This window comes from Lepidothrix coronata, unplaced genomic scaffold (assembly GCF_001604755.1).
Source record: "Lepidothrix coronata isolate B3197 unplaced genomic scaffold, Lepidothrix_coronata-1.0 Scaffold68, whole genome shotgun sequence".
Classification (NCBI taxonomy): domain Eukaryota; kingdom Metazoa; phylum Chordata; class Aves; order Passeriformes; family Pipridae; genus Lepidothrix; species Lepidothrix coronata.
Genome location: NW_016690248.1, coordinates 4,664,370 through 4,736,458, shown reverse-complemented (window position 1 = coordinate 4,736,458; position 72,089 = coordinate 4,664,370). Strand labels below are relative to the sequence as shown.

At 42.1% G+C, this 72,089-nt stretch overlaps 1 protein-coding gene across 2 annotated transcripts; it reads right to left on the bottom strand.

Annotated features, from left to right (window-relative positions):
• Positions 1-17,641: 17,641 nt before the first annotated feature.
• On the bottom strand, positions 17,642-27,853 carry SHOX (short stature homeobox). Of its 2 annotated transcripts, XM_017818365.1 has the most exons (6): positions 27,403-27,853; positions 24,026-24,234; positions 19,632-19,689; positions 19,454-19,542; positions 17,745-18,004; positions 17,642-17,664 (listed from the first exon to the last, which is right to left on the bottom strand). In XM_017818365.1, the coding sequence occupies exons 1-5, from the start codon at positions 27,674-27,676 to the stop codon at positions 17,759-17,761; spliced, it is 876 nt and encodes a 291-aa protein (XP_017673854.1). In that variant the 5' UTR covers positions 27,677-27,853; the 3' UTR covers positions 17,642-17,664; positions 17,745-17,758. The 2 variants fall into 2 exon arrangements, with proteins under 2 accessions (XP_017673854.1, XP_017673855.1); XM_017818366.1 differs by lacking the exons at positions 17,642-17,664; positions 17,745-18,004 and adding an exon at positions 18,535-18,618 and having other exon boundaries at positions 27,403-27,850.
• Positions 27,854-72,089: the final 44,236 nt, after the last annotated feature.

The following is a 72,089-nucleotide window of genomic DNA, read 5'->3' as shown; positions in this document are numbered from 1 at the left end:
TGGTGGAAAGGAAGCAAAGGAAACCTACCCCTTGAGCCACAGCTATTCACCCAGTCCCACCCAGCAGTGGATCGTGACACCCACATCCCGCTATACTGCAGTGAGAAACCTTGTTTTATACTAAGAATGTGCTTGTTAGATGCCTAGGGATATCTGAAAGTAACCATAGATAAAATGAGCAGAACTTCAACACCAGCACAAAAGGAGAAGGAAGTATGGGATCAGAAGTGGTGGGAAAATCGATGGGAAGTACTGGTGATTTCCACCTAAAGTTGTGCTCACTGGAGCTCAGTGGCCATATTATTCAGGCCAGCAGGAAAACCTGGAGGAAAACAGCTGGAAAGAAAGACCACAAAGACTTGCTGTGCCAGGAGAAGAGGTGATGATTTTTGCCCCTCAGATAATTTTTTCGAGATATACAAACACCACAGAGCAAGAAGGCACTGGGGTACTATTCTACCCACAATGAAATCATGATTCTTATGTCCACTATAACCCATTCTTTCCTCTAAGAGTCACAAATGCCATATTTTCATATGGTTCTCAGAGAATATTGAAGGATGCGAAAATCCTCATGCAGCCAGACAGCTCCTGACTGAGCATCTGTCTGAGGAGACTCTAGAATGAGAGCTACTCAAGGAAGTGCTATAAGAAAAAAAGATTTATTAAATTTGCCTGTCATAATATGATTAATTACAATAACAAAAAAAGATCACCCTTTGTTTCTACTTCATCTATTTGGGGGGAGGGATTGTTAGCAAAACCTATTAGACCTAGGATCCCTCTCAGCCTATCATAGGTTTTAGTAGTATGTCAGAAACCTCCAAGAGCAACAGCATTGCACAGAAGCTGCTGATAGCTCCTCAAATGCATAGATTATTCTATTTTTGATGATATGCGTATGTCAATCTCAGAGCAAAATTGAGCCCTCAGGGCAAAATTCTTCTCTCAGATCCACACATCAATGGGAGTTCCCCTCATGCAGGAAGAACAGACTATGGGAGGTGAGAGCTGCTGTGTAGGTCAGGATAGAAAATTTTTTCTGTAGTATTTATTTTTGAAATAGTAAATTGAAAATATAAATGTAATTTTCTGTCATAACAAAACATTTGAACAAAATCTAAATCTGCCCTACCAGCATCCCAGAAAAACATACCATGTTCACAAACATAAACAAATATTTAGCTCAGGGGTTTTGGAGTGAAAGAGAAGGTAAAATTATGTCTTTAGAAAAACTGAATATATCAGATTCTTCCTCTACAATGGTGAATTTCTTCAGAATGAAAACACTCTTTATTATAACAAACTCACTGGGGAGAAGGTGCTTGAAGATTCAGGTCTGTGTAATCCTTCATAAGGTGAGAAATCACATTCCTAGTGCCTTCAGGCCTTCACAGACTGTCTGGGCACATATGTAAAGAAGAAAAGCCTCATTCCACCACGCTCACCATGAAGCATGTCCAGCATATAAAATGGAATTCCTTTTTCCAGAAGGGTTGATGAAGAAGAAGGATCACTAATCTAGAGCAGTCACTCAGGAGCTCTGGTGCAACATTCCCAGTTCTCCACAGGAAAATTGTGTATGTAAATTTTGGGTTAAATGTACTAAAATATACATGTACAAAGAAAGCAGCCAGTCAAGGATTTAGCATTGAAATTGCTGCCAGAGTGTGTATCTGAGCCAGATTTATTTTCACTTTGTACATGCTTTTCTTTGCATGCTTCTTTAATGAATCCCTTCACAGTGAAATGGTACAGAACCTGTAACTTCTTTTAATTTCTAATTCTCCCCAATTGCTAATTTGAAAATTAATAGCTAGTAAAATAGGTTTTAAAACAGTAAATTGGGACATATATATATCCTATACCAATATATCCTGTTGGGGCATATGTCCTATACTGAATTGATGTGAATTTCACCTGCAAATTCCAGGTTGCTCATGTCAGATTTTAATGCTGGTGGTCTGATTTAGTCTTTCTCTCTTGCTTCTGCTATTTCATCTCTTTCAACATCTTCTTGCTTGAAAACTTCTATACTCATTAGTCACTACTGAGATAATTAGCACACAGTCTTGCCTCTCTACAACTACTATAAACAAAGATATAAAGTGCTTTCTCATGTTTCTTACTGCAGTTTTAGAAGCAGTTGATGTTGCAAGAGGGTAAAGGGACTTACAGCTTCAGAAAGATACAGTACGAGCAAAACAGCAGCCAGGGACAACACCTAGGGCTTTGGAAAGATGTCACTGTTTTGAATTATTAACAAGAAACAATCTAAATTGAAACTCCACTAATGTGCCTGTAGGAACCACATACCCCTAACACAAACGTTTATGAATTAGGTAAGCTTTTAAGTACTAATTAAATAAATATTCAGTTGTAAACCATTCTGCCTGTGGACATGTAGTTAGAAATCTTTGTTATACTGCTAGAGACACCATGGATATAAAATGGTAACAAGGACAGCTATAAAAAGTTTGCATTCTATTTCCACTTGAGAAATGTCAAACTTTGTTTTTGTTAGTGCCTCTCTGGGAACTATTTGTCTGGCAGTTTTTTAACTATAACCTGAGAAGAATACTTAATTGCAGGAATAATCACTGTTGAGTATCAAAATTAACTTAATTCTCATTAGTTTGACTATGGCAGTACTTCTTAACTTGACTTGTAAAATTTGTGCAATGAATTATTGAAAAGCCATTATTGAAATAACCTCTTCTTTTCTAACATGGCTGCTTATGTTTCCCCAATGAAACACAGCATGCATCTGTTGCCATAGATACCATTATTTTCTGAAATAAACATTACTTTTTTCTCAGTCCCACATCCACATACAAAAAGCTAACCTATGCCACCTTTTCCAATCACATATATTGTAGGTACAACAATCTATTTAAATAATAATCTTAATAAAGATAAAAATCTATATTACCTCAACATGCAGACATTTAAGAGACATGAAAGATGGTAATTCTCAAAGTTTATCAAACACAACATGGCATGTACATATACAATCTTTAAAGGAGGGACCTTTTTGGGACTCCTGTCAATGTGTAAAACATGAGAAGGAGTTTCACTAACAAGATGTGTAGGACAGGGAAAGGTTTATATAAAAAGCAAGTCTTCCAAAGTGTGCTTCTTATACCTCTTGTGTTCTAGTCCTGTGGCCTCTGAATGTTTCGAAAAAGAACCTTTTATTCCATGGCTGGGTTTAGTTCGGGGTATTTGATTTGATTAACTGGGCAGTCCTTCTTAACCTTGTTCTCTTGCAGCACAGAGAGTTTGGGTAATTTTCAAAAGTCTTGTGTACAATTTCCAAAAATAGCACTCAGTTCAAGGAACTTTGAAGCCTGTCCTCAGGGATCAATCTTGTCATGTCTATACTAAGGCAGCCTCATGCAGTAGTCCTGAAGGAAGCATACTGTTGCAAAGAAAACATCTCATACTTCTAGCAGTAGGGGGGAAACTAAATTTCCAGAAGTTGCTTCTCTGTCAACTATTACACATGCAAAGCAGGTGAATAAAGGACAAAATAAAATAACATCCCAGAAAAATAAACCACAAATACACATAAAAGTGAGCAGAAAAACATCATACAAGTTTCATCCTGGTCCACTTCTGACTGGGGTCAGGGAGGTATGCAAAGATAACAGATGCTTATAACTGAGACTTGAAACAAGGGCCTGGAGTGTAGAGGATATAAATCAGCAGCTGTCCTGCATCTTGAACAAGACCACACCAAAATATGCGAGCAGTACTCAGCCTTCATAGGGTGGTAAAAGGTATGTGGATATTCTAAACATTTGTTGGGGTTTTTAAGAACCCTTCCTCAAAGTACAATAAACACAGAGCAAAAGCAGGCCGTATCAATCCCCAGGAGCCAAAGCAGAGAGATGTGCATTGCAGCATACCTCAAGGGATAAGGGATGGAACTATTTTGGACCGCTTTAGGAAGCAGATCCCTAAGGAAATACCTTGACAGCAGCTGCCTTTATACACTGGGAGGTTTTCGGAGTAATCATTCTTTTCTGACCAATCAAAATATTAAGGGAGACATGGACTTTTATGTAGGTAAGTCTGGAGCCCCTCGAGGCTTTAAATACTAAAACCAACCAGAAAACAAAAAAGCAATCACTGTTAAGAACATGATGGTGGCTACCAGCAAGGGACTTCAACATCTGGGTCAACATAAGATGGAATTCTATTTGCCATACATTGTGATATTCTATGATAATTTATAGATCCTAGCTAGCATTACTTTTTCTTCATGTAAGCATAAAGACACCTAGATCAAGAAGATACAACTTGCTAGGCCAAATAAACTTCATAGATTACAGCCCAAGCGAAAGACTGAAACCGGAGCTTGTGACCTAGGTGTGCTGTGGGACATGATAATAGTATGGTTGTTCCTTTTTCAAAATTCCGTGTTGCTCGGGCAGTGACAGACCTCTATCATCATTTTTCAGAAAACTGTGAAAACTTATGCCTTCTGACTTTAGCCTATTTATAGAAAGACCACTATGGATTACAGTTACCAAGCAAGATTCTGTATAGAGCAAGCACCCATATCAAAGGAATAAAGCAACAATAAATAACTCACTCTGTCACCCAGAGAGACCTTGACAGCCTTGAGAGGTGGGCCTATGCAAACCTCATGAAGTTCAACAAGGACGAGTGCAAGGTGCTGCACCTGGGTTAGGACCATCCCAAGCACAAATACCAGCTGGATGGAGAACGGATAGAAATCAGCCCTGAGAAGAAGGACTTGGGGATGTTCATTTATGAGAAGGTCAACATGAGCCAGCAATGCGCGTTCAACAGCCCAGGAAGCAAAATGTAGCCTGGGCTGCTTCAAAAGAAGCACGACCAGCAGGTCAAGGGAAGTGATTCTCCCACTCTTCTCTTGTGAGACCTCACCTGAAGTACTGCATCCAGATCATAAAAAGAATGTGGACCTGTTGGAGCTAGTGCAGAGGAAGGCTTCACGAATGATCAGAGGGCTGGAGCACTTCTTCCACGAAGACAGGCTGAGACTTGGAGTTGTTTCAGCCTGGAGAAGGCTTCAGAGAGACCTTATAGCAGTCTTTCAGTACCTAAATGGGGCTGACGAGAATAGAGAGGGACTTTTTACAAGGTTATGTAGTGACAGAACAAGAAGTAATGGCCTTAAACTGAATTAGATTAGATATTAGGAAAAAATTCTTTACTGTGAGATTGGTAAGGCACTGAAACAGGTTGCGCAGAGAAGTTGTGGATGCCTCATCCCTGGGAGTGTTCAAGGCCAGCTTGGATGGGGCTTTAAGCAATCTGATCTAGCAGAAGGTGTCCCTGCCCGTGTCAGGGGAGTTGGAACCAGATGGTCTTGAAGGTCCCTTCTAACCATAATCCAAACCATTCTATGATTCTATGATAAATTAAAGCAATTAAAACAATCTGAGAGAAACTATATCACTTGCCAGGAAAAGCTATGCCTTTCTACAACAGCAAAACTCATGGGGTCTAAGGTAAAGTGAATGAGGCCCAGAAAGAGACATTTACAGTAATAGACCTGACAATCTGCTTTTTCTCAGTTCTTGAGAAGAATATAGTTTTGATAAAGAACTAGTATTTGAACATTTAAAAGATATAAGTGATTTGAACTCAACAGCATCTTCTCCCTTATTCTCCATCATTCTTCTTCATCAAAATTACTCCAGAAGTCAGACTATCATCTAGTGTATAATTTATTCAGGAAGAGAATTCATGGTAAAAAAGTCTCCTCTCTCTTCTTCTCCGTGAATAAAACACTGAACCCTTCTCAAAGATATTAGACATCGTTCAAGGCCCAGATATGTTTTGTTTCCAAATGCAACATTTCCAAATGCTCTATATCCAACTCTTTAGCAACAAGGATGAAGGGACAAACAATGCCAAGGCACTGATATATGAACCATGTGTCTCTCTGATAAGCAGAAAGGTTCCCATGAGCACAACATCCTAGTTCAAGCCCCAGCTCCCATGACTACTCCAAGCCAGACTTTCCAAAGGCACAGGCATCTATACCAGCAAACATTAGTGGTCAACAAAAGCTATTTGCTCCTGTAAAAGTGCAAGTCTCACATGCTAAAAAAAAAGTTACATGAGTCCCAGACATAAGCATTCCCAGAAAATCAGACTCTATCCTAATTCTACCACACTGAGAAATGGTTCAATATTTTATCAACACTAATAAGTTTTCACTTTATAGCAAAGACAGTAACCAAAGGAAGAGCAGTAACAATCTCTCTGTATTAATAATGGCTGGCACCTCCTGCAAACTTTTGTCATGATCAATAGTCCTAAGGCTCAGATATACAGAAAAGTCAGTTCATCCACAAATATCCATACACATGTTAGTAGTCCTTGGTAAACATGGTGTAAATTCAATTAAATTAGCCCTTGGAGAAAGACCTCATTTGTCAACCAGTGATAAAACATTAATTCATCTCACCCCCTAATGCCAAGGTTAGAGCTTGCACATCTAATGAAATCACTTCAGATTTGTCCAGGTTCTGCATTTCCAAGCTGTTCCCCTTTCTTTGAGCTAGCCTAGCTTCTGCTTGCAGCCCAGAACTTTCTACATCCTGAACAATTATATATCCAGCACCAGATCACAAGTGATGATGAAGAACACTTCATGATGTATGGGTCACACTAGGATGCATCCGGATGGGTGAAAAAAAAGGGGGACTGGGACTACTATTCCCATGTAATAACACAAATTTGTCTAAGGTGAATGCACAGTTTCTTGTCCACAGTTACTACCTGTGAGCCTTTCACATCCTTTAATATTATACAGAGACTCAAGCTGCAGTGGAAGCTTATGTGAGCTGAGAACTGCCTCTTAACTGATTTCTAATCAGAACAGGCCCTAAAGCCTTTTGCCTCAACCATCCCTCCAAACAGTGGGCTCCAATCCCCATAAAATGGAGTCTTCTGTATATTCCGTGAGTTCAACATCCCTTCAGGTGGCCCATTTGTCCAAGTCCTTCGTAAGCTTCAGACACTGTAACCATCTTTGTCTTCCTATGCATAGAGGTTCTTTTGCGAATCGAGTGATCTCTAGACTTCGGCAGAAAGTCCAGTGTCCCAGTCCTAATGATTCTACAGCGTATGCAGACAGGCTTTTTATTTTTAATATGAAAAGAGATAACTACAGACCACTGCATATGTAAATGTTGAAGGAAAAGATTCTTAAAGCTGAGAAAAATAAGTGTTCATTAATTCATTAAACAGCCAAAAGTCAGGAAGTGCCATTACTGGCATTTACTATGCAATTGGATTCTACTCCCGTGTGTATACACATAATGATACATTCTTTAATTATATGATGTCTTCTTTTTTTTTTTTTCACAGGACCCTAGCTTTATTCGGTGCACAGTGTTCAGTGAATACAGCAGTTGCCCAATATTTCTCTTTATCCTCATGCTTTATTTACTGCAGATCCTCTGAACATTGCATTGAATACAGAGTTACTTGTTGCCTCATGGGATTTGTGCTAATGCTTGCAAATCTAGTACATCAGTGTACTATAAGGATTAATGAATTTATGGTCACAGTCCTCCTATGTTCACACTACCTGAGTGTCATTCCTATGTAACCATTAGGAGAGTGTCACTAAACCCATTTTATAGACTGAGGCAGAAAGACAAAATGATCTACCTCGTGTAAGACAATAAGTCAACAGTATATTGCATGAATCTACACTGCTATGTAATGCTGGCTCCTTCCCTGAAGTCCCAAACCTACATAACTTGTGTTCATTACAGTTGTAACAGTTAACACTGAGCATTTCTGTAAATCATACTCCTGGTCTTGTGACTTTAACATCCAGAAAACAGAAAGCCACACGTTCATTGACATCCTGGAAATGTCTTACTACCTTCAGCGTATCAGCTTTGAAGTCTGTAGCAAGCTAGATCCACTTCTACATGATCATTAACTGTGCTAATGTTAAAGCCAAAATTGCATTTATTGCCATCTTTTCCTTCACTGTCTACATACATACACCTACTGGTATCTCATGTGAGTGAGGAATACTCCTAGAAAATGGCTTCATTCTCTTCACAATCCCGATTCCCTCCTTGAGCACAGTTTACCTCACACAGCAACTGAAGCAGAGGTTCTGTGGCAAGAATGTACATGATAACATAAGATGGAACCACATGAGATTGCTTCATTAAAGATTCTAAGGCTATGTATTTGGCAATTTAAATTCTGTCAAGTTTTGAGGGATTTGTTTATTAATGTTTTTGTGTATATGTACATCTAAATCCCTCCTCTCAAGAGGTCTTTTTGTAACCAGGAAGAGAGGCAAATTGGAAACTTCACGAAATCTAGGAAATCCACTGCGAAAGGCTGACATATTTAGGAAATATTCAAATATTGTACTGAGTCATACCTAGGGAAAACAATAAGATGATTCTTTTCCCCAAGAATCTGTTAGAAAAACAGTTTGCACTTTAGTTGACTAAAATATCAGAAATCACAGTAGGGAAACCAGTTAGAATGAAAATCATAGCAGAAAAGGTCATTTGCCTACTATACCATCAAAGTGGCATCAGCTACAGTCAGCTCATGCCCAAGTGATCCATGTTCTGTAAAGTGTTACTCCAGGACCAACAGTTCTAACTTTTCTGCTACCCCATCTGCTAAGACAAAGGAAGGCAGGAAAACCCATATTGTAGAGTCCTGTGTGAATACACTAGTCACTGAATCACTGTGGAAAAAGAAATCTGCCCCTCTAGAGAAAACAAAGTGGTGGAATCACTGCCATTTGTGCAGTAGAGGACACACAAAGAAGGCACGTGGAAGATACATGTCGTGGAATTGTACCTGTCTGTCCAAAGAGAGATCTACAGAGAAGGTGGCTACATCTGAGCTAGTCTTCTAAGGCACACCTTAGTACGATCACCAGAAGTCTATCTGCTTCCACTGATAAGTTCTGATGTAGCTGTTTGAATTGTAAACATCTGAAGTTAAGCAAAATGAAACAAATGCCTAGTTTTTGTAATTCAATCAGGCTAAAAAGGGAGCAAGCCTCCCAGCCACAAAGATTTGTCAGGTGGCAGGCACATAGACATGTAGAACATGAGGCACATGCAGAAATTTAATGTGGAACTAGAGGACCTGCAGCCCTCAGACTTCGGCAGAGTTTGAGAAGTAGCCAAGAGTCCTGTGTTAAGGTTTTGGAACTAAGCGCCTAAATTCCTCTGAAGTCTAACTTTAGAGTGAGGCATTAAGTCCCTTTTTTAGATCCAACTTTTTTGGATACAACCTTGTATTTTTATAGCCTCTTGGTAGCAATTATAAACCAGCAATTAAATGTAAGAGTAGGATCATTACCCTTAATCACATTGGTAATGAAGTCTGAGTATTTGATTCAGGGAAATGAAATTACATACATTTCCTTTTGTTCTGTTATCCAATCTCTAGTAATTTACATGTGGTCCTTGAAAGTAGCTCTGTCTTTCTGTGGTTGCTCCTGCAGACTTAAGTATACAAATTTCTCTCTAACTTTAACTGGACTTTTGGATATGCAGACAATATAGAACAGAACCACACATAATGGTAAAATTTCCAGAGTTCATGGGTATTTGTGCCAGCAGATACTCAGACCTGTTTCCTGTGTACCTCCTCATAACTTTCAGATGTTAGCAGTCCAAAAAATAGTAGTCTAAGAGAGAAGCTACTGAAGAAAGAAGGGAAAATTTTACTGACAATTCATGAGGAATTTGTTACTGTGTTTATTTTTATCTAATTAAATTCAGAGAGAACTAGGGACAGTAGCCAAAAATGCTGATTGCAATAGGGCCAAAGTATAATTTCTTTTTGAATTAAAAATAAATTTTTATGCAAAGAAGAAGAAAAATATACCCAAAGACAAGAGAGAAGAAACTTTCCTCAGAACTGTCAGTGATTTCAGAAAGCAACAGAACAAGTAGCCACTTGAAAAAAACATGCTAATTAATGAAAATGAAGTGGAAAAAAATTCTCTTCTTAACAGTCAAATTGCCAAAAAAACTTATCTCTCTTTTCTACATCTAAACTGAATATGAATAGACAAAAGTAAGAGTGTTAAAACATATTTGTTTATAAATAGCTATTAGACAGTCTTCTGGCGAAGATAGTCTTTCAGGACACTGTTATCACTTTTATTTTTTCTGGTAGCTCTTACAGTACGTGCTACTGACAACCATTCACTGCCCACGTATCTTTAAGAGACAAAAAGGAAGGATTTATTTTCTTATAATAGCCTATCTCTTACATAGTTATTGACAGGAAAAACAGGATGTCAGTTTGTGGTGTTGGCTTAGAGAAAAACAGTAATCATGATGTGGGAATATTGCACCGACTGCTTTCCAGTTATGTTCCAGGTCAGAACTCCAATAAATGCAAACACTTGCAGAAAATGCAAGGTTAGAAAAGTTACGTAGAGGTTCTGACTTCAGCATATACAATAAGCTGCAGACAAGAAAGAATAAAGAGATTCTGGGAGGACCTGGGGGAAGGGCTGTGATATGGAACCACCCTTTCCATAAGGCAGATGAAGTTTAAAGGCAACTTACATGTCAAACACTGGTTTTCAAGCAAGACAAGTCTAACCTAACTCTTGTGACTACATTGGAAGTTTAGAACATGATCCACAGACTGTAACCTAACAAAGACTTCCAACCAACACAGTTTGCTTTGCCGTTGTTGATGAAACAATGCAGTGCATGGAAGCAAGAGGATTCCCTAGATATAGTTTTCAACATCAGAAAGCTGAATTACAACTAGAAAAAGGAAAACTACAAGAGGAAATTATATGTAGCATACCAACAAGAAGGGACATAGGAAATACTCCTTAATCACCTGAAAAATAAAAGCCTGATGCAGTACCTTTCCTATTGATTTGAACAGACAACAGATCAGGGCCATCAAATACAGTCCCTAGAACATTCCACTATGAAGGCTACTATATTCCTCCTAACAGCAAGGAAAAATTATCAACCAATCCTTTGAAAAAACAGAACACCAAACACAATCATCATACTAGTAGATGGGGTGCAAAACTAATTTCTAATTAACCATCACTAAGCTACAACTTACTCTGCACAACTTACATAAAAGCCAATGAGAGAACTGTAAGTGAAATTAAATGACTGCAGAGTAAGATGCACGACTTTGATTCTTTGCAAGGAAAAAGTGAGTAAAGTGCTTGAAAAAGAAAAAGCATTAAATACAGAAGAAAAAGCTTTGCCTTAACATGGAGAAATGCCTTGTTACTCTTATTCCCTTTGGTAGTAGTTATTCTGTGTATCCGTTAACACATGGTTACAAATATTTATAAGTTTATTCATATCTCACTGTTACAAGATGTACATTCATATCATGTGATTCAACATAATACACTCCAAAAATGAAACTCAACATGTCTGGTGAATTCATGTAGGAGCATGCTGGCATAATTGAAATCTAAAAAAAAGTTGTTTGCTTGTTCTTTTTTCTCTTTTGCCACAAAAAAAGGGGTTACAAACTTTTAAGATGAGTTGATTTTGGAGATTTTTTTTGTTTGTTTCATTTTAGCAATCCCTGAAATGTCTGTAAACTCAGACACACTGTGTGTATATAACCAAAATAATGCTCTGGTACTGCAAATCACACTGGCTGCTCATATTTTCGCAAAAGCAACAGGTTTTTAAAATATAAAAATAAATGCAAAGCATTGTCAAATTTACACTCAACATAATTAAAATAATACACATTTAGAAATTTTCAAACAAAAATAAATAAAACATCGACATACATTAATACAAACAAATAGAGATATTTGCCTGTCTTTGATGTAATTAACATATACCATAAGCCTAGATTCATGAAAGTATTGCCTTTCAATAAATATCTTCAGCTTCAAAATCTGATATTTTCTACATTCTTCAACTGATTTTAGTTAAATATCAATTTTCAAAATAAGGTGTATGAACTGCATCAAGTTTGAATTATTTACTGGAAATCAGCAAATTTCTAGGCTGATTTACTAAAATTAGGCACCGACTTTTAGCATCAAATCTGTCTAACAGACAAAATTTGAGGGATATTTGGTATCATATCCCTCTTGAAGAATGCCTCAAACACCAAAGCCTATGGCCTTTGACCGACCTGGCTAGAAAGGCCAACTAGCAAAAATAACCAATATAATATTGGTCACAACTTTGGACAGGACCCATGTTGTACCCTTTAAAGATGTGACTTAAAAGATGCCATTTTACAAAAAACATGAGTCATAAAGCAGAAGGTTCTATTCATCTCTTAAGAAGAGGAGATCACATTCTGTAGCATACCACATTTCTTTTAGATTTTTTTCAGTTTCCAAGCAATACCAGGCCTTCTTCAGTCCTACCACATCTTGCTGCAACCAGTAGAGACTTTCAAGTGACCAAATGAGAAGCTGTTGCCATGTTATTCACAGCTGTTTGGAAACTCGTTTGCCATGGAAATTCTATCACATGGGGGGAAAGGAAATGACATAAGAGAGTGAGTAGGTTGCTTCCAGATGAGAAGCGGGGCATTTCAACCATCCATTTTAACCAGGAACACAAAAAATTTCCAACCATATTGGTTGTGCGCACTTGGTAGAGTAGAGTACAATTAGCAATTACAAGGACATCACCTGAATAATTAGATATTAGATATTACAAAAATAAGCACATTTATAAGAAATATGTGTAATCTATTCTTCCTATACTTTGAAAGTTTTCCTTAAACTGAAGGGGAAAAAAATCCTGCCAAATCAATACTGTCTCCAAAAACTAATATTATCTTTTTAATAATAAAAGAAATTATTTTGCCTAGTACATTTAAACAAGCAGAAACATGCGGGGGTTTTTTTGTCACCAATTTTAAAAAATCCATATTCTGGCTTTACCTTAGGGACTTGGACTTTCGTCAGACTAAATCTCTGTTTTATTTGACTCAGCAGTCCCAATGTGTCAATGTTATGTCAATTCAAAATCATGTCTTATTATTATTTTATAGGCAAACATAGGACTAAAAGACATAGCAGATAAAGCATGCAAAGAATTGACATCTGTACATTTGGTCTGTGTGAAAAATTTATAGTAGGGGAAGTTGGAAATCAGGGTTTCCCAGCAATTTGTGCATGCTGTTGGGAACTCAGAGATTTGGTTGCAGCCTTAACACTGACACAACTCAGCCCCACTGAGCCATAAACCAAATTCCCACTGACATATGGGGTCAGAGCATTGGGCAGTAACTACATGTTCTGTGGAAATAACTCATGGGCAAATTCTGCCACTCCAAAACAAAGTCTCAAATGTGCCATTTGAGACTTGCCTGAAGTCAGAGTTTAAATTTCTAGGAGCAGGGCTTCTGCTACATAGAAAGTTGTCTACCACCACAAAGTTCATGTCAGATTGTGATCTGGGGGATGTTCCTACATTACAAAAACAAAAGTAATAATACTCAGTGCTGACAACAGGTGATGGAACCTGGCCCTTGATTTATATGCTTTAATTTCTTAAAAAATGGGGATAATAATTCTTACCTAGCTCATAATGGGTGAGGATTAAATAATAGACATTTATACAGTGCTTTGCAAATAAACATTATATAAGTGCTAAGTATTATGATATTAACCAAAACGTCACTACATCTATATGACCCTACTAAGCAAAAAAACTTTCAGTATAATTTTTTTCACATGTTTCCAAGTCAATAAAAATGAGCCATGGAGTCAATTTGCTATTTTGATACAAATAAATGAAGTGTTTAAGCTCATGTGACAGTTTAAAAAAAAAAAAAACAGAATGTATTTTTTCCATTATAAAGGGGCCCACGTAATGCATGAAGCCTTTTTTATAGACTTGTTTATAAACAGCATTTTTCATTCGGCATTCATTCAAGTTATTTTTCAAATACCAGACAGAACTTTTGAGAAAGGTTCTTTACCAATCCACACACACTAAATGAGGGCCTCCTCCAAGGAAATTCTGCTCAGTGGCTGCTGTTCTGATGATCTTGGAAATCTCACTCTTCTCAAATGAAAGATTACACAAGGATCAGGCTGGACGATGGCAGACAATAAATGAGGCTTGGCATGCCTGAGAATCTAAAACGATTACAATACTTTTAAACTTTAATAAGCACCTCAGGGCCATTACTATGTTATCTTCAATCTCCAACCTACTTAAGAAAAATAATTAAACAATAAACTAACAAATAAAAAAGAGACACCACATTAACAGAGATGGAGTAGATGCTTTGGTCCAGAATCTCAACTTGTATGATCACTGGAGTTCCACATGGTGAATGGAGCCACAGTGACTTACACTTAGAGAAAAGTACAGTCCAGTACACAGTAGCCAAGATAGGATGCCTCATTTCTTCCCAATGATGTAAGGATGACAAGAAGAGAAGACCACCTATGTGCATCATCAAAAACAAAGCTTTTATGCCACCACTGATGAAATCAGCCCATTCAAGAAATAAGCAAAGCAGAACTGGTTTCAGTGACAACCCTTACATAGTGCACCTTTTCATTTCCTTTCATGCTAAATGAAATGCAAGAGCAGCATGAAACACCTTGGTAGATTCACAGCAACACCCTGCCCCTCTCCCCAGGCCAATCTGTGGTACCTCCTTCAAAACAGGCTAAGCTGATAAATCTTGCCACCTTCTTCCCTTCTGTGGTAAAGAGCAAGAATGTCCTTGAGACATCCATTGAAAGCAATCAGAAAAAACTATAAGAATATTTCATTCTGGAAAGATGTATGCTACCCTACCAGCCTTGTTTCATCTTAGCAGGGAGTTGTATTCATGTTTCCACTCTTTTTTGAGTACAAGAAAGAACCAAAAATTCTGAGACAAATGTACAAGCATTTTTTGCTGTGTTTGTACCTAGTAAAACAGTAAAGGTGGAAAAGTTATTCCTTCCCATACAAGGTGGATGCATACTGTATGTGCATCCTGTAAGATTGTGAGATTGGTAACACTTCTCAGCCTCACTTAGATGTCTGAGAAGATTCAGGTCCCAAGCCTGCACTTTCAACCACTTCATTCTGTGGAATTATTCAAGCTTGAAAATCACTCCTTTGTGAAAGTCCAGCACAGGACTGGAAAAAATCACGTAAGCTTCTTTTAAGGTCTCAAAAGAGGATCTGAAATGGTAATGATTAGATCACAGGTACAAATAACAAGCAGCCCTTACTCAATCGAAAGCTCTATACTTTAACACCGTGAATCTAATTCTCCTTGAATGCTGTGGGTACCCAGTACAACAGGTTACTTACTATAGCCTAAACCATCTCTGTAGTTATGTTTATTATTTTTCAGATCTGCATTTTAGAAGTGCTGGAACCACTCCAAATATTTCTCATTTTAGCCAGAAATTCATACGTCATCATGAATAACATTTTATTTTCTAGGTAATGTTTTGTTTCAAAAAAAAATTCTTAATTGCCTGAGATTTGGTCTGTATTTCTCAGCAAGAAGTAATGCTACCTTAATATCTTAGCCTTGCTTTAAAAAGGTGCTAGGCTTTTACAGAGAGGTAAAAAAGGCAGGCAACATTTATCAGGCCTAGCAAATCAAAAATATAACTACTTATCATGTAGTAAGTAGAAGGGAAATGGCACAACTTTGACATTGCAGAAACTTTGATTGCTAGAAAATATTGGAATTTGAGGGAGAAACAAAAAAAGAACCAAATTAAGAAGAAGAAAAGTGTCTAAAATTATCCTAACGATGAATTTTTGTCCTATGATAATATTTGGATTTTATAAATATCAGCAAAAGCCAAAACTAGCAATGGATTGCTAAACAATACATAAAAAGCAGGCCTAATAATGGTACTATGGAGAGGATAACCTTCCATCAACACAGATCTTGGTAACAAAGGCAAAAAATAGCTTTTTAGATGAAGACAAAACCAATATTTGTACCTTCTTCTCTCCTCTCAAACAAAAATTTAAAAAAAACCAAACCTAATTAAAAGTCAATAACAAAAAAAGTAAAACTGGGAAGTGGGGTCAGTAAACTCAGACACTTTGGTAATATAATTTAAAGGATTTCCCTGCTCCCCAGTCTTGCTGGATTTATCGTAGTTACTTTGCTTAAGCGTTAGCTTAATACTTGGCATCTAAATCACAGGCAAAAATTAAAATGGCCAACTATTGAACTTGTCCGCTTCTACAAAACACTTCTTCTATGGGTTGTTTTAGTTTGTTTGGTTTTGTTGTTGGGAGGTTTTTTTAATTAAAATTATTGTGAAAATGTCACACAGTCTTTTCATCTTGTTTCCCAAAAATATGGCACATTAATTTGACTAGAAGTCATGGCATCTACCTTTTCCCATATGTGATACAAGCAGCTTTATCCATTCATAGAAGATTCAGACTGTCATTTTGGCAAAGAGCTGCAATGCACCAGTCTGACCATAAAGGATTTAAGTTACGCTTCTTGCAGAATCGGTTATTAACAGAATAAGTACGGCTATTTTTTTTAATCTATAATATTTACAGTATTGCACTTTACTGCACCTAATTGCATTTCACTAAAATTAATGCTGCATCAGTATTATGTCTTAAAACGATATGTCCATCTTTTTTGTATAATTCATTCTTTCTACATCCTCTAAAACAGTAAGATTGTGATTCAAAGATCCAGGCATTTGGAAAAAAAATATTGAAAATCTGACCTCTTTCCATGGCTCAATGCATCTCTGAGTTCAGGTGATTCTGGCAAAACAGGTGCATTTCTTATTGTTCCCATTTTTCAAGTTATCACTAACAATTAATAACTTCTAGTCTCTCTCTTTTTCTCCTTTCAAAGGACACAGACATTTGAGACACGCTTTTTTTTTTGTTATTGCTGCTTCTTTTTTTTTAGGAAAGAAAATAAGTAAAAAAAAAAAAAAAAACCTGCCTTGCCTCAGATCTGAAATTCCACATTTAAATTCAAACCAGTTCTGCAGCAGCAGCTCCTCAGTGATGGAAGAGATTCATGGCAGTGAAATAATACTGTTGGCAACAAAGAAATGTCATCTTTAATGGAGACCAGCCCCAAGGATTTATTATTTATTATTATTACTATTTGTTTTGTTTAGTTTCGTTCTAATATATTTCTGATCTTCAAAACGTGTTTAGTTTGACACATGCACAAGGTAGCAAAACTGACAGCAGCAGATGACGTTATGCCGGAGCGATCACTTTTGCCAGGGTCAAAAATCCAAAGTGTCCCCAATGTTCATAGATTAACATAATTTAGAGATCGTTTCCTTTCTTTTTTTTTCCTTTTCTCTTTTTGTCAATTTGTTTAAACTTTGTTTTCTCTCTCCTCCCACCTACTTTGTCCTCCGAGGAGTCTCTGACTCGTGGGTGCGTGTTTGCTGCGCGTGTGTGTGTGGATGTGTCCGCGGAGCGTCCCCACCGCGCCACGCGGCACGTCCGTGGCCGCCGAGTCCCTGGGGGCGAGCGGGCGAGGAAAGCGGCCGGAGGGCGCAGCCGCCGAGCGCTCGCAGACCTCGGGGAAGGGGGAAGAAACAAACAAAAAAAAAACAAAATAAGAAAGAGAAGGCGGCAGGGAGGCCGGAGCGCTCGCTGCTCGCCCTTGCGGCCGGGGAGGAGGAGGAGGAGTATGAGGAGGAGCGGGGGGGGCAGAGCGGCGGTCCGTGCGGGTCACACACACGCCCGCCGCGGGCACCTGGGGCGGGGTGTGGGGGGAGGGGCTCGGGTGAAGCGTGTCAGAGCCCCAGGGCCTCGGCGTGCTTCCGGGCCTTCAGCCTCAGGTCGGCGATGCTGGAGTTCTTGCTGTTGCTCTTGGCGGCAGCGGCCACCACGGCGGCGGCGGAGGCGGACTCCGCCAGGGAGGCGATGGGCAGCCCGAAGGGCGGCGGCGGGAACATCAGGTAGGGCGCGTGGGCCGCCAGGTGCGGGTGCAGGTGCGGGTGCGCGTGGGCCACGCCCTCCAGCTGCAGCTGCGCCTGGACCTGGGCGGCGGCGGCGACAGAGACACGGCGTGAGCCCCGAGGCCATGGAAACGGGCACGCACCCACCCACCCCATCCCACCCCACCTCCCCTGTCCCGACCCTTCTGGGGAGCCCGGCGACTGAAAAGATCAACTTGTGAGCGGAGCCCCCCCGCAGTCAGGACGATAAACCTCCGCTCCGCACTCAACCAGGGGCCCAGAGAGACGCTTAACCCTCCTGCTCATGGCTTTAAATAAATGAATAAATAAATAAATAAATAAATAGTAAGTATGCGGCCCAACGCATGGGCGCCAACAAGTGTTAAATAACTAATTTTTTTTTTCCAGGCTTTTTTTTTTTTCCAAGGATGTTTATTTATACCTTGCTAAAACTCCTTGGCCATGGGTCCCTTCTATACCCGACTGGTGTTTGCTTTGGAGCTTTCTCGACCTACACAAACACATTGGGTTGACTGAGAGATTTCAGCTCCGGGTAGGTTCGAGGAGGAATGGGGGAGAGTTTATTTATGTATTTAATTATTTTCGTCCAAATATGCCTTTTAAAAATCAATACAATTAATCTGTCAGCTCCACGTGTCTCTGAGACGGAGAAGGTGGTGGAGGGTCCCTTTGGGCTGGGAAAAAATCAATTTCCCGATTAATTGACCAAAAAAAAAAAAAAAAAAAGAGGGAGAGTTACAAGGGGCTAGAGGCGGGACGGAATTTCATCTCCCTCTGCCCGGTTTTCCCCAGCGGCCTTCCCTGGGGTGCTGCACCTCACTGGGACATGGACCTGGGCCCTACAGTGCCGTCGGTACCTGCGCTCCCCCCCGCCCCTGTTCCAGCTGACCATCCACTGGCAGAGCATCTGGGAGCAGCCTCCCCAACTCCGGGGCGGCCTCGTCCACGGGAAAAGGGCAGATCTCAACAGCCCTCCTGGGACTGACTGAAGAGGAGAACGACAGCGAAAGGGTCCGCATAGTTTTTTTCCCTGATGGTTTCACGCATCGGGTAGAAGACCCTTCTCCCGCTGCTCTATCTGGCTCTAGGCCGAGACCGAAGCCCCCCGGACGGCTCGGGACCGAGCCGGTCCATCCCCGCAGAGTGCGGGCGGGCTTGCCCGGGCGCTTCCCGCCCCAGGATGGCGATGCACCCCGGGAGGCCAGTTCGGTGTGCGGGCGGCCCTGGGGCCGTGTACCAGCTCATCGCACCGCAGCCGAGGGGCCCTGAGCACCAGCGGCGCCTCCTGGGGCTGCGGGACCCCCGCACTCGGCCTCCTACCCAGTCCCGAGGGGCGCTGAGCTCCCGAAAGCCGGGCGGAGGCTCCTTCACCAAGTTTTACAGCCTGTTTTAAATACGTGCCAACTTCTATATAAATGGCACTTGTAAACGTGTCCGGCTTACTCCCGTGCAAACGAAAGAGGGTCAGAGCTTGCTGGGGAAAAGTAAAATAAAACCGAAGCTAACTACCTGTTGGAAAGGCATCCTCAGGGCTCCCATATTCACATAAGGGGCTACTCTGCAGGCGTCTAAATGGCTGGCGGTTCCCAGGATCACACCTGCGGGGAGAAACAGGACCGGGTGAGCAACGAAGGCGCCCCAGGATCCGCGGCCAACCCCTCCTGGCAGGCCCGCACCCCTAACCCACCTTTGTGCATCTGGTTTTCCTGCTTTCGGCACTTTGCTCTCCTGTTCTGGAACCATACCTGTGAAAAGAAAATGCAAACAAAACCAAAACAACAACCAAAAATGGAGGTGGCCTAGGAAGCTGCTAAGGGAGCATTATCCCAGGGGCTAGGGTTGGAGAGGCGAGGCGAGTGGCTCTGCACGACTTTACTGAGGTCTCTCCTCGGGAGCAGCCGAGGGGGAGAGCTCGGTCCCAGGTGGAGTGAACCCCTCTGAGTGCTGCAGTGGGGCTGTTCGGGGGCCAGGGATGGGAGGGCGGTCCCTGATCCTACGGTTTCTCAGCGGAACCTAGGAGTTGGGAAGCGCCCTCGCAGCCGGGCAGACCGGGAGCCGGCCGCTCCGCATCGAATCTCGGAGGCCCCCGTGTCCCCTGGACGGCCAGTGGCGGTCTTTGTGCCACCCGTCTGGAGCGAGGGGCCGCTCCCACAAACACTGAAAATGAGACCACACGCAGGACGGGTAGCACCCTCGCTCCCTTCCTAGTCACACCTTAAGCACCCCGGGGAACTGCCAGCGTGGACAAGGTCAGACTCTAGGGGCTGGCCCCTAAGAAACCGGACCTCCTGCTCTCTCCTGAGCTGGGCTTGGAATGGATGATCTCCGTCAAGATGTGAGACACTATGAGTTTGCACAAAAGGGTCCGAATCATTCCCCATTCTCCAAATGTTAAAAGAAAACAAAATTCGCTACTGCTGACTTTCTTGACAGACAAGAGCAGCATCTTTTACAGGCTGCGATGTAAAGGGCTTATGTCCCTAAGCGAGAAACGCCTGTAATCCGATAATCCTGCCCCAATTCCAGTCGTTCTCGCTCAAACAAGCGCAGAACTTGCAGTTGCCACTGCGCCTCCCGCTCTTCTTTTCCAGGGGCATTTCAGACCTTCATTACTTTTCCCCTTCCGCACTGCTTGGTTAGCAGCTCTCCCCAAAGCATCGTCAGAGGCACGAACCAAAATGTTTTGCGGACCCTTGTCTCTACACCAAAACTACCGAATATGGACAAACATTGACTTTCACCGCTGATAAAATCTTGTAGCTAAGTAAACACCTACAACCTTTGATGTTCTTGCATTTGCCAAGAGATCATACGGTTAATTAATACTAACTGCACTTCCTACATCAAATTTTCCCTTCAAGCTTTCTTCAATTGCCTTAATGATGGTCATTTACAACGGAGTAATTAGTGCAAAGAAAGGCTTCCGAAGGCATTAATTACCTCGGGTACCTCAGTGATTTTCTTAAGTAGGAATTGGCCTTCTCTGATTTAGAGCGCCATTCTTCCTGCCTAGGGTGTCCGTGCGGGGAGCGCACAGCGAGCGCCTGTGGAGCGCCGCGGCTGCGGGCAGACCAATGGACGGACAGACCGACCCATCCACCGGTACCGATCCCTGACGGCTGTGGCCAGCGCAGCCCTCCCCGCGCTAACGGGGCATCACTGCCGCATCGCTGCCCTGTACAGCACAGCGCGGCACAAGCTTATTTTTCCCTACCAGCAATACGCAAATATCAACAAGATGCATCGATTCTCCTTTTAACCGGACCGTTAGGGATTTATATACATACATATATTTAAATATGAGCATGCAAAATATTATCAAGCTGTGGCGACAATAATACATTTTTTTACGGTTGTAAATCCTTGCAGGAAATCTCCTTGTGTGTGTTCCCCCCGCCCCCCCGCCTCGCCAAAGCAGTGTAAATTGTCAGAAGGAATTTAAGCAGCGTTTAAACAACTTCTCTTGCAAATCATAACATCTTTCAAACCGAAATTATATTTAAATCTGGAAAACGAAGTGCCCTTTCCCTTCAGCTACGAAAAAATAAGGTTATGAAGAATAAAAGTGATGAATTAGCCACTGCGTTAAGCGATAATAAATCAGGCTTGGTGTGATTCGCGATCAATTCCAATTAGTCATGAATATGCTAAGTAAAGCACAGTACACTGTTTTAGACAGTTATTTCTTCATTAAGGATCACTCAGTGATTTCTTTCACAAATGCTCTAATCTGATTTCCTTTTGATTTCCATTACAGACAGTGAATAATGACATTTAATTTAGCCCTGCACCATAAACCCAAAGATATTTGTTGTAATTGAATTACTGCCTGCTCCTCACTATGGTCTCATAACTTTCAATTATAACCCTGACAGCTGGGTGATATGAGTTTCCAGTACAACACTAAAAATAAAAGGTTAATAAGGACTAGCTATCATAGGAGCTTCAATTTATTTACAGCAAATTTCCACACTAAATTGAAACTATATCCTTTAGCAGCAAGGGACAAGAGGTTCAGATAGGAATCAGAGAACAATTCTGAAAGTATTGGAAAAAAACCCACCTTTTCCTTTTCTCCCTTTTTTTTCTGCTTCCATTTATTGATGGATATCAACTCTGCTTATTTCCTAATTAATTATCCATTTTTTCCTCTTTCACTCTTTATTTCATTTACAGTTTTATTTTTAGACATGAAAACCCTTTTTATAAGATTATTAAATTCGGGGGAGTTATATTTCTCATAATCTCTTCCTGATTATTTTTGTTTTGTTTTGTTTTGTTTTGTTGTTGTTGTTGTGCTAAGATCTGTAAGCACTTGAAGCACCAATTTTCCTCTAACTATGAACATCCAGTTAAGGTGCTCCTCAGTAATAAAGTACTTGAAAGAAAGAGTGCAGAATTCAATTACAAGTAATTTATTTTTATAGAAACAGTACATCAAGGCCTTGGAAAGATATTACAGAGCCCAAGTAAGAAGACCCGGGAAGATGACATAAGAGTTGATGTCCCCTTCAGCAAAAGTTTAATCTTTTCATTAATTTATATGGTATGGTTAGATCAATCTTCCAGGAGAAAGTCGGCCAGAAGCACCCTGAACCCCTGCAATATCCCCTGCAAGCTGTCCTTCCTCAGGCATATGCCCGGCACCATCCCTCGCCCAGCTCGGTTTGTATTGAGAGACACACGAGCTGAGCGGAGAATAGAGCCTTTGGGGGGGAAAAAAAAAAAAGGAAAAAAAAAAAAAAAAGAAAACAACCTAGGTACTCCATTTAATTCAAGACATGCCTCCAGGAGACAGTTGTTTAGAGCGAGATGGTGGCTTGCTCGGGCAAAGGCGGGCTGAATGGTGTACTGTCTGTTTGCTTTCCACGGTTAAAGAGGAGGCCAAAGAGATCCTGCTCCCCACTCCAGCTTGGGGCCATATTTCTTAACTTCCCGCTGTGCCCTGGGGGTTAGATCGGGCATGGAGGCCTCCACCTATGCCCATAGAGCCATACCCGTGCCTATGTGTACCCACCTACCCACACCTATAGGCAGATATATACATGGGCATATCTTATCTCCAGGGTGTGAAGGCGTTTTGTTCAGTGGTGGGGTTGCCTTGGTGACCTTTTCTTGCGTTTGAGCTTGGTTTGTGTCTGTTAGGTCAAGCAAGAATTTTAACCAAGAAGAGATTTCCTTCACGTTTCTCCCGCTCTCTGCCTGCTCGGAGAGCCACAGGTTCATCTTACTAATTATTTCTAGATTGTTTTTTTTGGGGGGGGGAGTTTGGGTTTTTTTAATATAATATCTGTACATCTGTTTTGTGGAAGCATTCCCTAGTTGGACTGGGGGAAGAGGCGGTATTTTTCCTCTGCATCAAACTGAAAATGGAATTTAAAATAATCGATATGGAGCCACCCAAACAGACGGCTCTGGTGGCCCCAGAACTGCAGCACCCGGATCTATTTTCAAGATTTCGAAGTCTAATTGGCATTTAGCTGTCTCTGAAGCAGGATGGGAGGGACAGGGGGAACCTCCACCAGATGGGGTGCCATGCATTCATAGGCTTGCTGTGCAAATCAGAGCGGGCACCTTTCCACCGGCTCTGGCTAATCCCGTCCCTCAGCACCCAAACCGTCTAGCCTTATTCACGGCGATTGTTTTCTGGGCCGTTTTTTTTTTTCATAACGGCCCCATAAAATAAAAAGCAGGGAAGAAAGTGAGGATTAAAGGAGAGTTAATGGCACATTTGCAAGGGAAAAAAATAATTAAAAAAAATGCAGTTGTTCAGTTATCAGAGACTTGTCAACACTATCACCACCCAATGACGGTAACCTCCCCACGCCCCCCCCCTCCAAAAAAAAAAAAAAAAAGAAAGTTAAACCAACTTCCTAGGAAACTCAAGGCACGGTCAGATATACCCTGAGCGGAATTACTGTTTGGCAGAACAGGTACAGAGGAGTTGCAAACAGCTTCCCCGTCACACGTCGCCTCTGCCTTCACCTCCCCGCTTTGCACGAAGCGGGGCACTGTGCTAGGGTCTTCTGGCAGTTAGGAAGTGAGGTGAGGACATTTCCAGGAACAGAGCCTTTCTCTTACCTGAACCCTAGCTTCAGAGAGACCCAGCCTCTGGCTTAGTTCCTCCCTCATGAAGGCATCCGGATAGTGAGTCTCATCAAAAAGTCTTTCCAGCTCATTCAGCTGCTCTAGTGTGAAATTGGTTCTGCTTCTCCTTTGTTTAAGCTTGGTCTGTCCATCTTCGTCTTCTGACTTCACATCTTCCCTCTTCTCTTTGCACTCGTAGATACCTGCCGGGAGGGAGAAGGAGAAAACGACATTGAACCTCCCCTCACACCTCTCCGAAGTTCTCTGACACAGGGTTTCCCTCCTCCCCTCTCTTCGTCCCAAACTTAGCACAACCTGCGGGGACAACCGGCGAGCGGGCGGGGGTCCCCGGGCCGGCCCCGGGGCGGCGAGAGGGGCTGGGGACAGAGCTGGGGGTCCCCAGACCAGGCTGAGCCCCGCTGCAGGCTCCGCGCTGGGCAGGGGGCACCTCACCCGAGGGCCGGAGGGAGGAAGGGAGCCGCGCTGCCTTGCACGTCTGAAGCACTTCAGAAAAAATATAGAGATAAATATAATTTTATTTTCTTTCCAGGGTTAGGAGGAATCCGCGCCGCCGGTTGGCACGGGCAGTTCGGGGAAGGGGTTTGTAGGAAAACCGCCGGCGCCCTGATACCTCCAGGCGGTGGGAAGAGGCGGGGGAAGAGGGCTTCTCCGTCGATGTTTTTTCCCGAGGTAAAGAGGGTTATACAAGAAGCTCCCCACTGCTGTCATGGTAAAGCCATGGTGAAAGTATTCGTCTCGTTAGATAAACTTTTCTTGGGCCGGAGGCCATCCGTCCATCTCCCTCTTATCACCCCTCCTTACCCCAAAATACTTGCCAGCGGCTCGAAACCCCTGCTCTGCCCTGCACGGAGCAGCACAATCAAGGGCCGTAGGTGACCCCCAGCCTCTCCAAAAGAGCAGGAACCCTCTCAGCCTTCATGAAGTCCAGCGGGGCTCGGGGAGAATTTGCGACCGGAGGCGGCCGCTGTGCATGCTTGTCCCGAGCAGAGGAGAGGAGGGCTAGGGGGGCAGCGGGTATAACAGTACCCCTTTTTTGTCTTGGGGAAGAGGATTTCTTTTGCTTTGGCAAATTATTTCCTAATTTTTTTCCCCCTTTCCTTCATGCCAGGAGCCCTAGAGAACTGTCCGTCCTTTAAATCCGGCTAACGAAAAGAGGAAGAGCAACGGACCCTGCTATAGGCTGAACCGGTTCCCCGGGATCCCCTGCCTGCCTGGGGCGCCCCGTCGGGTACGCATCCAGCGCAGGTACCGGCAGTCCCGGGACGAGCCTGCTCTCACTACCTCTTTTGTCGTGCCTTTACTTCTGGGTGGTGTGGAGCCGGGGGGCGGGGGGGGTGTTGCATCCGCGATGCCGAATTAAATCCGTTTTCTCTCACCAAATACACATGTATTATATACATATATATATTTGTATACACACAAAAATGTGTGCATGCACATATATTAACCTATATTAGGGGCATCCCAAAATGCAAATGATAAACTGCAGATCGTAAATTAATTAAACGTAATAGAGCATCCTGAACTGCATCTGGGCTTAAGTAAGACCAGACCCAAGAGGAAGCACTCGTTTTCACTTCCAAAATGAAAACTGTCCCTGGCCGTGATCGTTCCTCCGGGCTCCGGGCTCATACCGGCTGCACAAAATTTTGGGTAGGATCTGGCCTCCGGTGAAGGGGGTGTTCGCTGGTTGGTTTTAATGGCGTTTTGTTCGCACTTCTCCTGTAAGGGGAATCCTTATGAAAAGACGAGGGTGCTAACCCAAGAAATGTCTAGGGGAAATCAGGCGCGTTCAAAAGCTGTCTCTTTTCCGAGGCTACAGCATGTCCGTGATAGGTATAAAATATTAACTAGCGTATCGGTGGGACTGAAATCACACGCCGGAATCAGTTGAAATTAGACTGAAACCTGGTATGAATTTAAACTGTCACAAGCATCTCAGCTCTTTCCAACTCCTCCCTTCCATCCCCACCCCCAGTCCCTCTCCGTAGATTAGATTAGCTAAACATACAAGCCAGAATTTCGATTCAAGGGGGAAAGAGGGGCGCTTTTTTTTGTTGTTCGTTCCCATTCTATTTTTTCTTCCTGAAGCATGCCCTGCTTTCATTTTTTAAAATCATCTCCTGCGCAAATGATTCCTCTAAACTGAACACTCTCGTTTTGCAGTCTCTCGATCAGAGAAGAAAAATAAGCAGTGCTGAGTGGTACTGGCTTTTGCAGAAATACGGGTACTCGGATATGTGATTGTACCTCATTCCTCTGTTTAGGGAGGGAGGTAGAAAAGAATAGGATATTAAATAAACGTTTGGGCTGTAAATTAAATCGCCCAATGTTATATTAAACAAGATCAAACAGTAGGAAACAGCTGAAAGGCTGGTTGTTGTTCCCCAACCTATTAACCGGGTTTTATTACCCCAAAGTAGCCAGTAGCTCCCCAGGCAGGTCCACCTGTCTAACTTGCCTAGAGACACTTTCTCAACTTTCTAATCCCCTCTCCTTCTTATTCTCCCCTTCCCCTGCGAGCCTGTGCGGGATTTTTAGCTGACTTCCTTTAAAAATATATTTTTTTTATTTAATTTTCTTTTCGCTAAGAGAAGGAATGGCGTTTTGCCTCTGGGGTGCAGTGCTGCTTTGGCACAGGTGAGAAGAGAGGCAGGGGACCGAGGGCCTTGGCAGCCGGGCCCGATGGTGGCTCTCGGCGCAGGGATGCTCTGTATCACCGGGCCCGGGCAGCTGCCCCACAGTCAGGCTCTTCTCTTCCTTCGCCTCTCCAGCCGGAGCCTTTGAGTAGGATATGCTGACCGACACAAGACAAAATGTTCAGGGAGAGCCCCTCTACATCCCTCTTTCTCCTAAAAGCAGCAGCAGCATCCCGACGGCCCGAAAGCAGGAAGAACAGGTCTCCTAAGGCATTAAAACTCCCCGGACAAGGTTTCCTCGTACAAAAATATACAGATAGACAAAAACGTCTGACGTCCTGCGCTGCCCCCTTCCCCGAGGCGAGTGAACGCCTAACTCACCGGATCGATTTCGGATGTGAACGGGGGCTGGCGGGGGGCAGGACCGAAGTTGTGACTTATTTTTCATGGCTACTTATTTTTCACGGCATACGCTCACGTTATGCATGCAGGAGTACGTGTTTCTAAGCGTATGTTCCCGCCGCTGCGGGAGGGAGGTGGCCGGAGGAGGGAGGCAGGATGCAGGAGGCGATCCCACTCGTCCCGCCGGGGCTGGGACCGGGGTCGCGGTGACCGATTCGCCCCCGCTGTGGAAAACCAGGAACGACCGGGAAGGGGGTCAGGGCTGCCGGCGGGAATCACGGGGCCGAGGGCTCTCAGCCCCGCTCTTACCTTCCGCCGTCCTGCCCGTGTTGAACTCCTTCAGTTTGTCCTTGTCGCTCTCTACATGGTCTTTGAAAAGATGCACCGGGCAATGGTTGCTGGTCTCGGTCATGTCCTGTAGGTTAGAGTCAGAGTTTCCAAGCTCCCTAGAGCGAGCCAACCCACTCTCCAAAACTTCCCTGTACGTGATCGTCTCCTTCTTGTTGCTGCTGCCACTGCCGCTGCTGCTCTCTTTGCTTTTCTGGTCAAAAGATTTGGATACAAAAGCCGTAAGTTCTTCCATGGCTGCCCGATGATCTTATCCACAGAGATCCACTTGTTTTCAATCGGAGATGTGGCCGTCCTCTGCACGCTGTTTTTGCACGTAGAAGATGGGCTGTATAGGGTTAGATCACTCCTGCTGTTATTTATGCCTTTCAATTTGAGATCACACTATTTATACATGGCTACCTCAGCCCAACCCCCAGCTCTCCCTGTCTCCAGCAATTACTGACTGCTCCATAGTCGCAGGCGGACTCCGAGCAGCTATCTCCCCCACCTCAGTCCAGCAATTGGCTTTCTTTTCATTTCATCACTCTTTGGCATCTTTGCACCTTGATTTAGGGAGGCAAAGAGGCAGCAGCGGAAAAGAGGGGGAGAGAGAGAGGGGGAGAGAGGAATAAAAGCGAGGGAGGGGGGAAGAGGAAAACATGAAAATAGGTATCTGCATTCTGTAAATGGGTTGCAGAAATGAAAGTCGAGGAAGACTTAATTGATTGTAAGGACATCCTGTGCGTGGCAACACTGTGAGTAAAAACGGACCCATAGCTAATCAAATAACTGTGCTCCTGCAATTAAATGTATCGCTGTCAAGAGGAAAAGAAAATGAGTGTTCAATAAAAAAGGTAATGAATAAAACGCCGGAGATGTGCATTTGTTGTAATCATTGGAAATTTTACCTGATTTGCTTTTTAGCTAATTTCTCTTAATTAAATGGTTAAGATAACCGGCGAAACAAAAATGCTGTTTTAAAAGTGCTGCCTGTTCTGGCTGAGGGTGGGTGAGTGGGTGTGCGGAAGGGGACGTGTGCTGCAGCTAAACTAGTTGCGAGGTGCCTCGGAGATCCGCGTCGGTGCGTTCGGAGGATTTGGAGGGGGTTGCTTAGCCGGAGGGGTGGGGGGTATCCATAGATAGGGGCTCCCTCCAGATGCGTGTAAGCATTGCAGGATCTGTTTTCTTGTTTACTGTTATTATGTTATCTGAAGATACTGTAGGGGAAAATTAAAATCTAAAATGTTCATTTGGATGTAGCGTTATCCAGTTGCATGCAGCAGAAGGGTAATTTGTTAACATGGGAGTTTTTACACGACAAATAGAGCACTAAACCGTTCTTTTTTTTTTTTTTTTTCCCAACGAAACATACCCTGCTGGATTTAAGATAGAACTGGTAATAATTCCCCCACTTTGTTCTTGGTAGGCTGCAGTTATTTCTGTTGTAGTCCTGGAATAATTATTATTCTGTGTGCTTGAATAGCTGCCTGAAATTCGTCTCCAGATAACAGTGCCGGCATTTCCAGCGCCTCTCCGCACCTTTTGATCCCCACGCGGAGTCGACTTTCCAGTTATTTATTTCTATTTCCTCTCCCCGGGCTTTAACGAGAAGGGTTATTCGGTATTTGGTGGAATTTTGTCTTCTGGTCATTAGGCTTTTTACGTCCTTCTTGTTCCCTCTCTCCTCGAGTTTGAGATAATCAGAGCCCATCATCACGCCACCCCCTGCTCTGAATCGCAACCAAAGCAGGCTCCTTGTTGGAGCAAGGGGCCATTGTTTCTTTTCCGGGGGAGTGTGGGACTGCTCTGAAAATTAGCAGAACATTAAAACACTAAAAATACGTTTAATTAATCCAAAGGTGCCCCCAGCACCAGAGTTAACACCTCCACAGGAGGAGTGGAAAAAATAATAATCGAGGAAGCAATTAATAAAGGGCTTAAAAAAAAATCAATCTCCCCCTGTGCGAATTTAAAATGATTATCTAGAGGACAAGGATTGATCATTTGATCTCGGCACTGCGGATATCCCTGACATTTATTATATTGTTGTGTCTCGGTGGCATCCTTCCACCAGAGTTCGTTTAACAAGTGAGAGAGCCGAGGAAGCCTTACAACTTAACAAACAGGTCTTGTCATCGCAAACGCCAATCAAATCCGAGGCTCTAATGTATATCACACGGCACCACATAAATAATAGAAGCAAAGGATAGATGGAGAAGTAACGTATGGCTGAGGAAAAATCCCGGGACGACACGCTGCTTGTGACTCTGTCATGCAGTTTGCGTGTATAAGGGCTCGTGGTGGTTTGTTGCACACGCTGGTGGCGTGGTACGAGGATGTCACGGACACGCGGGGGCACGGGCACCGCTCCCGCGTGGGAGAGGCGCCGTACCGGGGCTGAGCCACCGCCGTGGAAACTTTCCCCAGCCCTCGGGTCGACCAGCACCGATCCCCACCATGCCCAGCCTCCCTCTGCCGCCCTCGCAGCAAGCAGCAAACAAGGATAAATATTTACTGACTCTGCGTCCCCAGCCCCGCAGTGGCACGGTGTGCTTCGGCTTCCTCGAGCTGCCGGAGTTTGCACCAAGTCCGCCGGATCTCCCCTTTCCTCCCCCTCGCCCCCGTCCCGTTCTCCTCCCCGCAGCTCCCCCCTGTGCCCAGCCCCACGCCTGCAGCCCACGCGAGCGCGGGGCCGCGCTTCTCCCGGAGACCCCCGGGCCCCGCCTGCCAACGCCAGGGCTTCTGCCTCCGAGGACAGGGGCAGAAATCCAAGCCTCCTCAGACAAATTCAAGCCTCCTCAGACAGAGGGAAGAAAAGCTCTGTTGCCTGTCCCCCACTCCAAGCCTCCCTCCTGCTTCTCGGCAGCGCGGAGCCGCCTGGAGGGAAGGCTGGTTGCCCCCCGCTTTCCGCAACCCTCGGGGCGCAGCTCGGCGCGGGGCAGCCACCGGACGCGCAAGTTGCGCCGTGGCCCGCGGGCCACCGCCGCTGGCCGCCCTCGACGGCAGCAGGGGGGCCACCCTGGGGGAGCCTTGCAGCCGGGGGGAGCTTGCCTCTGACTCACTCCGAAAGCGAGAAGCAAAACAAAGCACCGGAAAGGGAGAGGAAACAGGGAAAGAAGAAAAACAAATAAGGGGGGGAAAAATAAAAAAAAAAATAAAATAAAAAAAAAAAAAAGGAAGAAGAAGAAGCGGTGCAAATCTGAACCCTTCGGGGGATCTGGTCGCCGCCCCACGCCGCGGAGAGCCGAGGGGCAGGCGGCAGAGGGCGCGGCAGTGCGGGCAGCCCTGCGGGCGCGCACGGCCCCACTGCGCGCTCCGCGCACCGAGGATCTCTGCGAGGGATGACGGGCCCGTCCCGTCCCAGCGGGCGGCAGGGAGCGGCGTGGGGCGGAGAGAGCCCCCGGACCCCCACCCTTCGTGCAACCCCGGGCCTTGCGGGGACCTAGGGCAAGGTGATGCCGGTGAGGGGAAAAAGTGAGGAACAATTTTGACCTCACTACAAACTTTGACGGAGGGTTCAGAAAGGAATTACACTTATTGCTAATGGTCTGGAGAGGAGAGATGGAGGGAGGGATAAAGGGAAGGAGAGAGAGAGAGAGAGAGAGAGAGAGAGAGAAGGAACTGCCGTCCAAATCCCATTCCCTTGCAGGTACGGAGCTGATGGGACCCTGCCGCAAAACTAAAAAGTCACCAGCGTCCCTCGGAGCTTCTCTCTGCCCCCGGCTCAGCGTAGCAACCTGGGTAATCTTTTGTCGTGGCAGAAGCCACTCCGTTCTCCCCGGTACCCCCTTGCAGGATGGGCCATCAGTGGCCTGTTGTGGGTTGCCCCGGCAGCCCGGACTGCAGGGTCACCTGCGGGGCTCCATGCCCCCAAATCATCCTCCTGCTCTCTCCCTACTGCCCCGGCGTACCAGACAGGAGCCTTCTGCCCTGTTTGGGCTCCCAACTTGATAAGAGTGTTGTCTCGTTTAGTCCATCCCCACTTCTTTCCCTTCTCTCCATTTGCCCCACAGCCGCCACTGTGGGGCTGATTGCCCTGCGCAGACCCAAGCCCGCCCCCTAACTGAGTCCTCTCCGCGTGAGAGGGGGCATCTGCGAGCAAGGCACCCTGGCAGGAGACAGTCCGGACCGCAGAGGAGGGTTTATTTAGCGGGGTATCAATCCATGTGATATTTTTTTAATTCCTCTTTCAAAGGAACCTTTTGACCGTTGTGGTTTTACTGCGAATTATACCAGAAGAATAATTATGAATTAGTTTAAATGTTGCATTAGGCTTTAAGCACTTCCAAGGCAGAGTATTGGATTTCATATTTATAAGAGGAATTTACATTTGTACATTGACTCATGGTATGACGTAGGATGAAACCGATTTCCTCCCACCCTCCCCTGCTTTAGCTTATTTTGGTCGAAATGGGGTAAACAAGCAAACAGAAAAATCATCGTTTTAATCCACGGTTTAATAAGTGCTGACCCGAAGAGCAAGATTTTGTTGAGTAGATAACTGAGTCCTCTCTCTCCATCTCCCTTCCTCCTTCCCTCCCTCCCTCTCTCTCTCTCTCTCTCCCCCCCCCCCCCCGTGATTAATTCAGAGACTGTAATCATGGACATTGTACATCAAACCTTTCTGCTCACGCTACAGACTCCTGCAGATTTTTATTGGTTTACATGAAAGCAAGTAAACATATTTCAGAGGATGCCCTTTCAATCTGGCTCCATTTCCACAGCACATAATTCCAAGGACAATTTGTTTTAATAATAAGAATGGATGCAGTGTTAATGGTTTTCAATTTGTGTTTAAAAAAAAACATTAAATATTTATAAGTATCGATCGAGGGTTTCAGGATTTTACAGACGTCTTAACACATTTCATAGATGGGATTTTTTTTTTAATTTAGAAACCTGTGTCGTATTCTTTTATGCTGTTTATTGATTTAAGCAGCATCCATGTCTCAAGTGAGAGACTAATAGATTTTCATTAAAATAGGCTCTCTTAATCCTGATTGTGAATGGATATGATTGATCCATCCAGCATACTACACATCTATAATATTAATAAAGGACATTATCATGGCAGGACTTGCTTTTCCGTCATCAGTGTACTTTTGTTTTTTCCGCTTTCTTTCAACCTTAAAGATTTATTTGGGAGCCATAAAATGGCCCACAGGAGGGAGACGCTTTGGGAAGAATACATTTTTATATTAGATTTTTTTTTTTTTTGGTAGTTTAAGTGGAAAGATTTTTTTTTTTTAATCTACAAACCGCTGTGGCAACATATGGTGAAAATTAAACTGTTTCCCTGCAAGTCTAATCTTAAAACATTTATGTTGAGTTTTATTTTTAGAAAAACATTTTTAAAGAAGAGGAAAACAATCTTGTATGAAAAGTAAAATAAAGAACATTTGAAAGGCTATAGTTTAAACTAACAATAGCCAACTTCTCCGGCTGAGACTGCTGGACGGGTATCGTACCTGATGAATATGTTACGAAGTGGTCGGGACAGCAGCGGCTACAGTAATTAATGGAGTGTGACAGAAATGCTAAAGGCTTAATTGTCTTTATTCCGATTTCTAGCAACGTAACCAAAGGGATACATTAATTCAGTACAAAAACACACAAATGCTCTCCTCTTTCCTACACCGAGGCAGAGGGAAACACATGCGCTCACACGTGTGCTCAATCTCTCTTCTATCACAATTATTATTTTGTTATATATATAAAGCTGGATCTTTCCAGAAACATTAATTACTCATATATTCATTACAAGGAGCCTAGACGTGTTCAAATCTTCATCTACTTTTACTTCTGGAAAATTAAACATTCACGGCGTGAATTACAATAAACAATTGCCTTTGTGTGTAATTAATTACAATGTAGTGGGCCAGCCTAATGTGTGAGTAGTCCCCTTGATTTCAGTTGCCCTGGATAATTCGAGCAGAATAGGAAGAGCCTACGAGAAAAAAAACTCAGAAGAAAAAAAAAAGTTGAGATCTGTAAAGTTTGTACCGAATTTAGCAACACGAAATACACACAGAGAGAATTCTTTGCCTTCTCCAGTAATGTGCGAGGGACGCTGCAATTTCGAACTCTGTAATAATGATTAATAAGTCAAAAGGGCATATTTTTCTTTTATGGTATGCAGCGCTCAAGGGAATATTCCGTGTATGTCTTTAAAACGAAGTAGGAATATTTACACACATGCACAGAGTTAGCAACAGCACCAAAGAAAGAAAAGAATCCACGAATATTTCAGTGAACTATTACATTTTTTCAATTATTTCCCAATGAGTATTTCAATGAACTGTTACATTTTCCCAATTCACAAGGAAGATTTATGGGATTATTAAGATTTCTAGTGGAAATATTATACAGTGGAATTTTATCGTCTCTCAGGGATTGTACACCATTTGATATCAATTTCCAGATGTTATGATCTTTTTTCAGAAAATAATTGAGTATATTAACTTCCTCCCTACAGAAGACTATTTAGGGCTTTATTTATTTATTTGTTTGTTTGTTCTTTCTTTCTTTCTTTCTTTCTGTTAAGGGCACAGCTATCTCCCACCCTTCTCTTAGCAGAATTAAATTGTTGAAACATCAGAGTAATCTTCAATCAGATAGTAGTCTAATACTCAAGGGAAGGAATAATTTATTTGCCATTTTATTGCAAGCAGAAGCCCGTGAATTTAACTATATTTTAAAATAATAATAAGCTACGTCCGAGAGCACCCGCCTGCCTACTTCGCCGCCCCCCGCCGTGGGCAGAGGGGGAGGCCTGCGCTCTCTCTCGAGTGGGCGCCGGAGCCCCCCGGGGTCGCGGGGCCGCGCCGGGCCCCCATCCGACCCTCGCTCTGCCGGGGCCGCACAGCTAAAGCACGTTAGAAACGACACGCGTGTTTTTAAACGGCACGCGTGCTTGCCTCGTCCGGCGGTCGGTCCCTGGGGACCTGGGCAATGCACACTCCCGGGAACACTCACGCACCCGCACACAGACGGGTCCGTCCGCACGGCCGTGCGTGCACAGCCACACACAGACACACACAGGTCCCGCGATCCCCCACTCCGCGGCCTGGCGCGGCCCAGCGACAGCGGCGGGATGCTCCGCTCCCTCCCTCCCCCCTCCCCCGCCCGCCTGCCCGGCCGGAGTTCCGCCGGTCCCCGCTCCCCCTGTGTCAGACGGGGCGGGATGCTGCCCAGCTCGGGGCAGCGGCTTTGCAGCTGTGCCCGGGAGAGGCTGAGGGTGGACGCGCTCCTCGTCCCCGGTCCCCGCTTGTGCAGGCTGGGTGTGGGTGAGATGGGCAGGCCGGTAGCTACTTCTGAGCTCTGCCCCGACCCGCGGGAGGCAATCGGTGGGTGTCGCAGCGGCATCTCCCCCGAGGAAGTGTCGAGCTGCGTCTCCCCGGTCCTCGCGGAGCTGGTCCCGGCCCCGGCTGCCGCCCCCCGCAGCCCCTGCCCTCGATGGACAGAGAGACACCCCTGCTCCACCCCGCCAGGCCGCCGTCGGAAAGAAACGGGGCCAGCCGGAGCGAGGTTCCACCCCAAAAAAAGGGATTAAGGGATGCGGAAGGCTTCATGGCCCCTATGCGGTGAGGTGGGGAATGAGGGGGCTAACATTTCACAGGTTACCTCACCTCACGTTTATCGGGGTAGTTAAAGGGAATAAAAGCAGTGGGGGAAAAGGAGAGAAAAAGAAAATCGACTTTAAGAGACTCTTGGTTTAAATAACAGCCTTTGATACTTTGACAGTAAAATGGAAAACACTTAACAGGAGTCAAGTTTTGATGTCTGAGGCTGGCAGAGCCCCCCAAAATTATGTTGTCTTGCCTGCTGCTTCAAATTGGACCCAGGACCTTATAACATCTCTCCAGGTCTTTATCTGCAGCCTTTCTGATTGCAAAACCATAATTGTATCGTTTTACACTAGTAAACTGAGCAAGTGCCAGTGGAATAAAATTCACATAGTGCACACACATACCAGCTCTCTAGCTAAAGCAGTCTGTTCTTTGCAAGCTGTAAAGGCCTACAAATTAAATACCAATTACTGGAAGCAATAAAATTTTTTTTATTGCACGAAATCTACTTAAAGTAGAAAAGAATAGTCGTTTTATTTTGAGGAGGGGGAGGGGGGCAGGTCATATTGGCAGAGAAAGATTATATACAGCGCCTGCAGGAGGCTACAATGGAGACATTCTATGGCCAGCAGCAGGCCGGGCTTTCCCCCGTGTTATACAGAGGAGGGTTCTGCAGAGGTGCTTATGATAGGGATTATTGTAGGTGAGACTTGGAGAGGTGGGAAGCTGGGGAACAGTAGCTCTAGGTAGAAGCAAGTGGTGCAAACAAGTTATATGACAGCAGTCCAATGTGCTTTTAAGGTGCTTGCTAAACGAGGTACTAAAAGGTTGGTGGTGAGGATAACCTGACATCTCTTCCTCTCCCCTCCCTCTTTTCCTTCTCCTCTTTAGGGAAGAAGGGGTTACTGGCTTTCTACCTTATTAACATTGGCATGAAATTCCCTGCTGTATTCTCTGGCCCCCTCAGTGGGCTAGCACCCTGGCAGGCAGCATGAGGAGGTGTAGCCAGTAGTGCTCCCTGGAGTCACCAGGGAGCCCCACAGCAAGGCTGGTCTTTTCCTGCAAATGTCCTCAACTTTCTACAAAGCGAAACAACATCAGCAAACCTGTCAGTGGGAGGAATATTTACCCGGTTGAGACACCCTCAGCTTTGTCTGAGTTTAGCTGCCCTTCACAACAACACAGTCCCGTGTCTAGCACAAAAAAAGAAGAGTGGAGGTGGACAAAAAGCCAAACTCTGGCAGAGTGAAAACAGAGGGATAAGTGGAATGACAAACTTCACTTAATATGCTCAGCCCTTGAATTGCGTATTGAAACCTCTCTCAGATGCATCCCACTCCTAATTTCCCCAGTGTTTCATTACTCCCAGAATATTCTGTCCTTTTAGTTTGCTCTTATATTGTGCCTGCGCTTCCCCTTTGGCTTCACTTAATGCCAGGAACTGCCTATGAATGGGGCAGGACACAGCTCTTGAGAGTACCTACCATGCATGGTGGGTCATGACACTTACGCTTATGGGGGCTTGCGTTTTGCCTCTTTAAATAGGATTTGAAAGAGTGTGGTTTATTTGTTTTCAATGGAGAAGGCAATTCAAGGATTGCAATCTTGTTTCTTACCGTAACCTCATTTTAAGTGAACTAAATTCTCCATCTCACCAGAGGGTATTATACAGAGCCAGGCTGTGGCAACAAAGAGATCTTCCAAGCTAAGTATCCGCAAGTGTGCAGGCTTTCTGTGGATGAATTGGATTTAGAAATATTTAAAGAATAGATTTGACTAGACTTAGAAACATAGGGAAAACTGAAACTCCGCCATGTGGTTTGCTGACATTTCAAAGGTTCCCCGTGTTTGTCATGTGAAATCTACAAGTTTTGAAATTACTGATTTAAGTTGCTGCACCGCTGCTTGTGCTGCAAGGAGAGCAATTGCACAGGCAGGTGTTCAGGCTGCAGGTTCCACACAGCCTTTGCTTGACCTAGAGGAGCTGTCACCACTAGAAGTTGGGTGATGGAAGGAGCCCTGGGATGATTCAGCCTTCCAAGAAGCCCCTAGAGATTACGGTCCTGGGATAAATGTGAAGTGATGGGGTCACCCTCCAGCACCAGTGGAAAGAGTGATGCTGGTGGGACTGGTGGTGGGACTGCTGGTACTAGAAGCAGCAAAAGTGAAATATTTCCCTTCCTCTGCTCAAAGTGAAGGGACCTTGGGGTTTACTTTCCCAGATGATAGCCCTTTTTTCTCAGTTGAACTTCACCTCCACCCCTGCAGCAAAAAGTGCTCTGTCAGTGGTTTGCCCAGGGTTCACTCACAAGAGCTCAGATGCTCAACAGTAAGGACGTGGCCTTCAGAAATAGTTGGGTCTCCTCATATCCACCCCAAAGAAGTGGAGGCCCAGGGATGACATCTGCAGATCCCTCTGCTGTACTGCGTTCTCATTTAATGCTGAGTGAGAAAAAACTGTAGGGAGCAAAAGGTTTAATGGCATAGTAATGCTGCTCTGTTTGGAGCAGTGGGTGAGAGTCACCGTCAGAGACAGGAGTGTTTATTCATTTATTTTTCCTTAAAGAGAGGAATTCTGTCCTCAGTGTAGCTAAATAAGTAGGACTTAGGCTACTGCACACCCAAATCACACCATGCGCTCCCATTTACACCCTTTGCTACATGTCCACACACACAAATGTTCACCCATTGACAAGGCTGTGGAGATTTCTGTTTTTGTTTAAAAATTGGCTGCCTGCAGCCTCCCCTTAGTTCCTCTGGGTGTGTATGAGCAGCTGTGGAGAGCTGCAAGGCCAGCCAACAGACCCTGTAGACCCCACAGATGTCAATTAGTTTCTCTCGGGCTTCCTTTGGATACACTGGGGTCTTGAGACCTCCATGTGCTGACTTATTTGTAAAGCATGAGTTATTCACTAACTCCGTGTTACTAATTAGAAGATTATCAGCTCTTGGTGGTTTGCCTGCCTGCTGTAGGGAGGTTCCAAGGAAATCCTCGTATGGACCACGCTGAAGGAAAGCATCAATTGATTACTGTGGTGGGACACTCCTGCTTTACACATTAAGGAGCAACTGGAGGGATATTAAAGGCTTTGGAGACCTTGAGTACCTTTCCAGGCTTGAGTAACCCAAAAAGAAGCTTGCTGCAGCTGCACTGCTGTGGGTTGATGAGAGCTGGCTGGCTGCTGGTAAAAGCAAGCCCATGGATGGGGGCCAAAGGTTTCAGGAAAACATGCAATGAGCCCATGTTCAGCTGTAGAGGGGGGGGAAAACCTGCATAAACCCTTCTGGCATCTCGGAAAAGACAACGAGTTGTGTGCTAAAAGTGCAAGGAGGAAAGGAACAGTTAAGTACATTGCCTCTAGATACTGAAGCTTTTTAAACTAGTTAAATTGACTGCACTCCTCTGGGAATCAGTTTTAAAGGAGGCAAAATTGAGTGCATCTTTAATTTGCCTATTTTCTTCATCCTATATATTTTTGGATCCTCCCTGTGCTAATGAATCCTTGCTGTGTTCATGGAGAGTGAAACTTGTTATTATTAGAAGAGGTCATTGTGGCCTTTCTCCGAGCCATCACTGTCCTTCCTGTGACTTGATCAAGCATTCAAGAGGGTCATGCCGGGGAAGGAGAAAGGTCAGCTCAACCTGCCTGAAGTTAAACCACTTGCCTTTGATAGAAGGCCCACTTTGATCTAAGGTGTGGCATGAAGTGCAATATATAGTTAATATATATAAGCTTATTTACAGAAAAAAAGAAATCAGGAGGCCAGCTGTGTTGTAACATGAAAGTCTTGGTGCAGATAAAAGCCACCAGTGCAAGCCAGAAGGAGATAAGTTTGGGAAAGAAAGAGGACTTGGTGATGCTACTGCTGCTGGCCAGGAATATCTGGGGTTTGCAATCTGTGGCTGTGCCAGGGATTTCCTGCGTGCTGTTAAGTCACTTAATCGTTTTCTGCCTCAGTTTCCCATCTGCAAGGTGGGAATTAAACAGCACATTTTGTTTTCTCTTCATTTTTCTGCCTTATCTACACCACCTCAAAAGTTTAGGGGATTGCTTCTATTTTTGTTGTGTCTACTGCTTGGCAGTCTTATGTTTCTCAGGACCCTCAGGCATTTTCCATAACACAGATAATAAGTTTAACAGGTTTTCTCTCTCTCTCTTTTTTTTTTTTCTGGTCTTGGCCACATAGCTCATCACATCTTGTTCTCATGACCCAAAAGCAGGAAAGTATCTTCACAGCTTCTCTGTGGGATCTCTGCCCCTTAGTGAACAAGGTCTTGCCAGATTACAAGGAAAAAGAAATAATACTTAGTAATTGCTGCTGTCCATAAGACTGACCCATCATACCTGTTCTGCTTGCCAGATGAGTCCAGACCACCACTGACCCAAAAATAACTGCTCTTCTTAAGACTGAAACACTGAGCAGCAGAGGGGTTTCTGAGATTTTTAAAGGGATGATTCACAAAAAGAGAGGACCCATGCAGGATGTAGACCCCAATCTTGCACGAAGAAGATGCGAGAATCCTTCAGCGGGATGGCTGAGAAGAACAAAACCCTTTTAAAAGTGTCTAGTCATGTATGTGTCTCCATTCCCTCTCCAACTTGAGACAACGTGTCCAGATTTCAAAGTGTGGTGTGTGTTGTCAATTCCCGATGTCTTCAACCACAATAAGTACCGTGCTCTTCAAAAAGTCATGTCCCTCATATCTCATAAATCTTCAAAAGGTGAGGCACCTCAAATTAGACAGTGCACTCAAGAGGGTAGGTTTAAGTAATTACTTTTTTATTTCCATTACAGCGTATGATCAGATTAAATCTGAAGATCTAGCTGGAACAGTTTAAAAAGTTACCATCACCAGCTGTGTGTTGCTGTTCCTCTGCCAGAGGTTACCTCCATCCCCCACATACAGAAAGAGCAGTGTGAGCATAAACCTTGGCCACTGATATGAGGATTCAGCACCTTTGAACAGTCTTGCTTTCTCTTTGTGTGCATATGTAGTTTGGTATGCAGGGAGTAAGTGTAGAGGACTACTATCTTCATAGTTTATACAGTCAATAAAGGTTTGGGACTGACTAGTTCCTACTTTTTATGGATATGTGAATAAAACTCATTGGACTGTTCTGAATAATTTTCTTTATTTAAATTTTGATGTAATAGCTCATATGATTGTTTTTCCAGAAGCCCACTGATGTAATTAATTTTAAACATAACTTACTAGTAATAACAGCAAACATGGTTGTGTTTTGTCCCTTACTTCCTAAAATTTTTTAAACTATTATTTTTCTCCTTGTTGTTTTGTTTTCCCATGGCAAATATTCAGGCTCTGTGGACACAGATTTCATGTTGTTTGAGGGAGGAGATATAAAAATTATACTGTCCTTCAGAGAATTGTAATGTAAATGAGAGAGAAGAAAACTCCCTCTGTGGTCTATTTGTGCATTGCCAGGCAACTTTCCTACACTCTTCCTAAGATTCAAGATTCTTCATGTTCAGATACATCATTCTTTTGTAATAGATGGATTGGGTGGAATGTAAAATATAAATTGTGCACAATTCCTATTAATTCTAAAGTCATCATAAAATAAAACAGGCCCAATTGGAGAAAAATTGTATGAGTATACTTGCTAATCCTAAACTGTAGTTAAAGAAAGTTTTTGGCAGCGTTGGTTGAACAGGCATTTCTTAACGTTGCTTTGTTAGAGTTTTTTTTGTTAGACAATTGATTAGTAACGCGGCTCAACACTAGCAAATTTTTTCTCCAATGTAGATGTGTGATGCAAACTGGGTGACTTCATGTGATTTGCCTGCTTGCCAAGGTGAACCGAAGATATCAGAGTTAAGTCTGCTACTGTAAGCCATTTTCAACATAAAGAATGACAAAAGCAATGACTTTTCAAAATTATTATCAAAAATTCTGAAATTTGTTTTCCAAGCAGAGCTATTTATAGAATAATTTATAGAAATATTTATAGAATAATAGCAAGGTTTTCTCAGTTTATTAAAATTACACTTTTACAAATAATAAATGATCTACACCTACCCTTACTATTAGTCAAAGAATATTGTACAGGGGAAAAAAATCAACATTCACTAGGAATTACATGACATTTGCAGTATGTCATGTAATGCATGTAAATGCATGTGGATTAGTTGGAGAGCTGACCCCATTTAAAGCAGGACTAGGTGACCTATTGAGGTCCTTTTCTGCCTGGATTATCCTATGATGCTAAAAATCACAGCTCAAAATCATGCTTCTGATGCGCATCCAGGCCACAAACACCCAATGTAAAATTTGAAAGCCTCTAGTGTCACCAGTGTCCCCATGCCAGAGCAGCAGAGTACACTCCATCCTGGAGTGACACACTCGTGGTGGAATAGCCTGACATTTGGGAGTGGGAAATGAATTTAGGTGTGTCACCACAATTGAAATACTTAATAATTGCCCGTCTTCTTCACTAGATGTTTTCAAAGGACTGACCTTGGGAATTAATTTTCAAGTGGGTTCACATACTAATTTCCCTGTTTGCATTCAGGAATCCAAGCTCAGAACCTGGACAGACGTCCACATTGCTGAGTGTATCACCACACTTAAATTTTTTATTTCTGAGACTATTATCACCACCTCACTGCCACACTTAGAGGTAGGAGAAGGTCCCTCAAACGGTCGATTCAAAGCATCTAATTAAGGGTCTTTTTCTCCATCTCTCCTTAACAGAGAATATCTTCATGCAGTAAGGCTATAGCTATCATTCTTCTAATGTCAGTACTTAAATTAGGTCTCTACTATAACCCATACAAATAGCTCCACCCCCTTCAGTCATAATCCCTCTCCTCTCCTCCTCTCTGCTCCCAAAGAAGAGGATGCTGTATCCAGCCCATACCAGGGACTGCCATGTGTTCACACTAGCCTTTTGGCTCAGCCCAGAAGCATGCGCCATCACATAAATCTGATGACTACCAGGCAGCTCTGGAACCTGTGTACCGGGAGCTGACTTGGTGCACATCCATCAGTAACAGGAGTTAATTCCCCAGGAAGAGACTAGACATAGGCCAAAGTAAACTTCCCAGAATGCAGAAGACATGGGTGTTGGGTCCCAAGCATGATTTTGCTCTAGAGATCAGCTCCTGCTGGGATGGGCTAACTACTAGTATAGACTGGAATACACTCCCCTGTTGTGCTTCCCTGTGTGGCAGACAGAGATGAGATGCTTCCCCAGAGTTTCTGCAGGCAGCATTGAATACTGGATTTTTTATCCCTCAGAAAACTGAAGAAATATAGTTGTTTATTGCTCTCTGCAACCATACTTGCCATGCTTTTTAATTAATCCAGTGAGCAATGGTATCTTGAGCTAAAGGCAATTGAAGACAACAAGTGGTGGTACATAGTATAAAACTGACCTAGTTCTCCACTGTATGAAGTACGCAGATGATGCCAGACAGGAGCAAAGTTTACTTACCCCAAAGCAAGGAGCAGTGTAACTTTGAACTCCTTAAAAGCCTATGGAGAGATACCAGGTGTAGAAACAGGTAGCAAATAAGCATTTAAATAAAAATAAATTAATTATATATACTTTTTGCCAATGCAACAGCCACAAAAAAGTGGCAACTGCATTGTCACTTTCTTTCTTGCACAGATTGCTTTCTTTTATACTATCAAGGTGGTGGGACTGTGGAGAAGAGTAAATAAAAGTTATCGTGAGCAGATATTCTAGGCCAAACACACTCAGACCTCTTCCACTGATGCCAAATGCTTGCTATATTTATGTCTCCTTGCTATATTTATGCAAAGAGAGGAGGAGAGCATCAAGGACCTGCAGTCTGTCTCAAAACATGTGAAAATAAGCCAACCTTGTTATTGATAGACCTGCACACCCTCATCCAAAAGCCCTCAATAGTCAAGGCAAGTGCAAAGGAACAAGCAGATAGACTGCAGTAGATTCGCTGAGTGTGGTAGCTGCACCCAGCACAATCCAGCAGAGATTTCTTTGAGAATGACGCAAAGCTCCAGAGCTCCACTAAAAAGTTCAAAGAAGGAATTGATCTCCAGAGAACTATAGAAATCATTCATGGGGACCACCAAGGTCTCCTACTGTTCTTTATTATCCTGAATGTGTAGAAATCTGTAACAGAAATGCTAAAATCTGTCTGAATGGAGACGATTTAATATGAGAACACCAGATGAAAGAAAAATAGAAGGGTTATGTGGCTTTGGCACCTAGACTAGCAGGTCCTTGAAGTCATGCCAGATCTATGTGCAGCTTCTCAGTTCTGGAAAACAAGGGAGAGAGAATACAAGGCGGAGCAGAATGGGATTGGAGCCTCAAAGCAGTCAGAAGAGATAAATGAGAGATAATAAATCTTAATGGTGACAGTAGTGAGATACAAATGCAGAAGAGAGGAAACAGGGTAATCACTGACAACTCCTAAAACTGGGTATATGAAAAACCAGCACATAACCACAACTCTAAAACCCCAAGAGATTTAAAAAGGAGTCACCAGACTACACCTCTTGTCCTGCGTATTATGGAATCAGGAATCTGGAAACACCAGCCAGGCTGTGTGGACCCAAGACTTGGGGCATTGGAGTGTGCAGTGTGAGAGAATGAGCCAGATAGACTAGTTCTATTGCAAAATAAAATTACCTTTCCTCCCTCTAAGGTCTCACCCTGAGCTCTGCTACGTTGTTGCTGCAAGGCTGCAATAGTATACCACCTAATTCATACAGAGAGGAACAAAAAGACCCAAATCTGGCACAGGGGTTTTAAAGGGAAATTTATTCATATTCCTGCATCCCACATAAAGTAGCAACTAAAGGATGGAAGAAAACAGCTACGGTGAAAACCAAAGCCAAAGCCAAATCAGGCATTTCTTCACCCCTAGCAGCAATATACGGCAAAATTAAACACCTGATTAATGAAGATGACATTACAATAGGCAGCCCTTATAACTCTTACATAATTCAAAGGGTAAGTTGAGATACAGGTGTTGATAGCTTAAACACACACTGACATGGAAAGTGCTACAGTGATAGTGGAAAGAGGCATTTATAAATGGTGAAAACAAACCATTTCAACAGGGCGGCTCTTCACTGGAGCAGAAAATGCAGAACTGCAGCTAGCTAGTGATACACCAGGGTTAAAGGTGATGTGAACCAGAAGAGACTGAGCTCAATAGCTGAGGAGGCTTCAGACCATCAGCACAGGTTCAGGCAACCAGGGCCTCCAGGGCCAGGGGTGAGCACTTAGCACTCTGGGACCTGCAGAAGCTGATGTTCAGATTTGGAAGCTTCTCCTGCACAAATGGCTTCTGTCAGGGACAAAGAAGACTATGGACCAGAGGTGTTCCTGGCTTCCACTGCTCTGCTCTGCTCCAGAGTGCCTTCTTTTTAATGCAATTTTCCTTGCTTATTAATTTTCTTCACATTTAACCTTAGCAGATATTTGTTTTGACTATTGGGAGAAGGGGAGTAAACTCAAGCAGATGCATAGGGCCTAACTACAACTTCAATACGCTTGGTTATATATGGGTATGTTAAAAAAAAAAAAGAAAAAAAGAAATTGAAGAAAAATGCAGTATAGTGAATGTTTTAGTGTTAGGCCATATGTTCTTAACAACTTCGCACAAGTTAATGGAAGTAGTCTGGAGATAAGAGTATTAAACTAGTGAACACAATAGCGAAACAGATGAGACCTAAAAATGGAATAAGTACATATATTTGTAATGTTTGTCTGTAATATTTTTTGTATTTGTAATTCACCAGTAAGTAATTATTAATTTTTTAAAAAAGGTATTTAAATTTTCAATGAAGACCACCTGTAATATGGTTTCCAAGATATTTCATTGGTCTGAGGCATTCTCCGATGGCTGATATAAACTATGTGGTTGAAAAGTGTCTGGTAATGATTTGAAAGCATGAATAAGCCAAAAGGGTTTGTTTTTGGCTTTTAGGGCTTTTTATGTGTATGTGTTTGTCTATTTATTTAGGTCTCTTCTGACAAAACTCACCTTTTTCAGGATCCTCAGGATTTCACAGGTTTCCCCTTATTTGAGCCATGACATCCACAATCCCTTGTTCACTTCACAGCATCTCCCTGTGTTAAATGTGTTTTTACAAAGCTTTCAGGGTTCCACACATTTCCAACTGCTCATTTGGGGGAAATAGAAGCCCTAGCTATTTAAACAATAGCAAAAGCCATACAGCTAAATTTATGTGAGAGAGGTGTGATAAATAAACAAGCAAAACTCCTCTTTTAAATGCCCAGGAAAAGGTGTAATGAAATTCCACAGGAGTAAACGGAATTATTCCACATACAGACTCCTTCAGGAGGCCACAACCTGATTCCCAAATGGTTAGACTAACCCCTGGTTATTCTGGAAACATGCCACGTTGGTAAAAGTCATAATAATGGTGAGTTCAGGAAATCTGTAGCCATTTTTATAGCATGGACTTTTCCTTCCAGCATGTGGCTGGTTGATAACACCCAGTGGCAGCAGCAGGGACTGTGTGGCCTGCACACAGTTTGCCCACAATATTAAAGCAGGACATTGTCTTCAATCCCCAGTTTGTTCCTGAACACGGCAGAGCTGTGTTGCAGCACACAGTCCTTGCTTACTACTGTCTGCCACCTGTTACCTGAATTTAGAGTGCCTGCCCAAGCAGATTGACCCAAGCACACTAACATAGGATGTATACTTCTCAGCTATGTACTATATGTAAAGTATAAACCATAAAAGTCTCCCATGAAAAAAAGTCCAGGGAATCCCGTGCCACAGAATGGAACCAGAAAGAGGAAACTATTATGTAAAATGTTGGAGTTGCCTGTTTATTTTGCCTGAACTAAGTGAAACATAAAGAGTAAACTGAGCATGTAGCTGATGAAAAGTGAAGTTGATCTTAAATTAAATGTATAAATTAATCACATTTTAAAATATAACATTGAAGGTATTGGGTAATGAGAATTAGAACTGCATTCACATCACTGAAATTTACTTATCTAAAAGTTAGGTGTCCAGTTAAAGGTGATGGTGTGAGGTTCCTCTGTTGTACTGGATAAAGAGGCTATCACCCCAAGCAGGCAATTTGTCCAATTTCACTTATATCACTAGTCTCAGCCCATGCTGCTTGTCCCAGAGAGATAGCTCCCTTTCGCTTTCTGAAGGTCCTTCTTTGTTGAGCCCAGAAGAACGCCAAGCAGCTCTCTGAATGTCGTGCTTAACTCTAAAGCAAGATAAGATGAGTCTTACCTTTCTATACACTACCATGGACTCAAAAGTTGTTGCCTGTCACCTTCATAATTTCTTAGAAGTGACTATAATACTATTTTATTCTGGTAATGGTGTATATAGCGGTGGCCAATGCTCTCCTGGTAATAACATCCCACGGTTTGAAAATCAACCCTTTCAGTTCTTATAATAAATGTAAAATTACCTATTGTCTTTTACTGAGCTGAATAAGACCCACTCATGTACATACCGGTCTCTATACCTCTGACTGCTTCTGCATTATTAGTACACAGATTACTATCAGTACAGGGGCATATAAAAAAAATTTATACTTTTGTATACCTTTACATACCTTTACATTTAAGTGATTCTGAATGTGAATAATATAAAGACAGCTTGAACAGTATGGATCAGTGTCTTGAAATCTGAGGGTATCAAAAAAAGGTGGGTAATTTATCTTGTGTTTTTAAATAACAGCTGTTTCACTGTCTATGTGGCTTTCTGTACCAACTAGCTTATATTGTCAGATATCACTGAAAGAATATCAGCCTTTCTTATGCCATCATTTTCTACTATGGTTTAAGTGATGGTTTACGATAAGGAAAATACTAAGGTGCATGGCTCATTTAATCAGCAATTTTGCAAGTGTTTTACTTATGTCAACAAAGAACAAATCGTTTTTAGCATCTGGTATCTAGAATGCAGTATGCAGCATAAATTATTCAAATCAAAGCAACATAAATCTTTGTACAGCAAAGACGAAGCCTCAGAATTCATTGCTGTGTGTTACAGCTTTGGATAGGACAATGACCTCTAATCAAAACTCCTCAGTACAGTCCCTACACTTAAGATGCCAACTTGCCACTAAGGACCTGATTATCTATAAATTTATGGGAACCTGCAATAACTGGTGTTTGCCTCCTGATAATGTTTTTTGACACATATCAGGAGATTCAGCTGATCTGTGTTAGAGATTATTGTACAGAATCTGCAGTTTATACGGGCAATGAGTAGACAGAAGGTCCATTTGAGACCTTTAGCTATAGAGAGGCACATAAGGAAAACTGTTTCCATAGAAACATGCCCCACAGCTGTAGTTAGTATAGGAAAAATAGTTTTACGATTATTTCAGTGAAGTTCTACCTTTTGTTTTCAATGCAAGATGTATACAATAGGTTTTTCATAGTGTGATCTCACTGTAGCTAAGGTCTTACATGCAATATTCACCCCAAAGTGAAGGATTTCCTTTCCCTTATGTGTTCCTAATTGTTCTATTAGATTGTGTGCACAGTGTCCACAGTAGAATGATTTTTATATAAAACACTATTGCTTTTCAGTATTTATTCTTTGTACAATCAATACTTACTTTTGCATTAACTCAAAAAATTGTAAATAAAATTCTCGGATAAAAAGCCAAGGGTGAGATAAACTTCCAACAAATCCAGGGGAGAATATCCAGTGATTCCAGGAGGGGATGAGTCAAGTCAAAAGAGAACTATGGGAAAACAGAGGATGGGCATGAATCATTTCCTAATAGTTTGGCAATATCTTTTTCCATTTAGATGGAATTTATTTCCAACTCAGATGGAAAATTTCTAACCAGTTCCCTGGAAATGACAAGTTTGGTCCATTGCCAAACTAGTTAATCCAAGACACTTTTAGGAAAGTTCTTGGTCCTGCTTCTTCACTTGGCTGCAAAAGCACATGTCAGAATCCATCTTGTGGTGGTAAGCAGAGAGATCTGCACATCTAGTTGACATTTTTCTCCTTTTCATTTCAAAAGTGTCAACAAGGCTGCAAATTTCCCCTACATGCCTGGCATAAGCATGGACTTTATTAGCTGCTTCCATGTACATATGCAATATGCAGAGTAATACGACATCGTGTACAAGATCCTGCAATAGCACTACAGCAAAAGGAAAAAAAAAAAAGAAACAATTGTGTGACATTTTGTGCACTATTTTAGTAATGACTTACTAAGACCATACCATTATGAATTGGTTGGGCTACAGAGGATTTCAAGAAGTACTTCAATAAAAAATAACTTAATAATCCGCAATTCAGTAAGATATAACCAAACAATTCACATATACAAGACAAAACCCAACCAACCAAACAAAAAAACCAAAACACTTCCACGAGCCTCCAAAGCACTTCCAAGGAAAAATTTCTTTCCAAAACAGGAATGACTATCTCAGTCATTTTTCTTTAAAGTTTGCAATACGAACCATCTTGGCTTCCCAACAACTACAGTAAAGTTTCAAGAAGATTTTCCTCATAGCATTTAATTCATTAGTGGGATTTGTATGCACCATTCCAAAGAAGTATCAAGAAAGTTGGTCTCATTGTTTGTGATGGCCAAACAAAGGAAAGAATATTCGTGTCATCCAAAATCCATCCATTTTCTCCTCATAGAGACATAATTGCACATTTAAAACTCAAAGAGGTGGAAGAGTCAGCTCAGATTCCACCTAAGTCTATAAGATTAATCTCTATGTCAATTCTAATGGTACAAAAGATCTGAGTGTAATTTCCTTTTCTGCCTTGTGGTATACCAGATTGCAAAAGATTGCAGGTATTATTTTAAGATTCTCCAGAGAAAATATCGCCAGGCTTCCCTACAAGGGCTTTCAACCACAGTACAGCTTTTAAGGGGAAGAGCCCTGGATGAAACAGAAACAGAGAACTTAAGGAGTATAGGAAGAAAGTTTCAGAGCAGACAGAGGTGATAAAAGAGGGAGCAAATTCATGACAGTATCTGAAAATGAACAAGGAAATCTTGGAATGACTAAAGGAAAAGACAAAATTACCACTGACCTAGCAGAGCCTAGAGTTGATTCCAGGAGAGAAATTTGTGTTGCAAGGGAGAACTGTCAATAAAATCAGGAGTCTGCGTTACATCAGCAGGCTGAATTGCCACATTTTCATACAAACTTGAGTGCCGTGAGCTGATATTGGTAGATGCAAAGAGGAAGGGAGCTGCAGTGGAAAGGGTCAATGCAAACCACTATTGCTGTTGGCAGAATCACCAAATACAAAAATTTTGATAGAAAGTGAACACAGAAACAGCTTTGGCTTGGAGACTCTGCGTGCAGGCAAGACATACCCTTGTCCTCATTGTAAGCTACAGGACTGAAGGAGCTGCAAAGTAACACTGAGAAGAGACCCAGCCTGCTCAGGAGCCTCAGCCATCGATCTGGGCATGGCTGAAGCTTGTGTTCGATGCAGAGGAGCCAGAGCCAGCCCCAGCCACTCCAGCCTAAATAACTGCTCTGTCACAACAGAGGTATCTGCGGCTGCTCATTTGGGGGGGGGGAGGAAAGGGAGAGGTTCATGGAGGGAGGCTTTGCCTTCTTTGTTTCCAGGAAAAGCATGAAGTATCTTCTCCCTCCACCCCCCATTTTTACAGAAGAAAAGAAGAAGGAGCTCTGTAAATTAAATCAAAAAGCAGTGAGTATTTCTTAAGCTTCTGAAATCAGTTCAAGCACTTAGGCAAAGCTAACACAGCTAGAAGCTTCTTAGCCACAGCAAAAGGGGACTTTACCCCCATTGAGCACATGTAACAGTCTCCCACCATGGGGAGAGATGGGAAACAGCCAAAGAGTTCCATGGTTCTTTCACCAAGCCTTCATCTCACTTTCTGTTTTGACTGTATTGCAGGGGTCCATTTTAACTGCTGGTTTTATTGTTTTGTTTTGCTTTGTTTTGTTTTTATTTGGACTGCTCTCCAGTGCCTGATTGGAGAAGAGAGACTTGAAAAAGGCAAATCCGTTTTGCATCAATAACAAAACATCGCATTTCTAAAAGAAGGAAAACAACAGCTTTTGAAAAACAAGCCTGTGCTTAGTTGGTTCCTACAGAACGGTTATCAAGCCAAAGGAGTCCTGGTGATCATGTTTTGCCAGCACAGACAGAACAAAGGATTATTAAAAATAATGTAAACTGATGACATATGTTACCAGTATTAAAATTGATGCACATTCCTGTGTAGCTTAGGGGAAGCCAGAAGCTGGATTTTATCTTAAACAAAGTCAGAAAATAAAAGCAAACCATTTCAGTCCTATTACAGGGAGGTATTTCTTTCTGTCTGCTTGGAAAGGAGAGGTTGGGGGAAGCAGGTTTGTTTTGGACAAAACTCAGACAATCCCCCTCCTGCTGCCAAGTAGATTCAGTTTGACACAGGTACTTCTGTCAATATTTTCCCCATAAAAAGGTTATGAACTAAATCCAGGAGCAACCAGATATCCGTCAAAAAGTAGCAATATCAGAACTACCATTTTAGACACAAAACCACATTTCACAAAACATTTTAATATCAAGTATTAAAATCTTTCAGTGGTGGTGACATGTAGATGTTATAGCCAGAAATTAAGGTCCTTTTGTCCCAGTCATGAGAAAAAAATTGCACAAGAAAGCCACCCTTGTTACTGAAAGCTCTCACACCTAGACTATGACTTCTGTACCATCACAAGCAGTTTGAAACCCTTCACTGAGGTCTTTCCTCATGTTGCCCCTTAACCCACGCTCACCTGTCTTTTGCTCAGTATGGGAATCTTCAAATGAGCCCTGGTTTGCAGTTTCACTCTGCTCCTGACCTTGAGGTTCCCACAAAGCAAAGGAACTTGTTTGTAATGCTCACACATTATGCTGGGATGGTGCCCTGTCAACACATGCAGTGTTATGGACTGGAAAATCCAAATACAGTTTGTGAAGCCATTGGAGGTTTTCCACAGAGTACTTGCAAGGGCCTCTCCTAATTGAATTTGCCAAAATTCACATGAACTCAGATTTAATCCAATCAGTTCTACATCACGTCTTTCAACATCGACAAAATATTTTTTTCTAATTGTGACTCCCTTATGGAACCAAATGAATCAGAAAAGGACTTAAATGAAAACCAGTCCAGATTGTTCTACACTTTAACCTTACATCTGTGGTTAATTAGGATGCTCAATTTCCCTAAACTCAAGTCATAAAATGGAAGTAATCTGTGACCTGTTTGTCAGTCATTATAGGGCAACAGACCTGCAAATCAGGGCAGGCTCAAATGCACAGGATCCTGTTCAACACGACCATTGAAGGAAACGTGCAAGATGTTATTGTGCAGCAGGCTGGAAGGGAGCTGGGAGGAAAGTTTGCTGAGAAAGATGTACATGAATGACCTATGTGCTGAGAATGTGTCTGAACCTTGAAAGAAGGGAGCAAAAAATGTGAAAAATGTGCGATTATTTAAGGCTCACTCATTCTGGCCACATGGGGCTCTTATGGAAGGCCTGGTGATAGCTGGGGCTGGACACTGCCACAAAAAAGGCAGCAGCATACTTTTCACACCTAAACTTCTCTCTTAATAGTGCCAGCACTTTAGGCTGGTGTAACCATTTAGAGTGTAATTTTGAGACACTACGAAGTCCTCATGGGCCACCACTACCCCAGTCCTGCTCTCTGGTCCTGGTTCTGCACACCATGAGGGCCATCCATCTTTCTCTTCTGGTTCAGTCGTGTGAAGGGCTGTGTTGTAGAGCTGAGCAACTAAAACTCCTCATAATTCTTTCCAAGGGATTTTCTAAGGACCTGGATCTTTTCCCCAGCTCAGTTTTGCAGTCCAGTCTCACATACTGGTACACCAGCTGAGACTGCAGCAAAGGGCTGGTATCTCCTGGAAAGGCTTTGGAACTGACAGTGTTGTCACATGGAACAACGTCCTCAAACACTGTGTCTCCTTGCAGCCAGCAAAAGTAGCTACAATTAACCCACATCCCTATACATGTGAGAAAGGCTTGTCATATAGAGTTGTTAAAGATGCACTATTTGGGGCTAGGGCAAATCACTGGAGGAACAATGAAACCCTACCCCACACACCAAGGTCTGTCATCATTAATTTCAAACATACACTTCAGAGTGTTGCTGTTATGTTGTTTTTTGACATTTTGAGATCTGCATGAGAAATCCCTGTGGACGTGCTGTAAATCCATATCTACAGCAGTAAGTTTTCATTGCATCAGTGTTATTAAATATATATATGCACTTATATATATATTATTTGGCAATGCTGAATGAACAATTGGCCTTTAACTCCTCCTAGACTATTAGGTCGTACTATAGGTCAGTGAAAAAGTAATTTACGCTAGATTTGTAATAAGGTCTGGGATTTGACCTATGACCCCAATGTCACAAGGTATTCATTATCTCCACACAGATGATATACAGGCAAAGAAACATATATTTTTTATAGAACTGGAAAAATTATATTTGATGGATACATTTTATTAGATGGATTTTATTACCTTGATAAACTCAATTAGCAGACTTCATTAATTTTGAAAATGTAACTTATTTACATCGAGTTATTCTCCTTGTGGCCATTAGTGTTCAAAACATAAATGTGAGCTCAGGGCACAGTTGATTTTTTTGGTTTAGTGACCAAATGAAAAAAAAAATGAAACAAGAAAAAAATCTCCTAACCAGAAAAAGAACTTATTTGTATAAATGTAGAATGCTTCATCAAACACATGATTAAACCTTTTTTTCCTGTTTCTTAGGTTATTTTTTTTCTTTCATTCTTAAAAAACATTAGCAAACATTTGAAACATCGTTTCCTAAAGAGAAGTTGAAATGTTTTTCTTTCAAGGCAAGAGAAACTAGCACTTCATCTTTTTTTTGGGGGGGAGTTTGTTTGCTTTGTCTTAATTTAATAAAACAGTTTCAATCTCCTGCCTCTGGACTCAGGAAACAATTTTACTAGTCCATGAAAAAATTCCACCCACTCTGAATATCTCTACTTACAGAAAAATATTAGTGACGTAGTAATCAGAATGTAAAGGGCTAAAGACATAACTGATAGACATCTGCAAAAAATATACCCATACTAAAACAGACATGTTGCAAGAGTTTTTGAGAGGTAATGGATGAGTCTGTGAACCACTTGTCCATATGATATTGTCCCTCAGCTGATTTCCAGCTGTAATTCTCCCACAGCCACAAAAATCCACCTTCTGTATTGCAGATGCCTCTCTCCTTACCAAAAAAGGAGGATGAGAGGTCATCAGCAGATTATGGGGTTCATTTCCTAATATTAGGTTTAAAGCTGGGTGTTCAGACCAAGCTATGATTGCAGAGAGATAAAGCTCCACCTGAGACCAAGCCAACACCACATGACAGGACAGGAGTCAGAAGCAGCTGGGGTAGGTGACTTGCCTGTTGGGGTTCCTGCTGCTGCCCCCAGTGCAGGGGGAGTCTAGGCAATGTGCCCAGACCAGGCATCTTGGAGGCATGTGATTAGTTAGGTGAGATGAATCCCATCCACCCTCATCCTGGGAAACATCACCAATGATGGTGTTAGCACAGAGCTAAATATTCAGGATGAAGTTCCCTTAAGCCTGTTTCACCGAGTTCCTGCTGCCCAGAGCTGCTGTGAGCAGCAAGGTAGGAGCCCCTCAGCACAGGGGAAGCTCCAAGGAATGTAGAAGATCTGATTATGGCTATATTAGGAAAGAAAGGAGCATAGGACAACGGTATTCCCACTGTCTCCCAGGGCAGAGTAACTCCTCTGAGGGCTTCTCCAGATAATTGTAGTTAAGAACAGGCATTCATGGCCGCTGACTTGGCTGAGGACTGGAAGTGGGGTGGTAATGCACCATGAATAACCAACCCACCGATGTCGAGGATCCAGCCACTAGGGCAAGGTCCACTACTATTGTCAGCATCATGAAGGAGCTTTTATTTTGAGACTGAACTACTTGTGTGTCCATCCACTGAATTCCTGTTAAAAGACTAAACCTGCTTGGGGATAAAAATCTTTTACAAGTGAGAAGCAATTTGCAGTAGAGAATTGACCTATAAAACCAACGCATTTCCATCGCACTAATCCAAAACATATTTCAGAAAATAGGTCTGCACTCTAAAAAAGATCTTGTTAAAACAACCATCCTGTTAAAATTATGGGCTTAGCACAGCAAGCCTGTATATTTAAACAGAATTTTCCTGTGTTGGCCCATAGTCCCAGGAAATTTTCTGATATGGTGACTTCACTCTCAAAAAACAGTGGGAGGTTAGAAGTAAGGAACATCCCTAGGACTTCAGAGCAAGCAACTTACAAGACTCCTGCCTTTCAGACTTCTCCACCTTCTGTTCATTTCTGCATTGTCTCTCATACTGTCCCTTACACCTGGAACATTTTGGCCTCTTTCTATCTGCCAAATATTTTCCCTTCTCCATTTCAAATTCCTTCTTCATTCACTAACTCAATTCCTCCTGACTTCTTGGATCTGGGGCTCTGTTCTCCCACACTGAAGCTCACTCACCTGGGAAGAAAGCCAGATGGCCAGTGCACGATCTCTGCAGTCACCTCTCAAAGCTCAGGATACATGTACACATGCACAGTGACTTGGGAGAATACTCCCTGCAATCAGGACAGGAGCGTTTCATGTTATCCTGGATTATTAGAGGTTTTTTTTTTCAGGACAGGTCCACAGTACTTGAACCAGGATCCTCCAGTACTTCCATAGAAGTCAGAGGCTCTGAGAGGGGAAGAGCAGCATCTAACTTTTTAGGAAAGCCAACTTCAGTACCTGAGGGCTCCAGGTCCTGTTCCAGAGCCCGCTGAACTCTGTGGAAGGAAGTCAGTGGACTTTCAGGGACCTGTCACTGAAGGGTTGCATCTCAGCAGAGAAATAATAAAGTCCTGTTGTGTAAAAGAGTTCCACAGAGGAAAACTATTTTAGAGGAAAACATCTCACAAGCTGGAGAGGTTCACAGTGACCACTGGGAAGCCCCTGTGTGTTTGTGCTTTCTTTTTTCAACCAGTATAGAAATGCAACTTCAACTTAAGTCCACTCCTATTATTAAGTATGTTGAGAGAATGAGAACCAAAGTAAAAATAAAGCTAACAAATCTTTAATTTTTTCCTCTTCCTATCCTCTTGCTTCCAGATGTTGCAGTCAGTACTTCATATATTTAAAAAAAAAAAAGTTAAACGTGAAAGATTTTACAATAAAACAAATCATGAGTACGACAGAATTCTTCACAGCAGCCTACTTTATTAGCATACAGATTGTAGCACAAGGGTCAGACTCAGCAAAGAGGCAAAGGCACCTATCTCAGCCTTGTCTGTGTCCACTGTCACTAATCCATCTTCCCATTCCTTGATGAGCAAATGTTTTTCTTGTTTAATCTTTTGCTACCAGTGTAGCTGAAAGACTCTTCCTATTACCCTTGATGTCACTTAGAAGCATTACCTCTAGGCAAGGTTTGTTTTTCCTGACACCATCCCTACCTGTTTCTATATCTCTCTTTTATGGCACATCCAAGCTTCCACCTTCTGTATGATGCCTTTTTGCACTGGACGTCCACCATGAACTCTCTGCTTCCTCAAAGGAGTCTCCTGATGCCTGTCTATCTTTGTGAGTACCAGAATGGACTGTTCTTTTGCTTAGAGAATGCTGTCCTTGAAACCTTGTCAGCTTTCCCGAACTGCTTTGCCTTTCAGTGTCCACTGGGATCCCACTTACCAGTTTCCTAAATAAGCTGAAATCTGCTCTCCTAAAGTCCAGTGTCTGCTCTGTGTTACTCTCCTTCCTCACTCCCTGCAAGACCTCCCACCCCACCATTTGCTGATTCACACATCCTCAACCCATTCTCCCTTGTCAGTGAATAGCAGACATAGCTACCCCTGGTTCACCTCCCAGTACCTGTTTCAAGAAGTTATTCCTGATGCCCTCCAGAAATCTCCTGGATTGCTGGTGTCCCACACTGCCCTTCCAGTAGATGTCAGGGAGGTTAAACTCCCCTAACAGAACCAGGTTCTGTTCTTCAGAGACTTTATCCCCTTGCTCACCCTGATGGTGCATCTGTAATACCCTTCCACCACGATATCCCCCTTACAGGCCTTCCCCTGATCCACAGGCTGTCCACCAGTCCATCATCCACCCCACTGAAGAGATCCTTGCACCCAGGCTTATCCTTCATAGAGACCGTAAGCCCTTTACACCCTCTTCTTCCCTGCCAGTCTCTCCTGGAGAGCTGATACCAGCCCATCACAGTCAACCCAGGTGTGCAGGCTGGCCCACCACTTCTCAGTTATTCCAACAACATTGTAATTAAGTGGGGAAAAAAATTCTCCTGGTTTTCAGTCTTGTTACAGTAGTTTGGGTTCTGTTCATTTTCAAGTATGTGCCTGCAGAAAGGGGCTCAGGAAGCAGAAATACCAGGAGGACTCAGCACCAAACACAGTTCTTGTGGCCAACAATTGCCCTCTGCCTTGCAGAAAGCACAGACACTGCTGAGCAGTGGCAGCAGCAGGGTTAGTTCCTGGACAAAAGCCCTCTGCAGGGATCTGCACCTGTTCCCCTTGCAGCTCCCCCACAGTTCCCTCATCCCCCGTGACAGGAGCAAAGCCATAAGGATGGCATCAGGATGCGTAAAGCCAGAGAGGTCCAGGAATTTTTAGGGGCAGCTGGAGAGGTTGTTTGCTGTGTGGTGAGGATCTGGGACTGAATAATTCAAAGCTGCCTGGCCTGCTGGAGTCAGCAGAGACCTTATGGAGAAGCACAGGCCGTGCTATCAAACCACGGTTTCCTCCATGCTTCAAAGCATGCAGTATGCCTTTCCGTTGAAGAGCTCTGAACTTCTCATCCTTTCAAATTCCTAACAAATGTGTTTGATTATGTGGCAAAGCAGATTTTCAGATGTTGACAAAGCCTTGTTAATCAGGAGAGCAGGGCTCTATCTACAGAGATAAACAATATACAAGAAGAAATTTCAGCACCTCATTAGAAAGATAAATTAATGTCTTCTCTGAGGTTGTAGCACAGGCAAAACATGTCCTCATATGGTATAAACACTTGGTGAGATGAGTGTCACAGCTTTACCATGATTTCACCACCCAAGAGTAAAGTGGCCATCCCAAACTAACATAAATCAAAATTTTATGCTACCTAGGGCATGTTCTGTCTCCCCTTCTTCTTGTAATGATCTCCATCAACCATCAGATCATATAATTTAACATAACACAAAATATGGACCTCTTGACACAAATCACCTCCTGTACTCAAGGAGGGACAGTTCTAATTTATGCCAGATGGCTTCAGACTACAAGAAACATCATGCCACCTAGCCAAGCCCAAGTGCGTCTCACCCTGCCCAAAAATGCCTTTTCCTATTCTTCTTCTTTCCACCTAGACAGCAGAAAATGTGGGAGGCAGCCAGCAGCACCTCTGTGCACCAACTGAGGATGATGCCAAGCTCCAGTTAATGCACCCAGGGGTCACATCCAAGATGTTTTGTACAGAGGTGAAAGGAAAAAGAATCTGCTCTTTTACTTTTTAAAAGAGTCACAAATCAACAGGAAAAAGAAAACAGTGAACTTCAGAATTAAATGCAGGAGAATGTTTAATATGTTGCCAGAATGTCAATGAAAATTAAGCGGATTCCAAGGAATCTAGAGAAAATGATCCCTTTCAGTCAAACATTAATCAAAGTCTGCAGTGATACAGAGATGATCTCATGCTCATGATTATTTCCCATATGCAACTTTTTCCTTAGTAAAGTTTTGTGTGGTTTTTTTAACTCCCAGATGTTATAAAGTTAATTACACAAACAGTTGTGTATTGCAAAAAAAAAAAAAAAGGTATAAAGAATACTGGATGCACGAGTCACTACAGAGCAACACAGAATGAAGAAAAATGATCATCAGAAAAAGGCAATTTATACAATAGTACCAGAGCTGAAATTCTTCAGTATTCTTCAGGCAGATCCTGCTTTTTGCAAGGGAGAAATTTTCAGCTCAGGCTGAAAATTGCTGAGAGCCTCCTCTGTGCACAATCTGGAAGAGCAGCACAACCCCAGCTGGAAAGTAATGCTTGCCAGTGAAGGGTGGTATAAATACAAAAACATCTAGAGGAAAGTCTTTTGCAGATCAGTATGTCATAAACCCTCTGTTCATTGTGCTTCATTGTCCCACATGCAAGGCAGAATGTAAGAAGCTGTGTTCTTTAAGGTCCAACTGTTTTGGGAAACACATGCACTTAAATACCACTGGCATTCATGCAACCCATCTCTGCAGTGCATAGCTGTGCTATAAGCCTGGTGCCAGGGATGCACCAAGTGACTCAGCGTGACTGAAAATTTGCAGGATTTGAACATGTAAATATGGGCGCGCAGGTTCATAGTATTGTTTGGAAGGTGTAGATGTTCTTTCCCTTTTTAAGAAAATACATTCAAAGTTACTTAAAACTGCTTAGTGCTGGCTTCATGACAGTAATTGAGCTCCTTAGCCGCCTTCTGGAAACATTAAAAAATATCCAGGTTCCCTTCCTCACTGGAAAGAGGATACCTGTGAGTAAAGACCAAAGAGATCAGCCACCAACCTATTTACTTTAAAGAAAACACTCTGCTTGTCGAAAGACAGTCAGCTATCCTAGTTTGGGCTATGCTGTACACCCTTTTTTTGGCCCTATCACATGATTGACCCTCTTCCATAAAGATCCCAACCATGCAGGTCACTAAATACCTGTCAGAGCAGAGAGAGAATGATTCTCATGATGGAATGTGGCATTATCTAGCATAGATGGAAAGGTGCTTGGGTGCAAATACCAAAAGAGATGACAGATTTAATGTAAGTCAAAATCTGGAGTTAGATAACAGGGATCTGATGGTAGCATCTGGCCTCTGGTGATAGCATTCAAATTAGGAGATAGTTTGTCTAATAAGTACTGTTGAAAGCCAAAAGATTTCTAGAAAATAATAATTCATAGATTCAGAGAACTGGAGGCGTAGAGTTGCCATTTCACTTCTTAACCACAATTTTTCCAGTTCTTTCCTAACTTTCTTTTGAAGGCTAACAGGTCATCTTTTGGCACGGAGGATTACACTTTACTACCTCTGACTATTTATAGTTAATTCTTTGACTCTGCCACAAGAGCTTGGGGGACTACTTCGTAAAACAGATTTTAAAAATATTTCCTACTACATTTGTCAGGTGATGAGACATTTTACTAACTTTGTTGCTATGAATTTTTATCAAGCCAATGAGGAATATTCATTCCTAAGGGATTTGAACTAATAAAATTGTAAAATGAAAAGCTATAACAAGTGCTTCATCTTTTGATTACTATGTTTTTAAAACTGACTTTCATCCTGTGAGTAATCCCAACTATTTCTGCTTTTGAAAATACCTACATTTGCCTTTGTTGCACCGTGTTTTTTAAAGCTCTGACACCTGCAATCCGGTGAATATGTGGGAAACATATAAACCTGTGATTGATGTAGATTCCTAAACTGACACGTTTTAGTGCCAAGAGGAATTGTTATGATTGTCTCACTACTTTCCATATAATTGAGCCCCTAGAACTTCACTATATTAATTTGTGCTTCAAGATTAAAAGCTGTGCTTGCAGCAGTGTGGGTCTTTTAAAAAAATGATTCATTTTGATTTAAAAAACTCCATTAATGAAGAATCCAGCACAATTCTTTGTAAATCATTCCAAATGATTAATTATCCTTGCTGTTAAGAATATGCACCTTCTTTTTTTGCTCTGAATTTGCCTTACTTCAGTTTCCAGTGACTGGTCTTATTAGTCACTGTACCTTTGTCTGCCAGACCGAAAAACTTTGTATTACCTAAATCTTTTCCTTCTGGAGGTACTTATATGCTATGATCAAGTCACCGTTAACCTTTTCTCTTGGAAGTTATTTTTCCTATTAGTTATCCATTAATTATTCGCAGAGCTCCTCTCTGAACTCATGCCAATATGTTTTATAACTTTCTTAAATTTTGAGCACTGATTCTGGACATAGGACCCCAACAAGCACAGTGGAAATAGTTTACTACCTATTCCTTTTTTTTATACCAGCAGGAACTGATTTAGTCCTTCTGGCCTCAGTGCCATGCTGAGAGGTTGTGGTCAAGTGACTTTCATCCTGGCCACAAATACAAATACAGTTTCCAAAATTTTGTACTTCTCCAAGCAGAGCTCCCCTAGAAGTGCAACCTTATAATTTATGTTTTGTTCCCAGACTGGTCATTTCACATTCAGTCACCCCAAAAGACTTCTCATTTCACTAGGTCCAGCATTTTCTCTGTCAGTGGCTATCTCCAAATTATTGTCTCAGATGTGAGGAACTCCATCTTTGACCCTTAATTTACTGCTAAAAATGAGAAACGTCAAGAAAATAAACAAATAAGTAACGTACCTTCTTGATGGAGACTCCCTGTTTACAATCAGAGTTTGTCGCATCATTGAACTCAGTTTTAGTGTATTTAATGTGTGACATTGATTTTATAATATTCTCATTTGTTATGCAAGTTGTGTGGTCCTATATGCAATAATGTTGGAATTTTATTACACTGCAAAGACTATTACTTCTATCAACCAAAGTGTAATCACATTAAAATTTATCCTGAGCTAGACTGGCAAGATTCTTCTATAAATAATTATTAATGACATTTCCTTCCTTTAAATGATTATTAATCTGGCCCCATATATGCTCTTCCACTACCTTGTCAGGGAATGGTATCCAGCAGTTTTGATTACTTGAGATATCTCTTCTGCTTTTTCTAAATATGGGTGCCTATGTTATTTTTCTGTAGTCTTCCTATTTCCCACAATTTACTGAAACTCAGCATTAATGATCCATCATACTTCTTAGCTCACAGCTGAAACACTTGGACATGATAATACGAAAAGTCCTATTTTGGTAACTATAATTTAACACCATCATTAGACACTGTGAAAGGGGGACATATTTTATCATTGTTGCGTTACTTAAATACACTATCTGTTTTCTTCTTCTCTCTTCCTCCAGTCAGAATATAGAAAGGTTTACTGAATATTTCAGTCTCTTATTGACAATTCTGCCATGTCTAACTCGTTAGTGAAACAACACTTTTATTGAGATTCCTTTTGCTCTTTAGATATTGAAAAACTTTTTCCACTGCCTTATATTCTGCTGGCTATAGCTTTCCCCTTGTAACCTTTTCCTTTCTTCATCTAATTTCTTAATTTCACAATTTATCCTTACTGGTATTCACCTTTCTTTTTTCCATATATTGTTTTTAAGTTGCTATGAATCCTTTCTCTTCCCATATGCACCTGGCTGTGTTCAAACCTTCTTTCTTTTCACATCTTCTAAGCTGACTCGTATCTTAATTATTCCATTTTTGTGGAATAGAACTCTGAGAAACTCTAAGTAAATATATTGCTGATGTAAACTTCATGTTGTTTGCATAAACAGACATAGTTAAGCCAAGCCTGAACAACTGCTGACTTCTAGTTCTCAGCTCACTTTCTGTCTGTCAAGATGAGGCCAAATCCCAAATTGTCCTGTGTTGGTTGGCACCCTTTCTGAGCTAGAATATTGTCATCTATAATTTTGCAAAATTTCAAGGGTATTTTAGTACTTGGCAGCATGAAACTTCCAATATGTGTCATTCAGACTGAAATCCTCCATGATAGCACAGCTTTTCTTTTCCTATACCTGATAGATGAGTGTTTAGGCAGCCAGTGTTTGCTGCTCTCTAGTGTGATTTGGCAGTCAGCAATAGGCACCAGTAGTCCTCTGTCTTCTGCTTTACTTTTCAGAACAGCAGCCCATAAGCACTTAAGAGTACTTGGCAATGATTCAGAGACAGGTGATGCTATTTGCAGTGTAGACTGCTTTTCTCTGTTCTTTTATGCAAATTCCATCAGTCTCTGAATAAAAGTTTCGTACCACTGATTTTAACATTCCAGTCATGCCAATTTTCCTTCTGGTGGCTTATAATGCCAAGTGGAGTGTCTGTGCACTAATCAGTGAGCAAGTCCCTTTCCTTTTGCTTATTATTTGGCTTCTTGCAATCCTGGAAGCAATTAGAGACTTTTCTTCAGGTTTCTGGCACCTTGATTAATTTTGTTCTGGGTATCTTGATTTTCCTGCTTTCTCTCTCCTTCACTACCTTGTACTTTTGTTGTTGTTTAGTTCAATACCTTTCAGTCCAGTCTAAGCAGCCCATATCTCAAAAAACTAGTTTCCATCTGCTATGATTGTTTCTTCTGAGACCAGTTAACCAGTCTTTCCTCTCCTCTCCAAAGGAAAGACGGAAATTCCCTTGAACAAAAACAGCCTGCCCAGTGCCATTTACCTCACCAGCAGCACACTTCAGACATCATTTTGATGCAGCTTCATTCTGTCTGTGGTCTCTGGAGCTGCTACCAACCTGTGGGACACCATATAGTCCTGGGTCACAAGTGCTAGGCATGACAGAGGCGGCAGGACTGAGGGGTGAGAACCTTCCCTGGCAGTACATTTTCCTCCACTGACATCTCCACTCATCTCCACTTTAATATGGCTCTTTTAAAACAAAAGAGGAACTCTGCAACTTCTGATTTCATAAAACTATAAGACCTAATGCCCCGGCCAACTAAAACTACTGCCATTTTGGGTTACCTCCTACATCACTTATTGTACGGGTCAGGAGGATGTGGGGGGCAACCAGGGCTCAGCTGATATAGCTGGGCACTGTAATTCTCAGAGCCCTCAAAGAGCACTTGAGGGAACACAAGCTCATTCCTTGCCAAACACATTCCACATCTGGTTGCTTGCCGGTGGAATCCCAGTTCCTCAGTGGGGGTTTTTGGGAACACCTCTTGCAGAGATGCTGGGCTGCCCTCTGGAATTTGGGCAGTTCAAGTCCTCCCTAAATGTATGGTTCCAGTTCAGACAAACATAGCTAGGAAATAGGCTTGATTCCCTTACTTTTCTCACAGGGTTGTAGAGGAGAACAATTCATCAGGGAGATAGAAAGTTTCACATATGTCCAGGCAGCTTTATGGCTCAGCTTCTGCAGGATTAAAGCTTGAAATCCTGCTGCTTTTGCAGCCTGACAGATCACACTGGAGCAATGGGCAATCCTTGGAAAGTATATATGGAGCACAGCAGGTCCAAGTGAGACCCTCCTTGCAGTGTAAGAAATTTTCTTCCATTGATGTTCGCCTACCCAACACTCAACCTGTACCCTAAGATAATTATTTCACTTCTATTTTTTTCCATTCTCCTATTTATCCATTTAGCATCATCCCACACCACTTTCTATGTGTTGCTCTTGGAATCACTGGGCTTTGTTGGTCATCACTGACTTTCCTGCCAAGCAGAGTTGAATCCCAAATTCTTTCCCCCCCCTGTTTTGTTTTTTTGGGTTTCTTTTTTTTTTTTTCCCTGTACATTGATTATATCAGTAGAGTGAAGGAAAGTATTACAGGGAGAGACAGTGTGGTAAGAGAGGCATTGAAAGGGAAGTCAGCATATATTTGTGCTGTCAGTTTTAATGCATCATCTGTTGACTCTGTATATATTATGTGGTCCAGAAATAGTTTCTGCATATCTTGTCCATCTCCTGTTTTACCCTGCAATTGGGATGTTAGAGTTCTACATTCTTTATTGAGTTTAGACTCCTTTCTTTGATTCTTGGGATGGATACTAGCTTCCCAGGTCTGACAATTGCAGGGGATTGGTGGAATGGCTAATTCTTTCTCCCAACAGGACCTTTTCTATAATATTTGATAAGATGATGTCATGGTTTCACTCCAGCAAGCAAACAAGCACCACGCAGCTGCTTGCTCTAAACATTCCCCCTCTTCCTCCATCTTCCACCCCTCATCAGCCTCTGAAGAGGCCTTCAAATATTGCCAGTGCCAACCATATTGCAAGTCATCATGGCAGGATATTGGAAAAAGTTTAAAATCTGTGAGTTTCCAGGTGCAGCCACAGCTCCATACTAGCCACTGTGAAGAAAATTAGCTATACCTCAGCCAAAACCAGCACAAATGATCATAATAATGTTGTTTCACCTTTACAGTTGTATTTAGTAATTTCTTTCTGCATGACATAGCTAGCTCCAGAGCAGAGAACAGGTGATTTTGCAATCTAAAGACTGACAAACCCCACTCGTCACACAGACAAACAGATCCCTTTAATCATTAAAAACTGCTGCTCTGTGTCTTTTTCAATAGGGAATGAGGTCTGAGACAGGGGGAGGCTTCAGGAAGTGAACCATGGAAGTGAAGTGGTTCTTCCTCAAATAATGTTAAATCATCAGCAAAAATATATTGGGGGAGGGGTGGCGAGGTGGCAGAGACAGAATCGGGAGGAACACAACACCTTTTCCTCCCCCAGTTCTTTGGATAGTAACTGTAGCTATTACTAGGGGGAAAAAACACAGTGCATGCTGTTGACAGCTGCTGGCAATGGTGAATATTCTCTTCACGACCCTTACTCAGTGCCAGCAGAGAGAGACGACCCTCTGAGCTGCTGGTACCATGTCCTGTAGAGCCAGTGTGCACCAGCCAGTGGCCAGTGGGGCTTAGACTCCCTCACAGAGAGATAAACAACAATGCTGTGTCTTANTCAACATGGTCTATTCTGGGTTTTGATGTAATCATTTCACAGAAGGAGGAACTGAGGCAAGAGGATGCAGAGTTTATACACCTTATACAACAGAGACAAAAAGATCTCTTTCATTTCCCAAGTTCCCTATAAGATGGTTAAATTGCACTCCTTAATATTTGTACTATTCAAATATCAACAGTTAGCTCTGCACATGGGCAATGAGATAGAGCTGCACAGGTTAGCTTAAAAGCACCGGTTCAGACATATATGTATGTTAAACATCTGTTTCGGTGTTTGCCAACAGTCAAGATGCTTTGACATGAGCAACAAGACTAGCCCAGGTAACAGGAAGGCATTCCATCTCCTGGAAAACAAAGCGAGCATTTGGAAAACAAATGATGGGGCAAATTAGGTTGAACAGATACCTACAAAGGTATATTTGAAATTAATTTTTTTAATTGACTGTGAAATTTTATGTTTCTTTTTAAGGACCTAAGTGTTTCAAACCCACTAAAATCAACACAAGAAACTGCTGGGTAATGCAGCTCACAGACTTACCATATGAAACTGAAATTCAGAAAGCTGCTTTTTACTGTGCTTACAGTGCCTCAGTGGAGAGCTGTTGACTGCAGTAACACAGTTTAGACATCATGTAAGAAACTGTTTTCTAAGCCATTATAGGCAGAAGAAATATATTTGTCTCTTTCAGGTATGGGTTAGAAGAAGAGCAATTATTTTACTTTGCATTTCAGATCAACTAGTTGCATCACTCAGCTTCTGTTGGCTGAATCCTACACAATGACACATAGGGGAAGCTGCTTGCAGAATATATATCCTGGTGGAAAAGAATTTCAGAAATTTATTTTGTTTTGTCTTGCTTTCTAACTGGAAGACCTTGAGAAGATACTTTGAAATATTCATACCTTGAAGTGGGAAGGAGGAGCAAAGTGTGTACCATTTATACCCGAAAAGGCAAAGTAAGAGTATCATGGATATCAGCTGTGGAAATTACAGATTACCTTTTGCCATCCTTTAAAATATATGAGTAGTTGCTACATGTATGGACATCCAAGTAACCCAGATAAGCAAACTGCAGGAAATGAACACAGTAGAAAATCATCTCCAGCAGAAACAAGAGAATAAGAGATGGAGATAAGACTACCAGTTCTTAATCCCTCCTCTCCTTTTGATGCACTGTCTGATCCTGTAAGATTAATACTAGAACCCCATAGACACATAAATGTTTACTTTCACTGATTCAATAATTTGGAATCTGGTAAAATCTCACAAACACATTGTTGCTTTTTTTGGTTTCTGCTGTATTTAATAGGAACACAAAGAATTTCAGTGTGAATATTGTAGGTGTCGCTCAGAATTTAGAAAGAGCTTCCAGATATGTTAGATTTCCACAGCAGAAAAAAAAAAGTCCCAAATTGGCAATATTCCACTTTAAAATTAGGTAATTTGGAGGTTTTCTTCATTCTCACAATCCGGTGAAGTAACTAAACAAGAAACAATGTGGGATAAAAGAAAAAGTATTATCTATGTATACGATAAAAAAATAAAGAATACAACACTGAAATGACCATCCATTATAGTTCACTGTTTGCAAATACACTTACAAAATAAATTCTCATCAAAAGGAAAAAAAAGAGAGAGAAGAGGAATAATTGCCATTATGTGTCTGAGAGAGTGTTTTTCCATTAGCTGCAATTAATACAGTAATGGTAAATGAAAATTATTTCCCATTTTGTACTCATTGTGAGGAAACATTAAAGAGAAAAAAAAAGATAAGTGAAATGAAAGAAAAACAAAACATAAAATTAATATATTGATGATTCGGCATCTTCTCTGACCTGATTGATCATCATGAGGTTTTGTTTTATTTAATTAGCGTATGGTAATTTCATACAGAATCCCAATGTGTCAATGAAAACTGGCAAGTGAAAACATTGACCTTCTGCTCACATATGCAACATCTTCTTACAGTGCTAACAGCCTATATGCATCAATGCTAAAAGGCTTCTCTCTCACAGGAGAGCCCCTGTATCTGGGGGGATATCATTACTGCCTACAGCGAGATCAGAGTTTGGTTCTTCTTGGTGCGTAGGAGTCTGGGGACCAAAAGGGAAATCAGGTTTGTCAGAATAATAATTGGGTGCTATGAGATTATAGAGTGCCGCCATAAACTGAAAATGAACAGACAAGTGGGGTTTTGTTTGTTTTATTAAATGTTGTTATTGTTATTTACTATGTTCTTGGTCATCAATTTTCTCCGAGCTGCTAAAACTGTCACATAAATCCAGCCTGTCCCTTTCTGACCCTTATAACATCATGAAATTTTCCTCATTCACTCTTAATTTGAGGTATAAACTGATGTGAAAACAAGCATTTTATTAAATGGTGAGTTTTCTACTAAATACATTTCTTTTGCAGTAGGAAGCAACTGCATTAGAAATAAATATCTCAGCCAGACCTCCTACATTCTTCTCCCAGTACATAAGCAAAAAAATATGTATGTGTTCCATTTGCCAATTGAAAAATAATAATAATGTTTGATGGGCAAAAACTCAGCTGTCAGGAGAGAAGGCAGACAATTCCACTTATTGAATCCTATTGACTTCATGGGGCCAATAAAACAACTTGCAAATAAAGAGAGAGGAACCGATTCATGTCCTAAGATTGTGTGACGTAGTTTTTTTCTGTTTGTATAATGTTGTGATTAAATATGGTGGGGCCCTAGGGAGTGAATTTTTTATTTGAAGGTTAAGCCAATATTAGCAAAAAATAAAATAAAATTAATCAAATGGCCCAAAGCATCACAGCCACAGTTGATTCCAAGAATGTTTGGTTACAAAATGAGCAACTGACTAATTGTGTAAATGCTGTTAATTAGATGTGCAGAGCCCCTAACTGGGCTATTCCCTGTAACTAATAAGAAATCAATTAGCTAATGAAGTGGCCATTAAATGCTATGCTAATCTTAGCTGGGATATTTTTAATGTTTCTTCTTCTTCTTCTTTTTTTTTCTTCTTTATGATCCTTCCTAATTGCCATTGCCATACGGAGCTCACAGCTTTCAGCATGTCTAATGAAACATCATTATATCATAACTGGCATTCTTGGAAGAGTTAGTGGCAAACCTGCTTCCCAATTATTTTTAATTGCCAGACATACTCATAACTGGGCCTTCTACCAAGTAGTTCAGATCCCTGCACTGTCATGTAATATACCCAAAGATTGTGTTTTCTTTTCTTTGCATATGCAGCATGATGGCAGCGTTGGCCTCAATGAGGGATGAGAATAACACCCTAAACAAGGAACCTGGGTGGCTGCCTTTGCTCTTCCTTTGATTGGAGCCTGTGTAGACCCAGTATTGCCTTCCTGCTGAACAGCTAAAACTAGACAAATTTAGAGGAGATTTTTTCTTTATTTTAAAACTTCTGGTGCCTGGTAAACATTACTCTCTGCCAACAATTTTGAGCTGAAAAGGTGGCTATAGCTCTCAGGTATTTATGCCAAAACACTGCAATTTAGCAATTATTAGTAGGATTAGCAATTGGGAAGTATGAATGTCTTCAGTGATTCCCACAGACTTTGTCACTTTCTAGGAATTCATTATCACTGTTTATTTATGTCTATGAATTCCAACTTCAAGAAGGCATAAAACATATCTTTTCTTTGGGTGGCATGGCTGCAAAATCAGTGTCTTCTGTTTAACAGAGCCTTCTGTAAGAGGATGGAGGCAAAAATAAGTTCCAGTTTCTAAAACACTCCTGCAGCTAAGAGTTTTTATTTAGCAACCCAGCATCTATCTGGTAATAGCATCATATTTAAACCCTGAATCTCAATGAACTTCTCTAAATCTACTTGCACTGAAGTAGGTTATGTGTCAGGATTAGACTGGCTCCTCCCCACCCCCCACAATACAATAGTACTCAGGACATCTGTGCCCAAAATACGTGCTTTTTAAAAGAATGTTTTCAAAAGAGAATCTTGCCTCTCTCTCTCTCTCTCTCTCTCTCTTTCTCTCTCTCTCTCTCTCTCTCTCCCCCTCTCTCCCTCTTTTTCTTTTTTTCCCCTACTCCCTTCTTTTTTGGATAACATGTAAATTAAATTGGTTAATTCTGCACCCAACTTTCAGGAAATCTGCCACCAGCAGCTGCCACTGTTTCAGATGTCAGGAGGATGCAGATACACTATGACGTTTTGTTCATTAAATAAACAAACCAGGTTCAGACTAACAACATTAGGTAGAAAGCCCCATCAATTCTTGTACATTTAGTTCACATAATAGGAAGTGACAATTGTTCCTTAGCTTCATAAGCACTATATTGAAGAACAAAAGGAAAAAGCATACATAATGTGGCAACAGCAAAAACAGTTGCCATAAAATCCTGCAAGGTTGATTTAGATTAATGAGGCACATAACTTTTTGCCCAAGGCTACTTAAAATAAATATGGCTACAAACATGGCTACTAGGGGAGAGAAAAAAAAAGTCGGAATTTTTTTTCTCTTATATGTGGTTTAGGTGTTATTTATTTGATTTGACTATCAAATAAGAAAACTATTCCAATAATAGCCCGTCTATAGCAGAACAAAAAGATTTGTACTGTATAGCAGTATATAAATAAAAATAAAAAGAACACACACAAAAATATCCTAGTTTTGTACATTTCAGCAGCATAATATTTTACTGAAAAAAATGTTAACTAGTACATTGACCTTAGGTTAAAATGATAGAGATACTAAAAACTCACATGAAAAGCCATATGTTTTTTTCCATTGTGACAAATCAATCTGCCTGAAATATCAACATTTTTGGCTTTTACATCAATCAAATGTATTCTGGCTTTTGCATCTAGGAAATATAAATGTTAAATAGTCAGGATAACAGGTACAATTTGTCAGCTCCACATCATATAACATAGAAGTCATCAAAACTGGAAATTCAGTAACTAAAAAAAAATAAATGTTGCCAAAGATGAAGACTACCCTATCTGAAAATCAGACCATCCTAAGGCTTGAATATTATAGATAAGGCTGTCAATCAGACTTAGACTGAAAGGTACAGACAATAGAAAAAAATCCTCACACATTAATATGTATAGCACCATGATGTGGCTTTTAATATTCCAAAGGGACTTCAGCAAACCCATGGGAAAAAAAAAGCCAAACCTGAGACTGGCTTGCGTAAATCCTTGCCAACGGCAGCAGCCGCACTGGAGGACACGCTACATGGACAGGTGAAAGCTAGCCCTTTGCAACACTGGGGGTTTTTCGGTCCATTCCCTCACATATCCACCCATCCCCAAGGCACCTGCAGTGGAGCACTCTGTTGAGGCAAGGGGTGGTCCTGCCAAACCAACAGCAACGCTGACAGCACATCATCACCACTTCCGTCATTTTTTCTGGGCATTCCTGTCCTGTCCTTCCCACTTCATTCCCTGAGCAAGTCCAGTCTCAATCCTTCCTGGTCCCTGTCTTCAACATTGCCAAAATCTCAGAACCAGTTTGGAGCATCTCCAAAGGCCTACCTATGCCTGAAAAGCCAGTGGGGAGACGTGGATGTCATTTTTAGAGTTCCCATCCCATGGTACATGTGGGGTGCCCTGCCCACCCAATCAGATTTGCTGGTACCACATTCAGCTGGTTGCTTCAAAAATATGCTCTCATCCGGACACCTCTCTAGTGCCTCCATCTGTGCAGAGGTTGAAAACAGAAAGTTGTTCCAGGACAAGTTGGCATTAATTTAAATACAGGGATTTTTGATTACTTGCAAACATTTTTCTGCATGTTGTCAGGGATCCCAGACCCCTTCACCTGCTGTTACGACATCTCCTCCCCACATGGGACACATGAAGCAGAAGGCCCACCATTTCTGAAGAGCAATACATGGTGAAAGATGAGCAGAGCATTTCAGATGATGTGCAGGTCTCATCATGCCCTGTGGGCTTGGAGGGCTCTTGAATGCCAGCAGAGCCCAAACTGGATGCTGCTGAGAGCAGACAGTGCATTTCCAGTGTCAGGTTCCTAATATCTCAAGGCGTCCATCAGCAGCCCTGGTCCCTCCTAAGGCTGCACGTGGAGAACAAGCAGAGGCAGTGGCTCAGAAACAGGGAATGTTGCATCCACAATCTTGTTCCTACTTTCTTTCTCACTCACTTGTATGATAACTACTCCAGGTATGGTGTGGTCCGAGTCACAGATGAGGAAGAATTTTGCCAGGATATTGCAAGAATAAGATGGTGGAATCAACAGCATAACCCCCCAGTTTGGACTGGTTGCTTTTGGAGGATCATGGAAGTTATTTCTGAGGGATCTCCACAGCCACAGACTGTAAATCAGCCTGAGTCCTAGGGCAATCTTCTTTTTGACTGGAAAATGCTGGGCTTCCAAACTTTAGATGGAAAATGCTAACATTTATTCATTGGATCATTCTAGATTACATTAACTGTAGCAGCAATGGAAGACTCAGGCTGTAACATAATCAAACCATTTCTTCATTTCTGCAGACTATTTTTCTTCAGGATGAGGTATGCATGTTCTTAGCTTTATGTATTCCCACTTTTTAGAATAGTTCTTAAAATATTCCTCTCCTCGATTTTAGGATGATGGAGACTCTGTAGCAGATGAGAAACTTTTTTGCTTTTAATGAGCCAATTAATTTCCCTTGTGTTCCTGTGCCCTACAACACAAAATTTGTATGAGTAACATTCCCACAACAGTGACATCCTTACGTCTAGTAAAAATATAGGTATAATTTTAATTTCTTTGATACGAACAGCTTTTTAAGTGACGCAGCGTGACAGATGATTCTTTGCAAACTGAAATAAGCACTGCAAAATCCATGAAAAAGGTTAGATACAATGACGTAAGAAGTGAATCAAATTTAGAAGACCTCCCATTAAAAAAGTAACAGTCATTCTGGGTGGCATTTTCAGCAAACAATAAAAGAACAATAACTTTTGCAGTTATTATCTTGGGTAGGTTGTTTAATTCACTGGTATTTCAATAACAGGACCTTCTTTTCTCCCTCCCTCCTTCCCCTTCCCCTTTCCCCTTCTCCTTCCGTTTCCCCTTCCCCTTTTTCCCTCCTTCCTTCCAGCATGAGGGGTTTGTCATATTGAAGTCATACACCCAATCCTTGAATTTTGTCTTACACCAAACATAAGAATTTGCAAACCTTCATGAGCTTTTGAGTCTAGACATTTTTAATGCATGTTTAAAAGTTCCCATTGGGAATCAGTGTTGTAGGGACAAGAAACAGTTTTGAACCCCGTCTGTTTGGGAAACCAAGCACCATAGGTGGTGTAAGCAACAAAGAGGAGAAATATAAAGGGGAGCAATTCCATACAGGAATTCTGTGGAGTTTATAAAGTATGACTTAAAGCCCCAGTTACTGTAGGTGAAGAGCTGCCCAAGGATTTAAGACACTGAGTGGAATATATATAGATTTATCTGAAATGGGTAATTTACCAAATCGAGGTGAACTAACTTAAGCAAGTTTTAAAACA

Bases quoted from the DNA above. Each gene is read 5' to 3' on its own strand.
- SHOX (XM_017818365.1), bottom strand. From the start codon at position 27,676: ATGGAAGAACTTACGGCTTTTGTATCCAAATCTTTTGACCAGAAAAGC. The intron at 24,235-27,402 runs GTAAGAGCGGGG...CCCTCCCGGCAG, and splicing joins CACGGGCAGGACGGCGGAAG to GTATCTACGAGTGCAAAGAG. The intron at 19,690-24,025 runs GTAAGAGAAAGG...TTCTTTTCACAG, and splicing joins TCTCTGAAGCTAGGGTTCAG to GTATGGTTCCAGAACAGGAG.